A 71,639-nucleotide genomic window follows, 5' to 3' on the forward strand; every position below is an offset into this window, starting at 1 on the left:
TGGAATAATCATTATTTTATTTGGTAGGAACCTTTTTTAAGAAGAATGACTATTCCCTTCCCAATAAATAAATAAATTTTCTTTCAACCCTTAAAAAAAATCTGGAAAACGTTGAATGGTGTGGGTATTTTGCTGGCCACTCACAGCAAAGCCGGGGGGTGGCCGATTGCACCGGGGGTGGTGCGGCCACCCACAGCATTCAACGTTTTCCTTTTTTTTTTTTAATTTGAGTTTTAGAAAAATAAAAAATCATGTAGGTCTTTTTAGTCATTTTGGTTTGATTCCAATTAGGGCCCATCTTTTGTTACCAAACTAAATAATAAAAATAACTATTCAATTCTACCGTCCTCCATTCTTGGTAATAACTATTTTGTATACCAAACGATTCCTTAGGATTTTTTTTCCCCCTCTTTTAGTTATTTATTTTGTCATTTTCAAAAAAAAAAATTATTAGTAAATTTGATCTTAAAATTAAAAGAAGTATATATATATATATTCATGTTGGATTTGGCTTTATAAAATATGATCCCTAATGATTTTTACTCTTTTTTGAAATTCCTTCTCGTATTTCTTCTTTGTGTTTTTCCATGAATATAACTAATCTTTAGCCAAAAATTAGTAAAAATAATCTTTGACTAGCGAGTAATTCTAAAAAGCCTATTTGTGTCCTACTAAGAATGATGTGGCTATTAAAATCACCACTGAACTTTTGATTGACCATTATTGAATTTTGATCAAATTGTGATTTTAATAGTCACATCATTCTTAATATGACACAAGTAAACCTTCTAGATTTACTCTTGACGAATCTCCCCTCTCTCTTCCCTTGTGTAGACATGTCAAAAAAAAAAAAAAAATTTACTCTTGACTAGCCGGATATTGAAAATATTTTAACATCCAATAATAATAAATAATAATAATAATATTATTATTACTTGAAGGATAAAACTGTTCAATCCCCATTAAAAAAAAAAACAAAACAAAACAGCATCGTATGGCGAAATCTCGGTGGTAGTCGCCTTCAACTTTTTTTCTCCAACCGACATGTAACATGCCATGACAATCAAGCACATCATTGTATAAACATTATTGTATTACTAATACCCTTATGATTAACAAATCACTGTCATTGGACACCACGTGTCCTTCCAATAGTTTGGGAGCCTTTTCGTCATTTTCTTTTTTTTATTCTTTTTTTTCTTTTTTTTATCCTCCTTCCTTCCTACTACAGAAATGTCTCGACTTTAAAAATAAAAAATAAAAATAAAAATAAAACAATTTCAAATTTTTTTTTTTTTTCGCTTAAATTATCATTATAAAAAGTAGATTTGTGTTACGTGCTTACATAACGTGATGAGAACTAAGTAGAAAGATTGATATGGTAGGATTTTTGAGGAATCCTGAACCTCCTATAAGATTTTCAAGGAATCTTAAACTTCATATGAGCAATTCGTTGTGCTCTCAACTCTTACAAACACAGAGTTTGAATAATTTACTTGATTAATTTCTTTATTCATAAATAATGCAGTATTTAAAGACAATAGAAAATAGAGTCCCACATGAGATAAGACTTCCATTTAAAATAGATAAATCTAAGCTTACCCAAATAAAAAAATATAATCCTACCCAAATAACAAATAACAAGATAAAAGAGATAAACATAGCATAAGAGTCCTACACACACAATAATATTAAAATAATAAAACAACTATAAAACATTAATGAACTAAATAACCTAATTGATAATACTCCATATCAAACCCACTACCTAACAATGACTACACGTAACAATTTGATTGGAAAAGAGCTGGATTTCCATGTTGTGAGGTTCCACATACCCATTTTCTTTCTGGCCGTGGGAGCCATAGACCCTTGAAATTAAGGACAACAATCGCTCAAAATCCCAAAGCACATGGTATAACAAAATCTGATAAGACAATTCTCTTATTTGGGCCCTCCAGATGCAGTTTTCACTCAAACCCACCAAAAACTTGTCAATTTTGTTGATATATATATATGCACGAGTGGTCAAGTTTCATGTGGAATATAGGCCACAAAAGTACTACAAATAAGTCAAATGAGTAATATACGTAATGCTCCACACTTTTTCACTTCTTTACATTCAATTTCTTACACTTTTTAGCAACAAAACTTAATCTTCCATAAAAGAATCGAAATGAGAGGGCAGATTGCTCTCTCAAAACAATATTACAGATGTATTCAAGATTTTCATCCAGCTACATCCTATCTATGACATGTCGGATTGCCATTCTTGCTAGACCGTGGGCAGCAATATTAGCCTCCCGTTTCACATGTCTGACCCTCCAACCCGGGAAGGACTGCAATAGCTCACGCGTGTCTTCCACAATATGCCCATACTGGCTTCCATTCCTTTCCCGCGAGTTCAAAACTTCTACCACAACCAAGGCATCACACTCCAACAGAACATTCGTAGCTCCCATTTCCTGAGTGAATTGCACTGCATAGAAAGCCGCTAAAGCCTCTGCTGCAGTGGGTTCAAGCAAGCCCCTCCTCGTCATACATTTTGCCGTTGTCACCCATCCAGTTGAATCCCTGAGTACTATGCTGAAACCCATTCGTCCATGCTGATTGTCAAGAGCAGCATCTCAGTTAATTTTTTGCCAATACATAGGGGGTGCTTCACTGCTTCCCACAATTACTATTAGATTAAAATTCAATAAAGTTCAATCACAAATCCAATAGTAGTTTTAAAAGTCACTGATGGGTGTAATGAATTAGATGTAGTGAAAAAGCGAGAGTATATGTAGTATTAGTTAAATTTAAAATTTTAAAGTTTTTGAATTAAGTGGTATTTATTTATTTATTGTGTAAGTACAATTAAACCAAACGCATTAAATGGAGAAAGAGGGTACTAGAGGGGGACCATAGCTTTTGTTTTTGGCTGCAGCACACAAAATGCTGGTAGACGTAAAAGTTTGCATTTTTATCACGTGCTTTTCAGGATGAGAAAGTCGGGATGAAACCAAAAGTGTTAGAGATTGTGGAGGAGATCCGCCAATCTTGAGTGATATGGGGATGTTGGAAGGCTAATGAGATTAATGGATCCACTTTCTGAATGAAATTCTTTAGTTAAAGGGAATTTAGATCATCACATGGGGCTGGGCTAAATATATTGAAAAATACTAGGCTTACAAATAAATTTTACCAAAAAAAAAGCTTTTACAACATGATGTGACACAATACGATTAGGTTTCTTAAAAGTTGAATTTAACTATCTCATTTTCAATCATGTTTGTACCACGTCATGTTGTAAATTTTTTTTATAAGCCTAGCATTCCTTACATACACTGATACACGTACTGTTTGTTTGTGGCCTCCCTTTTACTAATTAAAAGTAGAAAAAAAAATTAAAAAAAGAACAGATTTTCCAAGGATGAGAGTGGGAGGGAAGAAATCTGAACCTCATGCACCTTTCCAGGGAGTAGGGACCATCTATGAAATTATAGAGAGGCTCCAGTCATTTTCAGGGTGCTTGTTGTGGTTGAAAACTTTCCATTTATGTTCTGAAATTAATCAACTCTTCAACCCAATTTGAATTGATTTCTCAAGATATTGGGATCTCAATATTGATATTTATAACTACTATACAATCATATAACTTTTAAGGTACACACTATAATTATAAGTGGTTACAATTATTATCTTTTATTTAATCATTATCTTCAACTATACACCTTCTAACGTATTGTGAGATTTCTTCAGCTATTTAATTATTATTATTATCTTCAACTTTACAACTTCCTGCATCTTTAGTAAAGTAAATAAGACAAGTAACTTTTATATATTTTTCAAAGGAAAAAAGTTGATAACTTCTTAAGCAATGTTTTTGGGTCCGTATCATAAACAGTTTTGGAATGATTTCGGCACAATACTATTCATCCCACTTTTTTATTTTTTCAACATTCTCTTACTTTTTACATTACATCAATCATTTTTTATTATTATTCAAATAAAAAAAATTACTACAAACAAAATATTTTTATTTTTTCCATGCCAAACATTCTTACTTTTTCACTTTTTTAAAAAATAATAATAAAAACATTCTTAGTTTTTCATATCAATCAATTTTTACTACAAAATCGAACCAAAACCAAAACGAAATCGTTTACCAAACAAACCCTCTTTTTTGAGAAGGAAGAAAAGCTCTCTATGCATACTGCGAATGCAACACAAATCAATACAAAAGTAGTAAGTTATGATTAAAGAGTATGACTCGTTTAATTAAATGAATCAGGTTAGAATTGACTTGTGTTGTTCATTGTGGCCTTTTTCTTGACTTTCTCTCACAAAAAATTCAAATCGCATTTTACTTTTATATCACATCAATCACTTATTATTATTTAAACAAAATACCTACAACTCTTTACCAAATGGGCAACAATGGTAGCACACTACAAAAAAAAAGGGGTTTTCTGACGTGTGCTACAGTGTAAATTTTTTGCCACCTCAGCAATTTTCTGTCGTGTTATATATAAAACGTGAGAAAAATTTTTCCTGACGTGTGAATAGTAACACGTCAGAATTTTCTGACGTGTCTGTTCAGACACGTCAGAAAATTCTGACGTTTTAGATGTTGGAGCGTCAGAAAAATATTACAAATTTAAAAAATTTAAAAATAATATAATTTCTGACGTTGCAAAATTTGCCACGTCAGAAAATTTCTGACGTGGTGGTCTGCCACGTCAGAAATTTTCTGACGTGGCAAATTTTGCAACGTCAGAATGCTATATATATGTATATATATATATATGCAGTACATCCAGCATCTTACTATATATTAGCTTAAATAATTATGGCTAGAGAAATGTTTTACACACTCTTCGTTCTTATACTCTTAAATGCACATTTTCTAATTTAGCCTTAAAAATTACTATAGATGTTAAATTGATTACTATTAAATTTTAATGATAATTTTCAGTGCCACATAAAATGGTGTATACTTTAGAATATAAAAGTGATCGATAGAGTAAAAATGTGTGTAGCATTCATTAAAAACTACAGCGACAGTAATTAGACAAAATCTTTTGAAAAATCATTTGGTTTGTTGGATTAAATTTTTTGTTTCTTTTATTTATTTTTAAATAAAAACATTAAGAGCATCTCCAAGAGATGCAATAAAATCTCGATATTGTGTACATTTAATTAAAATGGTCTAACAACTTGTCTTCTCCTTATCTAAAATGCATATTTTACTGTTTGATTAACATTTTTTTTTTTTTTTTTTTTTTACATGGGAAGGGGAGAGGCGATTCGAACTAGTGACCGCTTCATTAGGCGTGGTTCACAGCTAATTGATTAATTACTTTTAAGCAAACACTAGAGCTTATGTGTGTTTTTTAATTATTTCTCTCTCTTCTCTCTTGGTGGTTTAAGAAAATAATAAAAAAAAAAAATTGAAAAAAATAGAGAATTGAATAAAATGGAGTAGGTAAAATGAAAATTTTTTTTTTTTTGATTAATTAAAATACATAACAGTGTTGGAAATGCTCTAACAAATAATTCAAAACACAAAATATTTACAAAATATTCAAAATTATTTTTATTTTTATATCATTTCAAAACATTTTAAAACAAAAAAAAAAAAAAAAAAAAAAAAAAAAAAACAAAGGAGCCATTACCACTATCAATATAAAGAGAGTATAAGAAGAAATATATATATATATATATATATATATATGTATATATATATATAGTGCAATAAGTGGCAAAAGGTCACAGGCCCCATCAATTGATGAGGCCACAACAATTATAAACAGGACATATAGCCTCTTACTATCTAATACTTTTATAGGCCAAAAATAATATTTTTATTACACTACAACATTTCTTTGAGTTGAGATTTCCGGCTGCCTCAAGCGTCAGACACTTTTTTTTTTTTTTAACTTGTTTTTTAAATTGAAGAAGAGAGATATTAAAGAGAAATTCAAATTTGGGATATTAGCACTAAATTTATGATGATAAAATTCATTTTAAGTGATACCATCTCTAAATGGTTAAGCTTTCACCCTTAGGTTTTAGTTTTAAATTCAAAAATAAATTTTGAGGCATTAGAAAATAAATATTAACTTATAAAAATTTAACCAAAAAAAAAAAAAAAATCTAGCTAAACTAGGAAGAGAGATTTTTCTACAATTTTTTTTTTTTTTTTAATAAAGCCACATCAGATTTTGGCATACACTTGTCTAACTTTTAACAACCAAATAACATAACTCCATTTCTTTTATATATATATATATATATATATATATATATATAGCGCGCCGGCGTGTGAGAGAGAGAGAGAGAGAGACATACATATGGTACCACGTGGCCTGTATTATTGATGCCACAACTTGTCTGATTAAGACACATTACAAATCAATCAAGATTTTGCCACCCATAAAGAATGTTCAGAAAAATAACATTAAATTAAGCAGACGCAATCAATGTGCCCAACTACTAAAAAATAAATTAAAAAATTAAAAAAATGTGCTCACCTACTCGTATTATTATCTCCGTACTGTCACATAGTTTTAAAGCACAATAAATTCATAGCCATTCATTAAGCTTTTTGTTGGGTGAGTTTATCGTTGGATCCCAATAATGTGTAATTAAACAAAATTATAAAGTCCGTTTGGTAAGTGATTTTACCCATTTTCATCCCTTATTTTCACTTCTCCCAAATATTTTTTTGTTAAAATTACTTTTTCATTTTTCTATAACAAAAGTCAACGTATTTATATGCCATCAATCACTTCTTATTTTTACTTAAATAAAAAAAATTCAAAACAAAAATATAATAAAACACTAATGTTTAGTCATTATCTTTTCTACTGATTTTACTGGCGTAATATTATAAGTCCTCTTAAAGTTATTTTAGGATCCTCCTAAATGTGATGTTACTTTTAAAATTACTGTTGAATTTGAGATGTAATGTATTGAACTTTGATCTATTGTTGATTTTAAAAGTCAAATCACATCTGAAATGATTTCAAGTGAACTCTAGAAAGACTTATAGCATTACTGGTTTAACTGCTACTTGAACAAATCCAATATTGTAAAAATGAATATTGTTTTGTATATGATTTTTCATTGTTTCCTTCAAAAATAATTGCAAAGATTCATATTAATTATTTCAATATAATTAATTTTTTTTAACAGTTTTAATTGTGTAATCAGTTAAAAATGATAATTTTGAAGAAAAAGATGATTGCTTATAAATAATGAGTCTAACTGTCTAAGCAAGAACAATAGTTTAGAATAAAAGAACAATAAACACAAAGCCTAAGCACAACATGGCTATGATGACATTTTGACGTAGAATTATCAGAATTGTCAAGGAATATGCAATAAAGTTATTGTCAAGTCAGGAATATGCAATCAAATTACTTTGTAATTATACCCAGCAAGGAAAATCTTCAAAGTTTTGCAATTATGTCCAACAAGAAGAAGAAAAAGAACTGATCAACAAATAGCAAATTGTTTAGTTACAAGATTTACACGGCAATTAAAAGGATGGTGGGACAATTATTTAAATGAAACTAAAAGAAATTGGATTTTGCATGATCAAAAAAGAAATGATCATAATCAATTAATAGTAGATGAAATGGGTAATATTGTGCAAGGTGTTGTCAATACTTTTATTTTTATTTTTATTTTATTTTTATTTTAAGTATAGGAAATCCAGCTGATTATAGACAAAGAAGAACATTTAAACAGGAAGGATATATAGATTATATCATATTAACATATGGAAAAATTATTGATGCCAATAACAGAATTGGATTACCATTATGTAATTATCTTAGGCTCAAAACTCCATTGGGAAAGGAAATAAAAAATGCTAGGAAACAATTTTTGGCTTCTCTTTCTTGAAAGAGAGAGAGAGGAGCTCTGAACCCTTTTGGCTTCTCTTTCTTAAAATTTAAGGTCTATATTCCCTCAGAACTTAACATTTTTTCCGTTACATGTTTGTAAAATCATTCACGTAAGACTATTTTCCCTTCCGACAGCCCCTCAGGGATTCTTGTCGCAAAGTTCGAATAGGGTTAAATGGTATCTCAAGGGTCATGTTTCAATTAGAGTAAGGTTGAAGGATCTTGCGTCGATCTTGCGCTAGCTCACCCATTTTTCAAATTTTATTCTTTATGACCGTTTCTATTATCGATTAAAAATAAAAAATAAAAAATTACCTCCATCTTTTTTTTTTTTTTTTTTCTATTCTGAAAAGAGTATAAAAAAGGTGATATGACATGCATATGATACCACGTGGCCAGTGTTATTGCTGCCCCCAAGTGTCTGATTACGACACATTACAAATCAATCAAGTTTTTGCCATTAACCAAAAACAAAACGCAATCAATGTGCTCAGCTACTCTTATTATTGTCACTTAGTTCAAAGCACAACAAATTCATAGCCATTCAATAAGCTTTTCTCGGATCTCTGACATGCTCTCTTCCAACTAAAACCAGCTTCTCAGGTAATCCCACTGACCCACATTTTCGCATTCTCCGATGAAGCTTCTCCGACATTGTCCCTGTAGTGACTATCCCTTCAAACGCTGGAAAACCATTCTGTCTTATGTTTCCTTCCTCATATGTTAGTGCCCATTTTCTTAAATGTCAAGTTCTCTTCTTTTTCTTCACGTTTTCTCAGTACCCAAATGGAAATGTGTTGTTTTTGGTGAGAGAGCATTGTAATGCTGATTGCTGAGGCAGAGGAGGTTTTGTTATCCATTTGGTTGCCGAGAAAATTGAGGAAAAACTCGATTATATTTTTTAATCTTATGGTTTTTGAGGTCTTGGGGCCAATAATATGGTAAGTTTCTATTGTACATTGTCGCTTTAGTCAGTTGGGTGGCTTTTTCCTATGTTTTCTTAGCATCCAAACAGAATATGAGAGCGCTGCACATTTTCATATTAACAAAATGTTGATTGAAATTTGAACAAAAAAGAATGGGAGAAACATGTTTTATTGGTGACATGTTCTTTGATCATTTGCAGAGAGATTGCTGGGGATCTTGACTCCTGAATCAGAGTTCTTTGTAGTTTGGTTCTCGGCAGTATGTCGGTAACTCGACTCTCCGGTTCACTGGCCTGTGATATTAAAGTTAAGGGATTTCAAAGAAGACCAGTTACAAACGTGGCGAAAAAGTATTGGTCCAAAACATCAAGGAAAGTGGGTCATGATCATTTGTTTGTGGTTTGTGATCCCAGAGGATTGAGCTGCAACCATGTTGCCAGGCGCTGCGGGTTGATTAGCGAGCAACAAACTTCAGATTATGAGCTGAGTGCTTCTAGCGAGAGAATCTTGTAAGATTCATGACTTACAAGCCTTTTTTCTTTGCACAAATTTTCTACTTAGAATGCAAATTGTGAAGTTCTGATGTTATCTTTTGATTCAAGAATTGTGAATCTTGTCGTTAAATGATTGAAATCCTGAATTGTTTCCACAGCGAGCTTGCTGGGACACCTACAAGCAGCCAATCACCCCCACCTAGTGTTCAAACTGAGCTTATAATGCTTTCTATACCGGCAATTGCTGGACAGGCAATTGAGCCCTTGGCACAACTGATGGAAACTGCTTACATTGGAAGAATGGGTTAGTTTTTTCTCATGGAATACTTTCTAGCAAATAAACCACTATGATTTAACAATGTTTCTTTTTTTTTTTTTTTTTTTTTTTTATCTGGGTTATGCTTGTTGTCTTATTTAGCCGTTTTATGTCTTGATTCTGGCTGATTTGCATAAATAGTCATCAAATATTGACAGCTTTGTCTACAAACTCTGTTGTCTGGTTTAGTCAAAATTGAGTAGATGCATATTTAGCCCTGATTACTACATTGGAATGTGTTTCTTCCATATTCAGGGGAGTTTTCTTTTTTTATTTTTTATTGATTGGTTTTAAGCAATGTGCCTGGAATATAATATGTAGCATGTAGCATGTAGGCTGATCTACAAAGGCTCCATTTCAGGCCCAGAAATTATGAGTGAAAGGAAAACCATCTTATTGCTTGTTGAGAAATAAGATTTCCCTTTCATAAGCATTTCAACAATTTTTCTATCCTTTCCATCAGTTTTGCTGTATTCTAAACAGAATCTGAGACTTTGGAGTTTCTTTCTTCTAGGACTTTTGGGATTATGCACTACTCTTATGTTGTTCATAGTAGGCATATTGGATAAGAGTTTTGAGTATCATGCATCATAGGGCTAAAACAAATTTGGCGACAGACAGTTGGAATTTCATTTATTGTTTACTTTCTCGTACTGTTTGTCACTTTGTCTAGCTATAGTTGTTAATAAAGTGGGAAAAACTGCATTTTGAGCTTACTAAATAAGCCCTTGATCTTCAATCATATGAAAAGGTCCCCTGGAGTTGGCATCAGCAGGTCTTTCTATGTCAATTTTCAACATAATTTCGAAGGTTTTCAATATTCCCCTCCTCAGTGTTGCAACGTCATTTGTGGCTGAAGACATAGCAAGGAATGGAAACAAGGGATCTAATTCAGGTGAAACTAACTACAATAGATGCTACAACAGCTTCTAATGAACTTCAGAGCATGCCATATCGAGATCCTTACTATAGTGAAAGAATGAAACACAAGATAAATGACCCTGAATATTGAATTTGTATTCTAAACCTGAAATAATCGATGTACAGGTCTCGATGAAACGGGTGAAAGAAAGCTACTACCCTCTGTCTCTACTGCCCTGGTTTTAGCAGCTGCAATTGGCACTGTCGAGGCTTTGGCAATGTATTTGGGATCTGGAGTATTTCTGAACATGATGGGCATATCATCAGTAAGTAGATATCAGTGCATTCCTATTATCTACCTCTTGTTGACCAGTAATATTTGCATTCTAAATTTGACATTATTGTCAACTCTTGGTAGTGATCCTCTTCTCCAGCTAATCTCACCTTTATACTCACATCTATTTCCATTTTGCATAAGCATCTGTTTCCAGATGTAGAGTGGACTATCTTCTGAACCTTTTTTTTTTTTTTTTTTGAACAGGCTTCATCCATGCGCATTCCATCTGAACAATTTCTTTCACTTAGAGCAATTGGTGCTCCTGCAGTTGTTGTTTCTCTTGCCATTCAAGGCATCTTCCGTGGATTTAAGGATACAAAAACCCCTGTATTATGTCTAGGCAAGTGTTCAGCTTACCTTCTGAAATTTATACAATAAAAGAAATATGAGGGTCATTGGACTGCATTAGTATTTTAGATGTCAGTTTTTTTCCTTTTTCTTTCTTCATTACCTTTAGAACGTAAAGATAAGTAAAGGTTTATTCTTCCTATGTGTCACTGGTCCACATAAATCAGTAGACCACAATAATGGTCATTGTTATCTTGGCCTTTCTTTTTTTTTTTTTTTTTTTTTTTTTTTTTTTAACGTTAAGCATAAACAGGAATAATTAAAGCAAGCACTATCTGATGAGGTCAAAATCCTTTATATTTTAGATAGTTTGGCTCATTGAGTATTTAGGTAATATTGCTGGACTATGCTCATAAAATAGTCTGATTTTTTCTGTCATGTCATTTTGGTCAATATTGGCATTGAAATATTTTACTTTTATTTTCTTTCATATGAGACTCTCTCTCTCTCTCCTTTTTTGTTTTTTTGGCGTGGGAGACAACTTATTGAAGCCACTTTTTAATGCTGGCTAAAAGCTGTTATGGCTGAGCAAACCACCCTGTGATTTTGCACATCTTTGCCTCACATGTTCAATGCTTCAAGGCTGCTCATTTTCTGTTAATCTCACCCCGCCCCCCTTTTCTCCTTCTCATCTTGGAAGTTGGAATATACCATTAAAGAAGTTGATATTGTCAAACATCACACATAGAAGAACAAGCAATTACACTATCTATAATTTCTTTTTCTAGATGAATTTTGTCATATGGCCACAATGATGCTAGGATGGTGTTACATCAAAGTGGACGTTATCTAACCCCTGTCATTAAATACTTCATCTATAGTAAAAATTACTTCAACTTGGTTTAGATCCTTACTGTTTGTATCAAAAAGTGGTTGTTATTCACCACATGCCAGTTCCAATGGCCTTAAATGTTTTCCAAACAATGAAGCAGAGCTGCGATTCAGCAATGTCTATCAGATAATTTTTTGTTTTTCAATCTTATCAATGGCTGTAGGTGATTGATTTGCAGGAATTGGAAATTTGGCAGCTGTATTCTTATTTCCTTTACTTATGTATACTTTTCGCTTTGGAGTAACTGGTGCTGCGATTTCTACCGTTGTGTCTCAGTATGTGCTTTCATTGTTTGAGTTCTTTTTGCTTCTGTTATGCATAACCTTGTATTGACAAAATATGCTTTCACATCTTCCAGATACATTGTTGCTTTTTCGATGATCTGGTATCTTAGCAAGAGGACTGTATTATCATTTCCTAGTGTGAAAACTTTGCATTTTGGTGGCTACCTAAAATCTGGTGAGTGTTTGCTCCTGGTATGGCTGATATGGACAGACAAAAATTAGCTACAAACTGGTTTGTAACTAATTCGTACAAACTAATCTAATAAAGTGACATGTGTCCCTTAGCATGTGAGAATCACATGTTTTTTTTTTAATAACATGTGTTTCTCACATGTTTTTTTAATAAGTATGGGACACATGTCACTCTATTAGATTTGTTTGTATAAATTTGCTACAATTTCTGTCCGGTGTGGACATTGTCTTCTTTAACTTTTTAGCTTGATTTCCTGTGTCTTGGCTATTATAGTATAGACTGTATAGTAGCAATTCTTTCCTTTGATTCGATTTTTTTTTTTTTTTTGGGCATTCAACATGTTCTATATGCTAGGGACTGCTACACAGAATGATGTTGCAATCTATATTCTTATGCCTGGAAAATCTCACAGAATGATTCTTTTGGACCTTAGATCAATACAAAATCTCAAGATCAAACTTCGTTTATGTATCTATCATGTATTCAGTTGGATAGTGTTTTACATTCAAACTTTTGTTTTGGATGCATTGACTGGTTTTTTAAGGATACTTTGATGTTTCTGGTATACATAACCAAAAAAGAAGTGCAAGCTAGATAATATAATGATACTCTTTTCTGGATGCTAGAAATTTATTTAATTATTTCTTCTGACCACAAACTCAATAGTCAAGTCGCAAATCAGCAAATTAATATTTTCTCTTTGTCTACTTCTCTGTGCATTGAGTACTCAAATATGCTGGATAATGTTTTTTTCTTAGGTGGGTTTCTTCTTGGGAGAACCCTAGCCGCTGTTTTGACCATAACTTTGAGCACATCAATGGCTGCTCGTCTAGGACCATTAGCCATGGCAGCTCATCAGATATGCTTGCAAGTGTGGTTATCAGTATCTCTACTTGCTGATGCACAAGCAGCATCTGGTCAGGTAAACAATGAGTAATCTCAAACCTTCTATGTTTATCTTGGTTACCTCTTCCCTACTTAAAAGCCATTTATAGTCTCCTATCCTTGTTCAAAAATTTCTAAATATGGTTAACATCCCATGACACTTGTATTCTGTTCGGAGGTTGAGGTAGATATTTTGGTACTCCATATTCTTTCATGATTAGCAGTTGCTCTACTGACATCAGCATTTTATCGTCTGATCTGGAGTTAGATTCGGTAGTTTATCCTCTATTAGTAGACATTTGTGGTCCTTTTGGCTAAAATATTGCACATAAATATTTATAATTGAAAATTATTTTCTTTGCTTTTGTCTTGTTAAATCTCGTGTTTGCATTATTATATTAAAATTAATCTTACATATATTTAGTTTACAAACTTATTCGAAGGGCCTTTTGTTGAATGCAGGCTCTCATTGCAAGTTCTTTTGCTAAAGGCGATTACAGCACCGTGAAAGAAATTACTTACTTTGCTTTAAAGGTGATTGATTTTGCATGTTGCTTTAGTTTTACAATTACAAGAATGTGTTTCATTTGCCCATTTCTCCCTTGGAATTATGTTTCATAACACGTCATATATGTTTCCCAGACAGGGCTATTCACTGGCATTTCCTTAGCTATCATATTGGGCTTATCTTTTGGTTCTTTAGCAACGTTGTTCACTAATGATTCTGAAGTATTGAGAATTGTTAGATCTGGGTTGCTGGTATGTATCTCTGTTTGCTTTGGATTGCATCCAAAAACTTTGTTTTTTTTTTTTTTTTCTTTTTCTATTTCCAGTTTTTGATTTTCTTCTCTTTTAGCATTCTCATAATTCTATTTATGAGCTTCTCTCTATATCTGCTACAGTTTGTCAGTGCCAGTCAACCTATCAACGCTCTGGCTTATATATTTGATGGTCTCCATTACGGCATTTCGGACTTTTCATATGCTGCTTACTCTATGGTAAACTACCTTCTCAAATTGATTAATTATTAGATAAGATTGATTCGCCATATTAACCCCTTGGATTTGTTGAAATAATGGACTTAACAAATGTGCAAATACTTTATAGATGGCTGTAGGGGCAATTTCTTGTGCATTTTTGCTCTATGCTCCCTCTGTAATTGGTCTTTCGGGAGTTTGGTCTGGATTGACACTTTTCATGGGCCTGCGGACCGTGGCTGGATACATGAGGTATGTTCAGAATTGTGCCTGTTAATATTCTGATATTTTTCTCGTTGGCATGATTTCTCAGATACCGATTTATAACCGGCCTTATTCAACAATAAATAGGTTGACTTGTGTGCAGTTTAGACATACTAAAATATATACTTCAGTTCCAAAATTCTATTCTCTACATTGTTTTAACAGTGCCAAATCTTTTTTCTTTACCTTCGTGGCGGTCTATTGCTAAATGCTACAAGGTGCAACAAATTTCACACCTATTTAAAATTAATCCTTTGAATTGGATGTATATATATATATATATATATATATATATATATATATATATATATATATATATTTGGGGTTTCAACCTATCATCCATGCTCTAGCATGCAGTGGATTAATTTGGATATGAGTAAGATTTTGTTTCCAGCAACACTCATTATGTTTAATTTGTTCATTTAGCTTAGTGGAAAACAAACTATGATATTGACATCACTTAATTACCAGATCTCTTGAGATTAATCTTATCATGTTATTATAATGATAGTTTTAGCATGTGTGATGGTTTAATGTCAAACTGGGCCTTTCATTTGTGTTTTCGCAGATTATTATCGAAAAATGGTCCATGGTGGTTCTTGCAGGAGGACATCCCATCCCACAACTTGGAGGTTGGTTGAGAAATTGCCATTAGATGTTTAAGACATCATATAATGTTACTTCACATGAATCTTTATCACCAATCTGTTAAAATGTGACACAATATTTAATGCTGGAGTAACTACAAAAAGTATCCACTCAAGTCTCCCTCAGCCTTACCAAAGGTTACTGCACAAAAACCCTCTTTTATTCTGGTTGACAAGTGCAAGGCCATATATATATATATATATATACCAGAGCCGAGCAAGGGTACCTTTACTACTCTAGCTTGTTGATCAACCTAAAGAGTAATGCTATTGAGGGCCTATTTGGGTGTACGTTTGAGGAACCTAAAAATGAATTTAATACTTAAAAAAAATCCATTTAAGAAAAAAATACTCATTTAGTAAAAAATAGTGAAAACACTTTTAAGAGTCCAAAAAGCTTAAAAATGGTCAAAACCCACTTTTGACAAAAGTTTAAAAATAAATTTTTTGTCAAAAAGTGCTTTTTGACTTAAAAGCTCTATTTCTCAAACACAATCTCAAACAAGCTCTTAGTAAACTGTTATACGACTGTCATATAACTAAGATAATGTGGCCGGAAAAATCAGCTCCTAGTATATGAACTGAGATTGTTTGTTGTGGAGAGGATTCTCTCTCTCTCTCTCCCCTTGTGTAAATTTCTTGTGGCTACTTTTGTGTGTACAGATTGCCATGTGAGATGAAGACCATGCAGCCAAACCCTTTTATAGCAGGAGGTACTTAACCAAATTATTATGCAACTCTTGACTCCTTTTGCTCTTATCTTCTTCCTTCTTCTTTAACCTTTTCTTTTTTCTACCCAGTTGGCAGGTAAATACAATGGCTGATGTACAGTTGATGTTCCAGCACTAAGATTTACACACTACATTTTTTTTTTTTTTTCTACATTTATTTGATATGGTTTTTAAAATATATGGCATTGAAACATATTATATCATAAGGATTGAAATATCGTTTGTTCAATTTTGTTCCCTACTGAACTGTATCTGTCACATTCAACAATCATCAAGTTTGAGATATGTTGTTTTTGAAGTGATTTCAATCTATCACAACTCTTGACAAAATACACTTATAGAATCACCTTGATTCCATGCTGGAGAAAGATCATGAGAGCAGCTTCCTCCAAATTTGAGATATTCATTTTTAGAAAATTCTTGACAAATATAGCCCGAAACTGAATTATCAACCATTGAAAATGGAGGGGAATTATTTCATGGTCGAGATTTTGTTTAATTGAATCTAAGGGTATACATTGTGCAATATCATTTAAAAAATTTAAATGACGTGACAACATAGTCTGCATGGGACAACATATACACTGTTACATATATGAAATTTAATCTCAATCGTGAAATGTAGAGGATCCTATTCCCGGCCGTTCTTATTCTTGACAAATGTTGCCATAAACTGAATTAATTACCCTAACACTCCCACCAAAATGGAAAATAAATTTGGAGAGAAAGGAGTAGAAAATCCAACAAGTCTTTTGTTGAGAATGAGTTGAGGATATATAATAGACAAAACCGAACTCCCAATTGAGGAAAAAATTCCAATCTTATCAACCAGCTGTGAACCGAATACCATAAATCTTAAATTAGACTCAATGTGAATGAAAATATAGAAATTTCAAAATTCAATGCCAATTTCAAAAAAAAATTGGTCGGACATAAAACAATTCCTCACTCAATTAAGGTCACGTCTAGGATACAGAATAAACCTCCGGAATGAAATGACTATTTTTCAAAATAGACGAAGAATGGAGTTTCCAAAAAAAAACCAAGGTATTTTTCTTTCAAACCCAAGAAAAGCCATTAAAACCCACTTGAAGGAAGATTCAATTGATGAGTAAGAAGTCTTGTTTGCTTAGAAGTTTAGAAAATTTCTCAAGTTCAATAAAAATACTAGAAAGAATCCTTCAATGAATATGATGGGTAAAGCCTTGAAAGCTTCCAAGTAGGGGTGCAAAGGCGGGCGGTTAAAAACCGCCCGCTAACCGCTAACCGTTATAACCGTCAACCGCCTAACCGCCTAACCGTCTAACCGCATTAACCACTAACCGCCTAACCGCTATAACCGCCTAGCGGTTAGCGGTTATTGGGTCTACTAACCGTAACCGCTAACCGCCTTTTTATATAATATATTTTTATAATTATAATTATAAAAATATTTATACATATAACATAATCACTTATTATTAAATCACAATTTTTTTTTAAAATAATTAAATCACAATTTGAGTATTAATATATTATCACTATAATTGATATGATTATATCATATGAGATTGATCATTAAATCATTTGATTATATAATAACAAATTATACATATATAATATGACATAACTCATAAGTATACTAATTCATATTAATACAACAATTAAATAGCTAGAGACTTATTTCCAATGTATGTTATAAACTTATAAGTCTATATATGTTATAAGTCTATATAAGTCTACATATGTATATGAATAATATAAATGTATAATATCAATACTTAATCATATGATTCAATGGCAATTCAAATACTTTATTCAAGACTTTAAGTGAATCATATTATTAATGTACAATGATGATATGATTCGTATAATATCAAATTAAGTAATTGACATTGGATTAAACAATGACCAATGTGTTACTTATAAACACAATTTAAGTATTAGTGTATTATCATTATAATTTTAGTAATTTATATATTATCACTATAATTAATATGATTATATCACATGATGACTTGATCATTAAATCATATGATTATATAATAATAAATAATACATATATAATATGACATAACTCATAAGTCATAAGTCTACAAGTTAATCATATGATTCATGTACAATGATAATCACAATTGATTCAATTAAATTAAACAATATATTATCTACAATTTAATTAAAGCATTATTAGATACTTTAGGAATTTAGGATTTAGGAGTTTGAACATTACCATTTACCATTAGATATTAAGTTCAATTCAAAGAAAAAAAATTATAAGTAAATATGATAAGAATTTAAATAATTAACCGGTTATGATTTAATATTTAAGGAAATTTTTTTAAAGTACAAGTAAATGTAAATTTTGGGTCAAATATTTTTGATTTTTCAATATAGGCTCTTTTTATAGCAATTGGGCCCAAGAAGATATTAAAAATACAAGAAAAAAAAAATGAGGGTAAAAAAAAGCCCAAAAAAATAAGTCCAAAAAGTAAAAAAAAAAAGCCCAATTTTAAAAAAGCGGTTAGCGGGCGGTTATCTATTTCGCTAACCGCTAACCGGCGGTTAACCGCTAACCGTTAACCGCTAGGCGGTTAGCGGTTGCGGTTAGTAAAATCTACTAACCACTAAGGCGGTTACGGTTAGCGGTTATTGCTACTAACCGCTAACCGTAACCGCCTTTGCACCCCTACTTCCAAGGATATAAGCTTTTCAAGGCTTTCACCACCTCTATGGAGAATGCCGATGGTCCTACAAATTGTGACCCTCCCGTGCTTGTTGAGACTTGTAATGAAGAATCACAAGGTAAGTTAGTTGAAGAGATTAATCTTCAAGAGGACTATAACCAACTTCTTATGAAGTTGAATGTTGTTGAGATTGAGAATAGATCTTCTTATGCTAAATTGCATGATTTGAATATTGTTATAGATTCCTTGAAACTGGAAAACTTTGTACTTGTTGATAAAGTTAAATGCTTCGAAGATGATCTTGTGATTGTGACTGTTTTGCCTAATCCTTCTAATGTTAAGCTTGACCAAATTTTGAGTTTTCAAAAGCCCTATGATGATATGTGTCGAATTGGTTTTGACAAAAACGCTTCCGCTTTGAAAACCACACTTATCAACAAAGGAAAAAAATTAAATTAAATTAAAAATTTATCCCTTACTGTGTTGAGAATGTTTTTCCTAATGTTGTTGATAAGAGCAAGGATGCTAAGGTTGGCAATTGGCCCAAGGTTGAGGGTATGAAACCAAGGAAACAACATTCTCCAAGGTTTGTCCCTACATATCACCTTTGTGGCCAAGTGGATCACATTCAACTCCATTGTCGTCTACTTAGGTCTAAGAGACCTAAGAAATAGACTACTACACCTAGGATTGATATGGAGAATATTTTCTCCATGAGTAGTGATAATCATAACACTGTTCACTCACGCTGGTGTATTTTATAATATTATTTTTTTAATATTACTGTTCAAAATTTTTTTAATATTATAATACACCAGCGTGAGTGAACTCACACTGGTGTTACAATTTTTTTTTTTTTTTTTTTGCATGCAAATATCTTTGTTTTTGTGAGTCATTTGCATTGCATATTTGTTTTGTGTGCTTAATTTTTATAAAAGAAAAGGAGAGAAGACCAAGATGGTTTGACGGCACATTTAAAGTATCTCAATTTCCTTTTGTCATTCATTAATTGATTCACCCATCATGTCATGGTCTGAACCTTTATGTTCGAAATCGATTTATATGAAGCATGACGTTTTTTTTTCAAATGTGTGCGCTCTTGTGCTTAATGGCTTGTCTAAGTTGTGTCCCTTTTCCTGCACAATGTCTTCCAAGCTTGAGGTAGGCTACATGTGTTAGACCCGATAGACAATCTTGTTTGTGGGTGTGGTAGTGCCTAAGACCAAATTGACCACACACCGGTCGAACATGAGGAAAGAATACTAATGGCATCCTATTTTCAATAAAAAATAAAAAGCAAAATGTGATCTCAAACATTAAAAACTTAAAAGAAAATAAACACAACATTTAAAATGTTTTGCTACTTAAGTCTCTATAGCCTATAGGATAAAAAGGTGAAATGACCACACAGGACTTACGACTCAAAATCAAAATGCTTGAGCAACGTATTGCATTGCTCCTAGTTACCGAGTTGGCTAGCTCGGTTGGTGATTTGTAAACTCAAAACTCTAATGGAGACTGCAGAGCAACTGACACTTACGAAACTCATGCCAAAATGGGAAAATTAAAAATTTCAAGAACAAAACAAGATGCAGAGGGAAATGAAATAACATAGACAAGTCAAGAATTATGCTATTAATTCCAAACAAAAAAGATATCCCAAATCAAACCAACGTACAAAGCATACATTTAACAGCAATAAACGTAAGACCAATGAGAAATAAACTGATGTCCTCTCAAGCAAACAGCATGCATCGATATTTTACATCGGACTATTCATGTGAACTGTACAAAATGTCTACACCAGCTCTCAATCTGTCTCCAAACTGATCACAGTTTCAAAAGCATCCAAATATTTGCAGGGAAATCTGGGGAAGAGAAGAGGGGCAAGAGGGCGTACGGCTCAATCATCATGTCGGTCAAAGATCCATCTGTTTCGATTCCTGGCAAGACGCCCCGAACGATAAAGTCCAATAATATGCATGAGAGTTACAAATGCAAAGGCACCGCACTCAAATAAGTTTAATGCGTTGCTCTTATCTGTAGAAAAAGTTTACAGAGGATTAGACAACAAGGAAACCATCTACTTTATGGAGGGAACAATTAGCATTTGAGCCTCAAGACCGAAGAATTAGTTTGTAAGCACCATAATTTAATAAATGCGTCTCTTAAGGTATATAAAACCATGAAACTTGTTGGAGAATGACAATATGGTACCATTCAAGCAAGAGTAATGTTATTTAATAGCCTGTTACCATACAACTTGATAGTGTAGCAATAAAAATTAACATTTAGATCAGCACTTCAAAAAGATTAAAATTAAGGGCTGAATTTTACTACCACATCATTCCAATTGTATGTCAGTTGTGTAACAGTTTACTACATACCATAACTCTTCAAGCAATGGTTAATACCTAAACTCACCCATACATAAGGCCCAAGTGCTCAAATTCAATTCTCCCCCAATGCACAAAATTTAGAAAGCAAACCTATTGCAGTAATCTCTATAGGGCTGACCAAGTAGATCGTGCCAAGTAGAAGCTGTAGGTAAAAGGAACAAAATCCATCCTCAGTAACTAATTCAGAATCAGCTCATACATTTTTTAAAAAAAATGCTATTGAGTAACTTATTTATCTTATATGAGAAATTAAATCCATGAAGTTCAGAGGAGAAAATAATTACCTGAGGGTGGCACAGAGATGCAATAAGACAAGATCAAAAGAAAACAAAAATAATGGCAGATAAATCCTACTTTAACTTCTGGTTTGCATAGAAACATCTTTGAGAACTGTCAACTTTAAGATATGAAGGTCATCTATAATTTGGTCAAATCCCTTACATCAAGCCAGAGAAGGCAGCCATGGATGAACAGAATGAACCAAAAAGCTTTGTTGGCTGTTTAAAAAGCCACAGCAAAAAATGATGAAAATCTAAGAAAGACATAACTTCCTTTACTACCATAAAACAATGTGAATCACAGGGACAAACCAAAATAATTAATGAGTAGGTCAATCTAACAGCGGTTAAACAATTATGAATTTAGGGTTCAATAATACTGAAGTAGTGACCTATTTAAACAAAATAGACCTGTGAAAAACAATCTTTTTTAGAGGAAAAGAGATCATCAATGTACTACGGTCTTCTTAAATGCATTACCCATAGAACAGCACTATTATCACTTGCAACTATAACACAAATATATCATCCTTTTACGCATAGATATTTCTCAACAAATCCCTGTAATACAACAAGCCAAAAAACTCCAACCGTATAGAGGTGACATGACTCAAATAACGCAGCAATGGTTACAATAATCATTGCCCCCCAGTTGTCCTCTGTATTACAACAGCGAAGAATGCATTCATAGGTAATCCACAACTACGCCAATCTTCAAGAGAAAGTTGACCTAGGTAAGCCGCACCTTTGTAAAATCATCATCATGTTTGTTCAGCTCTAAAATCAATGCTTCAAAAACTAGTTCCCTTTTTTTCTAAAAATAAATGCATTCTTAATATATAAAATACCTACATGCATTCTTAATATATAAACTACATGCATCTGTTCAAAATCACACTATGCTATTTCCAGGACATATAGCAATCGACAATGCAATTCAATAATGGTTTGGGTGTGTGTGAAAAGGTTCATCATAATGGGGTTGGTGTAAGGTTATAACTCATACCCATCTATGCATTTCACCAACAGTTTGATTGCGTGGAAAGATTAATGGGTTTCCACATGGATTATAGTACCAACAGCAGTTCCTAATAGAATCCCCACATCATTTCAGGCTCATTCAACCGTGGCATGAACTTTTGTTATGTTTCCCTAAGTTATTTAAATGGAATCCTTAAAGCCCACTACTTACACTAAGATAGCAGGTTAAATCACACACACTCAGTTATAAGAAAATAAAACTTGAAAAGAGAGACAAAACAGATCATTTAAACTTGAAATTCATCTATATACAGATTTATCAAAAGAAAATATTTTGGTACAATATTTCCTTTACATGAAAATTTCATGAACTTAACTGCAAAAATGCGCACTCTGAATAAGAGCGAGCTGGATTTATCAGGATCCATCAAGTCTTGTAGTGTCATCCAGATGAAAAATGGCAGGGCAAGCATTTTCTGTGAAGAATAATAGGGAGGTTTTCATTAGTCAGTTTCCCTACAGAATAAAAACTAATGGTGAAGTAATTCAAAGAAAAATCAAACAAGCATACTCATATCTTCAATTTCTGTACTCAAATTTAATACACAAGCACGACTGGTGGAACATTATATTTTGACATGCAAATGATCAAACAAGCATTAAAGATTCACTCACACAATTACGGCTAACAAACTGTGAGATAAATTCTCCTATTTCAATGCTCAATATATAATAAATAATTTTATTTTATGACTTCAATTTATTATAAATATTATTGGTAGAAATCTACCAAAGAAGCCAATTTCGAACAGCCTAAACACTTATGAGAACATTGTAAACCCATCCATTAAATTCCATTAAAGCAGTTTAGTAGCCAAATCAGAACCAGGTGTTTACAGAGGTTACGTCAAAAAGGTCATCAAAAGTTCTTTTCTTTATATATAGCAATTAGAAGCAATTATTCCGGTATCAAGTCTTTCACAGTTAAAATGTCACCTTGTAATCATCAAGAAGATTTTAAAAAAATATATTTAATAGAAAACCAAAGTTAATTGACACAAGGAAGAACAATAAAGGGCAAAGAATCCTAAAACAAAAGGGAAACAACAATAAATGTAGAGAATCATTTTCAAATGAGAAGGATATCAACATAGGAACCATTGTCTGAGATAATGACAACAACAAACAACAGGGGAGACTGAGGGTCCCCTTGCCTCAAGCCATGAGAGCTACTAAAAAAGCCCGTATCAATCGACCTAGCAATACAAGACATTGTCACTCCAATTGCAAAAGATTCATTAATTCTAAAATATATGTCAATATTTTTCTGGGCCAGAGCTTATATCTGCAACCCACATAATTATAATAAAAGTTTGAAACTTTCAAATATTTGATCATCCCCATATGACCCTTGGCCTCCAAAGAGTTTGAACTTCAGCTAAATGTTTCACTTCCCATCCCACCCAAATCCTTAAGTCCACCATGACAGATAATTAGTGTAATATTTTTCATTCCTGTCACAACTAGTTAGGCAGGGATAGTTGAAATTTGAGGAGGTTACATTTATTCTACTTTAGCTACCTACTTTTTTAAGGTACCTACATCATCCCAGAATCTAATATTGGATCCATCTCCTAGATCAAATTTGATATGACTAAAAAATAATTTCCATCCCTTCCTAATATACTTCCAAAGCCCCACACCATGCAGCCCTGAAGTGTCAATAGAGCACCACCCACCCCACTTAGAACCGAATTTTGCATCCATCACAATTCTCCACCAGCCTCCCTCTTATTCGCATAACACCACGGCCACTTCCCTAGCAAAGCTTTATTGAACACTTGCAAATTCCGAATCCCTAGACCACCCTCAGAGATGGGAGAACAAACCTTAGAACAGCTTACCAAATGATACTTGAACTCCTCGCCTATCCCACCCCATAAAAAGTCTCGTTGAAGCTTCTCGATATGATTAGCCACAGAAACAGGAATGGGAAAAAGAGACAAGAAATATGTTGGAAGATTGGAAAGAGTGCTTTTAATAAGGGTAACCCTACCACCCTTACATCCTTTTCCAACTGGCCAATTTGCTTTCAATTTTTTCCACAATGTCATCCCATATGGATTTAGCCTTGTAGCAAGCCCCTAAAGGAAGGCCAAGATATTTCAACGGAAGAGAATCTGTCCCACAGCCCAAAATACTGGCCAAATCTCCCACATTGCCCACCATGCCCACCGGAACCAAAACAGATTTGGCCATGTTCACCTTCAAGCCAGAAACAGCTTCAAAACATATGAGTAAATCACAAATAGATCTAATATGATCATAATTAGCCCCAGAAAAGACCAAGGTATCATCTGCAAACAACAACTGAGAAATGTTCACCAACTCAGACAATCTCGATCCCACTCAGAAGCCCGAGAGCCATGGGTAGGAAGGAAAGGAAAATGCCTATTAATTGCCTCCCCATCCATAACATTTTTAATTCTTTTCTTTTCCATTCCCTAACATTATTTATTCAGTAGATGAAAGAAACACATTTTTTTCTGGCCATTTTCTTTCTCTTTTCCTTTGAACAAAAGGTACTACAGAAGATATCATGCAACTCAAAAAGATGTTGATATGTCTGCTAGTCCTACACAGATAATAACAATTTAGTGTCTATTTACACAAATACCTGAACGAGACCTTTGATGCCAGCAGCATGCACCCGATTATACCTCTGAACAGTTCCCATGATTCTAGTAGCTTCTGGGTCATGGAGGATATCGAAGGATGCTTCCAAGGGTGTCAAGCTGGAAAAATAGCAACAACATATGGGGCATCTACATCGCTTAAGTGTATCTCCATAGATCCATACGCGCAAAATACAATCACCTGCACAAGAATTGATCTTACTTGATTTTCAACTAAAGAACCACATTTAACCCTTGGAACAAGAAAATTTTAACAAATTAAATACTTCTTTAAGAGGTTTTAGTCCTATTGTTTAAAATCATAACGAACAGTTTTTGTACTTGCATTCTTTATTATCTGAATAGCATAACGCAAAATGGTTTTATATGTAGAGAGAGAGAGAGAGAGAGAGAGAGAGAGAGAGAAGCTATATTTTGGGGGTTTTGTTATTTAGTATCAAGCTTGGTTGCATAGAGAATTAAGTCATTTTCCTGACCCAGAAAACTAAACTTTTCTTGATTTCCTTCCTTGTGTGCATTGTACAGAGTTAAAATCTACAATTGCAAGAATGTGGTCGTTTCCTTTTTCCCTATATTTTCTCAGAAACCAAACGGAGCCAGCCACAAGGGTTTTACAATTATGGGTTCACTTGCAAAAGCAAGAGAGAACACAATATATGAGGACCTTGATATCCAAACACCTATCAAAACAACAGAAAATAGTAGCAACACAAATTTTCAAAGAGAGCACATTTATCAGCTACCAAAGAGAACAAGAACACTTCTTTTTCTTCCAAATAGCAATCGATTGTCCTAAACAACTGCAAAACCTGGAAGTTCCCAGCCCTATGGTTTACAAGTTCAAATGAGAGAGAAAGAGAGAGAGAGAGTTGGCACCGCAGAACCAGTGGGAGCAGGAGGTGCGGCATGGGAGATTAAAAGGGCCGTGGCAAACTGCACAGCAATCATCCTCTGGAGGGCCTTCCATCTTCACTCTCTCTCTCTCTTTCTCTCTTCCTCCCTGGGTCTAGTTGATAAAAACCTCATGAATCTGTCTTCTAATGGTAAAACAAAACGATTAGACTTAAAACTATTTTTCTCATAATGTCATCTTCTCAAGCTAATGATTGTCACGGTTTTTTTTTTTTTTTTTTTTTTCAGTTGACAAAATAAATACATTATTAAAATAAATAAAATACTTTATATATATAACGTTTGTCGATATCATAGTTAACTAGGGGTGTCAATTCGGTCCGATTTTTTCCTTTTTGGCCAAAACTGAGGTACCTTGGTTCTTGGTTTTGGGCAAACCGGAATCGGGAATCGGGGTTCTGGTTACCCGATTTGTACCCTATTTGGTAATTGGTTCTTTAAGAAAATTATTTTTTTTTTTTTCTTATTTTAGGTATTGAGCCTAAAATAAGTTCATTTAAAAAAAAAAAAAAAAATCTATTAGCCTTTTTGTCCATATTAACTAGGCTTTGTTGTGATTGTTTAAAACAAAAACAAAAACCTAAAAAAGTCCAAAAATCATTAAAAAATCAATATTTTTGCCTATATGAGCCTTAGAAATAAAAATTCAATTTTTTTAAATGCCCTAAAAATCGTTTTAAATTAGGTATATGAAGAAATAAGTATTTAAAAACAAGTATTAGGTACAATAAAAACAAGTATTTAAAAAAACCAACATGCACAAGAAATATCCCCTTACTGCAACAATTCAAAACCCAAAAACAAAAAATAAAACAAGTATTTAAATAATCTACCAACCAAAAAAAATACCTCTTACAATAAAAATAGTTCATAAATATAAATATATAAACAGTTCCTAAAATTTTTTAATATATATATATATAGGAAAGTGACTTTTATATGGAAGTGACACAAACCCACCCCTTTGTGCCCACCAATCAGACACCTTAGCATATGATAATAATAAATAGGAAAATAATATATAGAAAAGAAGGAGTGAGAAAAACGGAGAATAAAAGAAGAATCCACTTACACTCCAAACTTTTGATTGTATTTTAATGAAATATAAAAAGGAATATATACTTGAATTAATCAAGCTGCATACTTCGTGAAAACTCATGGAACCAACAAACTTTCCTATAAAATGCCAATCCCCCAACTCTCAACCCAATTTAGCAAAGAAAACTTTATACTTGTTTGTCTTAGATCCAATATTAGCCCACTGTGACAAAATATATGTAGCCCATCAAAGTTAAAGGGAAGAAAAAAAAAAAGTCTCAAATTTTTTTATTTTTTTTCATGTATCAATAAATAACCACAGATTGATCAGGTGGTGTATACTTAGAAAACTGAAAAGAATTCAGGGTGGATTGGGCAAAAATTAAAACTAAAAGGGGTTATAGGCCTAGATATGAATTCCACACAAGGCCCTAAGATATGAATTTGAGTTGGTCGAATTTCCCATTCAAATATGAATTAATAAACATAAGTCCAGCCCAATTCAATATTGCATTCCTAAAATCCCCAAAAAAAATACATATAACATCCGATGGTGATTTTTATTGTCATGTCATGAAAAATGTATATGGAACTATGTTTAGCATTTTTCATTAAAAAAGAAGAAGAGGGGGATGCTCTCCTTGATGGCAAATGACATTCAAATATTAAACATTTAAATAACATTCAAATGTCGTTCAGCGACTCGTGTCATATTATTCAAATTTTAGTGTTCTAAAGAGCTTCAAAGAGTACACTTAAAAGACTTTAAACAACCAAAATTGAAAGGTAAACCATCTATGAGTTTTTTCAAATTAAAAGCAAAAAAGAATAACACCATCTCTCAATACAACCAAGTACCAAAGGAAAAAAAAAAACAATCAGCAATAGTTCATCACTGTCCAGAGAACCATTTCCGTCTTTAACAGCTTCCAGAAATAGCATTTAATTGAAAGCCAGTCAAGCTATTGTGTAGAACCAAGTTTCTGCAGCCGATATCTAGCGAAGCCAATCATGTGTACACTGAAGAAAGGATCATTGTCACAAGAAGAATTCAAGTAAAAGGTTTCTATTCCAGGAATTAAGAGACTAGAGGGAATCTACCCCCCTTCTTTACTTCAATTTCATATGCTGCCTTGTATTTGATCAGAAGTAGCCAGAAGTTGCACTATCCCACTTGCTCATTGAAAAATGAAGAAAGGATCATTGTCTCATTGAAAACTCTTGTGATGATAGGTTGTTGGTTGGCTGGGGAAAAGAGAGAACAAACAACAGAGTGAATAATAATTGTAGCTTGAATAGTGACTTAGTGAGGAATTTTGGGTAGAAGAGAAAGAAGAAAAAGAGGTCATATTATATCTAACACAAAATAAACATGTTATAGAAGGTCTATGAAGTTACTAAGAAGCTCTACATACCAAACACCAATTACAAATTCATATTATCGAATCTCCTCCAAAAGAAGGACACCAACAATTTCCACCATATGGACTGCTAGGAAGACTTGGCTGCAATTGTCTGTTGTTGTTTCCAAAGCACGAAACATCATTTGAAAAGCACACCTAAGAATCCCTTAAAGCAACACAACAAAATTAGAAATTAAATAGGAGCTAAAACCGCTATATCACATAGAAAAGAGATGCACGATTAAAGCACCTGATAATATGATCAAGGGGCATCATCCAAGCCAAAATTGGATTGATCAGCACCATTTATTGCTACACCTTGTGTTTGAGAGTTTTCAAAACACAGCCCTGGCTTCTTTTTCTGCATCAAACATTAAACATATCCGTCAACATTTTCACCAAGTATTGAAATAATTAGAAAAGTCGTCCATCTTAGAAAGATTTTATGGAAACTGAATTGGTCTATATATCAAGTGAATTAAATTTCCAGAATAAAAAATAAACGAAATCAGAGTTCTTAGCAAAAACCACCATCTGCATATGCGGCTGCGGATAGCGATTTTAGAGATTGGGATAGCGATTTTAGAGATTGTGATGCACTAATAATTGATTCATGCAACACTTGGGCAGTAGATAAATACAGTACAAAAATAAACATATTATAGAGTTAATACGAGAGACTAACTGAAGCCAACACTCTTTCCTCGAGGTCTTTGTTTCAGCCCAGGAGGGGTTCCAAGAATAAAGGGCCTTATAATAGGTTGAGTGGGAAAAGGAGGTGCCGGAAATTCTGGATATAAGAGAAAGAGGAAAAAAAAGTCATAAAACTCGTAACCAACAGGATTATTTATATAGTTAGTGACAGGTAAAATCTTAAAAATAAGATTTGTGCAAAAATATGGTTAGAGTTTGATAATCAAACAGCACCAACATGTTAAATGCTAGAAAGTTCAGGCCTTGAAGAGATTGAAGTCACCTTGCATGACTAAGCCTAAGGCTTCGCTTCAGGGGAGATCTTGTACGTGAATAAGCCTGTGATGCCCCAATTCCTGATGCCCAGAGCACCCCTATAACAGCCATTTGACGATACTAATTATTAGCTACTAGTAAACAAAATTTGAATATATTAATTAATTGTGAAAGGGGATTACTACTGACCAATGCTGGTCAGTTTGTGCTCTGAGACCCAAGACTGAATTGCTTCCATCTTCTTTTTCTTCTTTTACCAAGTTCTGAGTATACCAGTGAGTAGAATGAGTGGGTAAAAGTCTACATGATGAAGCAAGATTGTCACAAAGCAAAGTCTAATATTCCTCCCTCTGTGCAAACTGTTCAACGATGATGATTAAAAAGAAAAGGAATAAACAGAGTGAAGTAAATGCAGTAACTTCACGATCAATACATGCATGAAAGATTTTGTTATAATAACTACTATAGAGATAGCGATCATTGCAGACAGTTTTGATTTGGCTTGTCTGACTTTTTGGGCAACAGTACAAAGGCCAAGATCATGTCAAAAATTCATAACCTCACAATATATTCAGAAAAAAAAAAAAAAAACTTAGCATTTATATAGTTTCACAAGATATAGGTTGTCCAATGTTAATTGAAAGAAAGCCACAATGGACTTCTTTAGAGGTCTGGTCACCAGCTTACATACATCTACATAACTACACTACCAAAAAGTAAGAACCTCTGTAACCGAAAACAATAGACATAAACAAGCCACAGACAAATTGTTACAGACATCACTGCAGAGGGAAGTGGACATTTAGGTACCAGTATCATCAGTTAGCATAGACAACCAATCCGTCTGTTGTAATCAGTATATTTGTTGGGGACGTGAGCAATCTTGCGCCATTCTGCTCCTTCTTTCCTTTCCCACTCTTTCTCCAACAAATGACATTCGTCGATCCTTAAAGTAGAAAGGGAGGCGGGCAGCCCGGCTTCTGGCATGCACTCGAGCTTAGGGCAGATGTGAATCGCCAATTCTTCAAGAGTAGTGAGGTATTGAAGCCCCTTCTTGTCCAAAGATTTCAATTTTTGAAAGCCTCCGATCTCAAGATGGGTAAGACTGACAGGAAGCAACCCCCCATTTGGAAAGGACTCCACATCGTTAGCTTCGTCCTTAATCGTGACTCTTCTAAGACACTGGAGTTTTTGCAAACCCCACCCCATTCGGTTCGCAAAGAGTTTATCACAAAAGGCAATGAAAATTTCATTTAGATTGGAAGGCAATCCCCCTTCAGTAAATGACTCAACTTCTTGACAGCATTGTAACTCCAATTTCTCAAGAGAAGGCAGTTGCCCAAGCGGCGGCAAACTGCAACATTCCAAACAGTTTGATAGACGAAGAGATGTTATATTGGAGAATGAAGGATGTCCTACCCAGTCCGGAAAACTTTTACCACGATAGCCTTCGATAGTGAGACTTTTCAAGTTCGAATGGGGCTGGAGACTATTTAAGACAACTATTTGCCTTTCTGAAGAAGTATCCTCGGTATTATCTTCCCACTCTAATACCAACTCATCAAGGTACTTCTTATCCACCAAGTTTAAGTCCTTGGCATCCGTAACATTTTGGAGGTTCTTAATAGAAAGTGATCCTCTCAGAAGATTAAGTTTCTTTAACTCTCCAGTGCCGCATCCACTATCTTTGCCGACGGAAAATTCAGTGACTTGTTTAGATATAAATTTTGCCAAATCACTAACAAGATCATGCATTATATATTTATTGTGATCATATTTTTGGAATAATGATCTTGATACAAGAGCAAAGAAGTAATCATCGCCAACTTCTTCCATTGTTTTATTTTTGGGTTGTGGCAAGAAACCTTCTGCCATCCATAATAAGATTAATTCATCTTTTTCGGAAGCATAATCCTTTGGAAATATAGAGCAGTATGCAAAGCATTGTTTAAGATGTGGCGAAAGATACTTATAACTTAATCTTAGAGCAGGAATAATGCCTATCTCATCAATTGGTAAATCCCACAATTCACTTCTCAATACCTTATCCCATTCCTTAACATCAAATTTAGACCCTAAGAGAGCCCCAATTGCCTTGATTGCTAAAGGAAGGCCTTTACACTTTTCTACGATTTGTATACCTAGTACTTCTCGCTCTTGACATGCGTTAGGGTTAAGATTGCGGAATGCATATTTTTTAAATAGTGACCAGCAATATTCTTTCGATAACTCCTTTATAGGATGTATTACCTCAGCAAACATGACGGATGCAACCTCTTGATCGTGTGTTGTTACAACGACTTTACTTCCTTTTGCTCCAGATTTAAAAGAATTACTTAAGACCTCCCATTTGGCATAATTCTTCTCCCAAACATCGTGTTCTAGTAGGAATTTCTTTCTTGTCATCTTCTCCTCAAGTTTATTTTGAAGCTGATTTAAATTCTTACTATCATCATTAGCAGACGAACCCAATTCCTCTAGAATTGTTTTTGTTAGCTTTAAGACATCAAAATCATCTGAAACACAAACCCATGCTTTAAGGTCAAAATGCTTTTTCACACGGTCTTCATTGAAAACAAGCTGAGCAAGGGTGGTTTTGCCAATCCCCCCCATGCCGACTATGGCAATCACACTCATCTCATCGCTACTTGCACCATCTGAGAGCAACAAGTTAATTATTGCATCCTTATCATCATGCCTACCAAAAGTACGAGATTCATCGATGACAGAAATTGTGGGCAATCTTTCTAATGAATTCCCTTCATTAACTTCTCTTAGACCTATATTTTCCTATACTTTTACCAAAATATTCAATCTGTCAAGTAGCCTTTCTATCTCTCCTTCTACTTTGTCGACAAAACTAATAGAGATGGGATTACGTACCTTACTTACAATGGCTCCAAGTTCAGCCTCCAGCTTCTGTAGCATTAGCAAGTCTTCGGTAGCAATCTCGTCCAAGATGTCCTCTGCATCATAGACAGCTTCTTTCAGCTCATCAAGCCACACTTTCACAGCAGGATTTGTAAATTGCTTGTCCTCAGCATCTGCAACCACTGAATTCACGGACAGCGATGTCATCTGCAACCTCATTAAGAGTCCTTCATTGAGTTCTCGTTCCCAAAACAAGTCAACGAACTTGCGAGACGCCATTCTTTCAAAACACACTTGGAGGAAGGGAGAGAGAAATATGCCTGCAATCTCAGCCATGTTTTGTGCTTTTGCAAATCAAAGGAAACGAATGATGGTGATCGTAAACAGCAACAGCAGAGCAAAATGAGAGTGGAATGCAAGCTATCTTACGCTTTCTACACCGAAGAAGGTATACAGGAAACATGCTCACGAAAGAAAACAAAAAAAGTAATGGACCCACACGGCCCTACCCACGTGTTTCTTCTTTGCAATGTTGGAGGATTTCAAAGAACTAGAAGAATATTTGTTGATCGATGTACGTGAACGTATATTGTTTTTGAAAGGGATAGAAACTTTTTACAAGTTGATTTGTATGAAATTTCTTACAAATTAGTTTTTGAAAGTTATATGTGCATTTAGAATTGAGAAATACGTTTTTTTTTTTTTAATTAATAGTGTACTTTTCGTATGTTTATTTTTTTTAAAAAATAATATCAATAAGAAGGTATGTATTTATCGTCCAAGATGTGGCTGTGATGTTTAAAGAAAGAAATTTTTTTTTTTGTTTCCCCTCTTTCTCTGTTTCTTCGTAAGGTCACACGATGAATGTCTTTCACAGATAAAACAATTGAGAAAGAAGGGAGAAGACAAGTCTAGAGGTGAGTGACTCTTGGACTCCCATTTGTTTGGTTGAGTCAAAAATTCAGACGTTGGGTGCCTAGGGGTGAGAAAACATTTCATACGTTAGTGGAAGGAAAGAATTAGCCAAGGTGTCAATTTGTGTTTGCATATCGAGTTTGAATTGTGTCAATGCATGAGTATAAAACTAAATAGATTAACTCTAACTCGACTCATTTAATTAAACGGGTCTGACTCTTTAGCCATAATCCTTTAATTTCATGTTGAATTTGTGTCAAGTTTACGGGTCATGTCAAAAATTATCAGCCCTAAAATTAATGACAGTTAAAAAAAACATATATTCTCATATATTAGAGAAGACATGTTTTATTAGACTGAGTTAAGTAACTATAAGAAATTTCTATTCCAACATCAAAACGGATAAAACATCTATATTCTATAATCACTACAATCAATGAACCCGGGTCATTTATGACCCATTGTCTATTATTTGTGTGTATTTTTTGTACTGTAATTTTTGTTTTGGGTTGTTGAAGAGTTCATCACTTTTTTAATGTGTTAATCCTTGTACCCATCTCTCATTTTCTTAAGGCTGTTTGTGTGAAAAAAGCTGTAAATAGTTTGTGAAAGATATCTCTCTGTGTGGCTTTCTTTTTGTCTGAGAGGCATTTAGAGAGTATTTGCTCTAGCAGTATGCTAATTCACTGCTGAAAGTAAAAAAGAAAAAAGAAAAGGGTACATTATCTATGGGAAAAAACAAAATCAATACCTCCATTAGTTTCCGTCAGTCCCAATTAACGGAATTTTCACATGTCACTCCCATAATACGCCACGTGTCTTAAAAATTAAAAATAATTAAAATAATAATTAAAAAAAACCTAAATAAAACATTAAAAAAAAAAAAAAAAGTGAAAATTTTATGGGAAAAACAACATACCCACTCCCATTTATCTTGATTTCCATCGTTTTCACTAGAGCCGGCAATTTTGACACGACCCGCGAACTTAACACAAATACGATACGAAAAAACAGGTATTGAGTTTTGGCTTATCGGATTCAGGTCGTAATCGGGTCTACCTGATTAAGACCCGATAATTTCGTGTCCGGCGGGTCTAGCAGGTCGAACCGCTAGACACAGTTTTTTTTTTTTTTTCTTTTTTTCTTTTTTTTTTTTTCTTTCTAAAGGATAACTCAGTAACTGGATAAGGCTAAACCTAAAGGTCCTAAACGCCTCTGCCAATCTGCCTCTCGCCCTCTCTCACTCTGACGCCAGACAGAACTAGGATTGTTCTGACAGCGTATAAAAGCAGCAGAAACTAAGATTTGAAGATAGAAAAGGGAATTCAGGAAGAGAGAAAATAACAAGTAGGGAAGAGAAAATCCCTAAGTGCCCCAAATAAGCAAACAGAGAAATAACTCTGAAAGACTTAAATTTAATTGATAGTATAAACTGGATTGATAAACAACAAAGACTAGATGCCTTTATTATTATTATTCTCCTGCATCAGTCTCCCCGGGTTGGAAAGAACTCGCCCTCGAGTTCAAGTTGTCTTTGTCTGCATCAACAAAACATGGAGTCAAATGCTTCACATTGAACACATCAGAGGTCTTTAAATGACTTGGAAGACGTAGTCGGTATGCATTGTCATTTATCTTTTGCAAAATCTCACAAGGCCCAATCTTCCTCTCTCGTAGCTTGTTATACTCACCAACAGGGAAACGATCACGTGTGAGTACAGCCCAAACTAAATCACCAACCTCAAAAGTTACCTTGCGTCTATGGCTGTCGGATTGTGCTTTGTACTTAACATTGCTATCTTCTATCGCTTTCTTGACCTGGTCATGAACTCCTCGGAGATAATCTGTCATTTCATCAGCCTTAATAATCAATCGACCAATACGGGGAATAGGTGCTAGGTCAAGCACTCCCGATGGGTTTTGCCCATACACAATCTCGAAAGGGCTTAACTGAGTCGTTCTATTCTTAGACCGGTTGTAAGCAAACTCTGCTTGTGACAAAGCCAGGTCCCACTGCTTTGGCTTATTTCCAGCTAAACTCCTTAAAAGATTCCCCAAGCTTCGATTTACCACCTCAGTTTGACCATCTGTTTGGGGGTGGTAGGCACTACTAAAATTAAGCTTGGTCCCCATCTTTTCCCACAGGCTCTTCCAAAAATGGCTCATGAATTTTGTATCTCGGTCCGATGTAATAGATCTTGGAACCCCATGCAAGCGAACAATCTCCCAAAAATACAAGTGAGCAATTCGGGCGGCATCCATCATCTTCCGGCAAGCAACAAAATTGGCCATCTTGGAAAAACGATCAACCACCACAAGAATAGAATCCATGCTCCTTTGAGTGCGAGGTAACCCCAAAACAAAATCCATGCTGACGTCAAGCCATGGGCCGTCAGGCACAGGTAATGGGGTGTATAGACCTGCATTTGTGAGGGTCCCCTTAGACCTTTGACAAATAAAACACCGTTCCACGTAACGGGTCACATCACTAGTTAACTTGGGCCAATAATAGTCTGATGAGACCAAGGCCAAGGTTTTGTCTCGCCCAAAGTGACCTTCTCCATGCAACTCTCGTATTATTTGCTCCTTCAATGAACTATCCGGAATGCATAGCTGTAAACCTCGAAATAGATAACCATTAAGAGTAACATAATCACTGCGCTTACCTACAGATACCTCAGCAAATATCTTCCCGAATGAAGGATCTTCCGTATACAACTCTCGGAAAGTGTCAAAACCCACAACTTTGGTATGCATGGTAGTAAGGAGTGCAACTCTCCTACTCAGAGCATCAGCAACTCGATTCAAATTTCCTGATTGGTGCCGTAAAGAAAAAGTAAACTCCTAAAGGTAAGTGACCCATTTGGCATGTCGGCGACTAAGCTTCTGTTGGCCATTGATATACTTGAGGGCCTCATGGTCAGTGATAAGGATGAACTCCTTCTGCACCAAGTAATGACGCCAATGTTTCAAAGATTGTACAATGGCATAAAACTCCAAGTCATAAGTGGAATAGTTCTTCTTGGACCCGGACAACTTTTCACTGAAAAATGCAATCGGACGTCCCTCTTGGCTTAGGACACCTCCAATGCCAACGCCAAATGCATCACAATTAACTTCGAAAATCTTCTCGAAGTCTGGAAGAGCTAGAACAGGTGCTTCCGTCATTTTCTTCTTCACCAATTGAAAGCTTGCATTGGCTTTTTCAGTCCATTGGAAAGTCCGACCCTTTAAGCACTCCATGATTGGTGCAATCAATGTACTGAAATTTCGGATGAATCGTCGATAGAATGATGCCAATCCGTGAAAACTTCAAACATCATGTAGACTCTTGGGTGTTGGCCATTCTAGAATTGCTGTCACCTTAGACTGATCTGCATGAACACCATCAATAGACACAACATATCCAAGGAAAGTGACAGTAGTAGTAAGAAAGGAACACTTCTTCCGATTGATATATAGACACTCTTTTCGTAGCGTGTTAAGAACCTCCCTGAGGTGTTTTAGGTGTGTCTCTTGTGAGGAGCTATAGATGAGAATATCGTCAAAGTACACAACAACGAACTTCCCCATGTAAGGCCGCAACACTTGATGCATGAACCTCATGAATGTACTGGGAGCATTGGATAGCCCAAAAGGCATGACCATCCACTCGTACAACCCATGATGCGTTTTGAACGCTGTTTTCCACTCATCTCCAGGCCTGATTCTGATTTGGTGATACCCGCTTTTAAGGTCAATTTTGGAGAAAACCTTAGAACCTGCTAACTGATCTAGCATGTCATCTAAGCGAGGAATCGGGAATCTATACTTCACTGTGATTCGATTGATGGCTCGGCTATCAACACACATACGCCACGACCCATCCTTCTTCGGAACTAAGAGAGCAGGAACTGCACATGGACTCATGCTCTCTCGGATGTAACCTCTTTCTAGCAACTCTGTCACTTGGCGTTGCAATTCTTCAGATTCCTTCGGGCTAAGGCGATAAGCTGGACGATTGGGCAAGCTTGACCCCGGCATGAGGTCAATGTGGTGCTGTATATCTCTCATGGGTGGTAAACCAGGGGGTGGATTCTCTGGCATCAAATCAGCAAACTCCGTAAGCACCTCTTGTAACTCTATGGAAACTTCATCATCTACGTTGTCACCTTCTTCACATGGCATCAAGGCGTATACAACTCCCTCTTCTTCTGCTTCCTCCAGGAATTGAGATATTGATAGGAGATTAGTGCTCCTTTCAATCACTGGTCCATGAATGACTCTTTCTCGTTGAGGTGCTAATACCACCTTCTTTCCCTTGATGCTCAAGGTATAGGTATTTCGTCGTCCATCATAAATAACACTTCGATCATACTGCCAAGGTCTGCCTAATAATAAATGACATGCATCTATAGACACTACATCGCACCATGTATTATCAAAATATTTTCTACCAATTAAAAAAGAGACCAAACACCTCTTATCTACTGTTACCTCACTCCCTTTTTTTAACCATGACAATTTGTATGGTTTTGGATGGCGATCGATCTTCAGCTGAAGCTTCTTAATTGCTTCCTCTGACACCACATTCTCGCAACTACCATTGTCGATAATAAGCTTGCAAACCTGCTCTGCAATTGTGCATGTGGTATGAAAGATATTGGTTCTTAACCAGTCTTCTTCAGAATCATCTTTTGGAGTAAGCAAGCTTTTTCTGACAACAAGAGTTTCGTTCCCATCTCCATACAAAATATCCCCATCATTACCTTCATCAAAAATAGGATCTCCGATGTTGACTTGCTCTTCTACTATCTCATCCTCAATCAAGAGATTCTTACCCGTTCTGCTAGAAGATTTTCGGCAATCTGTCGATCGATGACCGGGCTCCCCACATCTAAAACAACGAATGTTGGAATTGGAACTCTGACCTTGCGTAGATTGAGGATTAGGACGAGGCTCTTGAGGACGAGTTCCTCGTGTATTTTGATCTCCTCTCGGTGTAGATCTGGTATTATTCCTGGCCTGCTGCTTTTCTACAGTCAAGGCACGTTGGTAGGCTTCAGAAACCGTCCAAATGGAGTGGAGACTAAGGACGTCTTGTAGGGAATGCCGCAAACCGCCTAGGTACCGCGCCACCAACTGCTCCTCAGTCTCTGACAAGTCGTTCCAAGCAACCAACTGGTAGAACTCTTCAGTGTAATCATCAACAGATCTCGCACCTTGTCTCAGCATATGAAGTCGCTGAAATAATGTCTGTGTGTATCCGAAGGGTAAAAAGTTTCCCTTCATCTTCTTCTTCATCTTCTCCCAATCACAAATCTTTAGCTTGCCTTGTCTATCTCGCGATCACTTTAGCTGCTCCCACCAAGCAGATGCGCGACCTTTTAGTTTGATGGCGACAAGCTTCACCTTCATACAATCTGGAATCTCCTTATAATCAAAGATCCTCTCTACCTCATGCAGCCAATCAATGAAGCCTTCGGCTTGTAAAGTGCCTGAAAATTCTGGAAGCTCAACTTTGAAGCCTAAGTCTCCATGCCGCCAATCCCGAACACCCTGTTCCCGACCCATAACAGGATTGTGATACGGGTTCTCAAAATTGGATTCTGAATCATGATCATCCATCTCGCGATCCCTCTCCAAGTTTTGCGCCACTAGACGATGGGTTAACTCCGCAACCTGCCTCTCTAAATCTTCAATCCTCACGTCTCGTACATGGTGTTCATGGTAGGGGACTTCCTCATTCGGAACTTGCCCACGCCGACCACGACCACGACCTCCAGCCATAAAAACTGATGAAAAATTCACCCCAAGAAGACGCTAAGCTCTGATACCAACTGACGCCGGGCAGAACTAGGATTGTTCTGACAGCGTATAAAAGCAGCAGAAACTAAGATTTGAAGATAGAAAAGGGAATTCAGGAAGAGAGAAAATAACAAGTAGGGAAGAGAAAATTCCTAAGTGCCCCAAATAAGCAAACAGAGAAATAACTCTGAAAGACTTAAGTTTAATTGATAGTATAAACTGGATTGATAAACAACAAAGACTAGATGCATTTATATAGGCTAGGCACCTCCTAAACCAACAAGGAAAAGAAAAGGCAAACTTAATTGGAAAAGGAAAACAAATCCTAATAGAAAAAGGAAAAGCAAATCCTAATAGGAAAGGAAAAAACTCAATCCTTATTGAAAAAGGAAAACTAAAACATAAATAATAAATCTACTTTATTATTATTATTCTCCTGCATCACACTCTCTACTTGCTCTCTCAAGACCTGGTTATTTAATTAAATGATTTTAATTTAAAAACATTCTTCTTGCTTTTTGCCCTTAAATTTTTTTTTTTTCAAATGATTTGCAAAAGTCATCTCTGTTATGAGATATTTAATTTCAACAGATTATAGGTATCATATTTTGTGTTGAAATATACATAATTCTTTTTTAATGGAATGTAATTTGAACAAAATTAAATTTCTTTATACTAAAAATTATTTTAATAAATGAACTTAGTCAATATGCTTGTTTTTTTTTAAGTTTAGGTGAAATCATAAGTTTAGTAATCTCTTTTGGAGTACAATTACGGTCACTTTCTTTTTTTTCTTTTTTTTTTTTGTTTCTTATCCTTTATTAAAGCCTTTAATATTTTGGAACTCAATTTTTTGCATTGACTATATTGACGTATTATTATTACAATTTTTTTTTTTTTAAAAAAAAAAATTAGAGTTTAGGGTTTTAATGAGTCAGGTCGTGTTTACCCAATTAGACCTGGTTATTTGAAACGGGTAAAACGGGTCGTGTCGGGTTATCCGACTATTTTCGTGTCATAATCGTGTCAAACCCGATTATCCGTTTAGCTAAACGGGTTGTGTCTGTGTATAGGCTAATCGTGTAATAAGTACTTGCCGGTCGTAATCGGGTCGTGTCAAGTACCCATTTTGCCACCCCTACTTTTTTACTACAGGAAAATAACTTTCATGTTCTTTCCTTTTCTTCTCCTCATTCTCTTTCTTCCCTCCCCACACTGCCTACTCCCCCAGTCTCCCCTTCTTTTCTTTTCTTTACACGGGAAAGAATTTCCTTTTTTTTTTTCTTTTTTTTTTTTTTAAGTGTATTCTCCTCCTTCCCCACCACTCACTTCCTTTCTCTTTTCTGTGGCGAAAGGGATGGTAGCATGATGTGTCTGCAATGGTAAAATAAATGTAATTAGTTGGAGGTTAACATTGCAAACTAGAGTTGTGTCTGGATTACTGAAGCTGAATATATGGCAGTTGCTGACGCTATAAAGGAGGCACTTTGGTTACATGGTTTAATTGAGGACTTGGGTATTCTTTAGAAGCATGCGAAAGTTTTGTACGTGTAATAGTCAGAGTGATATTCATTTGGCGAATAAGAAAGTTCATCATACTCGAACAAAACACATTGATGTCCATTTTCATTTTGTTCATGAAATTATAAAAAATGGAGACATTCTTCAAGATTGAAACTACAAATAATCCTGCATATATACCAACCAAAGTGGTTACCGGAGCTAAGATCAAACATTGTTTGGACTTAGCCAATATGTGAAAATTTGAAGCGTATTGAAAGTGCAACATTAAAGAGAGAAATATTTGCAAAGGAAAATTGTTGAAAATTGATGGCTCAAATTGTTGAAAATTGATGACTCATATTGGTTAAAGGATAACATTTGAAGCACCTTCTCTAAATTCAATGTTGCACCAAATAAAGAAATTATTGCCCACACTTTTGAATTTTTTAGTTATCCTACGTGTCTAGACAAATTATCACCCTACATGTCTACACACTTATTGCAAAACACTTGTCGCAAACCGTACGAGCGCCTTCTCTTTATGTTTAAATTAAGCAGGGTTATTCTTGTTTTTCATCATTTTCTTAAATTGTAAAATAACCATTTTAATTTTTCTAAGGTGAATGATTGCTTGCTCAATTGCATGACAAAAAGGTTGTTCAATTAATTGCATAAGTTAATGTGTGTCATTCCTTTTCCTTCTAAATAATTCCTTTTGTTGATCCATTTTTATGAGGTTGTCATAATTTTACTTAACTGGTAATAGGATCACATCATAGATATGTAAAGAACTGCAAAGCTTTCTTTTGAACACAAGTTCATTATCCAGCTAGGAGTCATGCTGCTGAAAGTTCATGAAGGACGAGGACATAGATTTAATATTACCGGTTCATGACGCACTGAATAGAAATGAATAAATTTATGTTTTCACAGTGAGGTTGTAAATTGGTATTTTTTTTTTTTTACCTGCACTTGATATCAACAAATGTCATATAAAAAGAAGACATAAATTTTTACTGTATAGAGTATTAATTTATCTTCCTATATTAGTGGATTAAGAACAAAATCATATGCTTGCTCTTACATAGAATTTTTTGCTTTTATATATATATAAGACACCCCCACATATTTTATTTTATTTTATTTTATTTTTTAAACATATCATACTCATTCATTGATAAAAGTTGCGAGCCTAAAGCTCTTACAAACAGAGCAAAAAGCTCTGAAGTAAATCATAACCGAAGCTAAAGATAAAGTCATCAACAACAGACCAAATCAACCAAAATACAGCATCCGCTAACCTATGACTAAAAAGCAGGTTGAAAACTCAGATCTGCATCAAACAGACACCATCTAATACATAGGTAGTACTTATTCCTCGCCTTTGAGAGCAAAACTTCCAAGCCGATACTTATTCCTCGGCCTTGAGAGCAAAACCCCCAAGCCAATACTTATTCCTCAGCCTTGAGAGCAAAACCCACAAGCCGATACTCATCCTCCTCGACTCGAAAGCCAGGATAAATTTCACATCCACAACCCAAAGGTTTGGACCAGTAATATCGGGCAGCAACCGGGCGCAACAAAGCAGGAGGAGAAAGCTTTATTACAAGCATAAATAAAATCATATAGGGAAATAAAGGGAACAATAAAACTAATGCAGGAAAAGAAATTACAGCAAATAAAACCAAATACAGTGGAACTCAAAGGAAATACAAAACAGAAAAACAACAAAACAGGAAAATAAATGCGAAAAACACTCAAAGCGGGTCACGGCAGCCGGAGGAGGCCGATCGCGAGCTGGCCTGAAACCGCCGCGGAAGGTGGCACAAAAAGCTTAGCGCGGGAGGGGCGCGTGAAAAGACCCGACAGCGAGCGATGAGCAGCGAAGTGAGCGCGAAAGAGATCGACGGCACACACAAACAAACAGGGAGGGGGAGAGTTTGAGTGAAAACTCCCACATATTTAATTTATTATCTATCTATCTCCCCGTCAACTTAGTACTCATTCAACGTTCACCAATAATTACTACACAACTTTTATTTATTTATATTTATATTTATATTTTATTTTGAGCATTGACGCCACCAGCGGCAACACCGGCGTTCAAAACGCCCCTCCACTCCAGGCTCGAAGTACTCATCTGCCGGCGCTCTTCCTCCTCTCTCCCCCCCTCCGCTTCTTGGCCAACTAACTCCCCCGCTCCCAAAGCTCAGGTTCTTATGGGCCGTGACGGAGAGCAAATCCAGAGAGTTCTCCCGCGCCTTCGCATGCTTGCTCTGCTCCGCGATCCTACTGCCCATCCCGGAGAGCCTAGCCGCGACGACCTCCCTACTGTCCTCCTCGGTTTGGCCACTGAAGCTCAGGCTCTTATGGGCCATCACGGAGAACAAATCGACGGAGTTCTTACTCGTAGCCCCCGAGCCCCCTGCCTTCGCACTCGTACAGCCCATCCCGGAGAGCCTAGCCGCGACGACCTCCCTACTGTCCTCGGTTTGGCCACTGAAGCTCAGGCTCTTATGGGCCATCACGGAGAACAAATCGACGGAGTTCTTACTCGTAGCCCCCGAGCCCCCTGCCTTCGCACTCGTACGGCCCATCCCGGAGAGCCTAGCCGCGACGATCTTCCTAGTCTCCTCATTGGTTTGTTCACTAAAACTCAGGCTCTTATGGGCCGTTACGGAGAACAAATCGACGGAGTTCTCTCTCGTAGCCCCCGAGCCCCCTGCCGTCGCACTCCTATGGCCCATCCCGGAGAGCCTAGCCTCGACGATCTTCCTCCTCTCCTCCTTGGTTTGTTCACTGAAACTCAGGCTCTTATGGGCCGCCACGGAGAACAAATCGACGGAGTTCTTCCTCGACGTCTCCGAGTCCACCGCAGCCTTGGAATCCTTGGCCAGCCAACTGGGCTCCCTCTTTGCCAAGCCCTTCAGCTCCCTCTCCGAAACCATAATTTTCTTCGACCTCTTCTCCTGCTTCGCCGCCATACGAACAAGGATAATCCTCTCCCCGAAAAACATGAGCTTAACAACTTTCATTCTAATAGAAAAGGCGATGAGGAAGGAATTCCGGTGGACTGGGTCTTTCTTTTCTTTTCTTTTTTAATTTGTTTTCGGCAAGTTGTGCTCATGACTCATGACCTTGAACAATTTCCAATAATTACACCAATAAATAATTTTAAAATGTTTTGGCTTTTAGCATCTGAAAGATTGGTTGACTATAATTGTCGGTGCATTTTTCAGGCACCGATTTTCGGGCACTCTGATAGTTAAGTTAACATTTTTCGTTTAAATTAGAAGAAAAATATAATGAGTTTGAGTTCTTGAGAAAACCAAAATTCCCGCCAAGAATTTTTGGTTGTTGCTTCTCTTAGGGAGAGAGGAATCAACCTCCCATGAATCTTGGGATTTGCCTCCCTTATTAAAGGGATAAAGTAGGACCCATGGTGAAATTTTATTCTTAATAGTTACCATCCATTCCCATAGCAAAAATCTTTAGTTGGTGTGCTTAGAGCAGGAAATATATCAGTCCACTCGACAACTTGCTTGATACCCGCTCCACTATTTTTCGATCACAAATTTAGGTGCCTAACAAATTCCAGGGCTAAGAAGTTCTCATGTTGTGCATCGTCCAATGAAAGGACTCTTGCAGCGGATGAAAACATTTTTTTATTAAAAAAAAACTTTCCCATTAACAAGTTGTGTATCTGACACATTGAAAAAACAGCTACATAGATGGATAACAAATAATTGCCATCTGACCCTGTAAACATTTTACAATCAAGATCGCATCCCGTTTCCAGGTGCTGACCATGGGGGAAGCACTCTTCCTCCATTCTCATTAGCCTTCATATCTGAGCCATTCATTTCAAAATCATAATCATAAAGATCTTGGTCATCATCTACACCATGGTTGTAATAACCTGGCTCTATATAATTAGTAATATCGGCGATTTTGTTCGGCTCTTTTGCTACCTTCTTTGATCTACCAGTACTTCTGGTGAAGTCATCATCCTCTAAATTTGCATTAGAGTCCCTGTTTGGATCCCTTCTTCTCTTTATTGAATCATTACTGTCATTGCTACTGCTGTTGCTTTTCTCTTTCTTGTAGAATTCGTTGACAGTAGACTCAATGGTTTCGAGCAACCGATCTCCATATTTGCTTACCTTAGCCCTGAATTAAAGGAGAGAGAGTTCATAAAAAGTGTCTTGGGAGTAACCAGAACATAAACCAACCTCACAACTTACTTGCCAATGCCATTGATCTCAAGAAGTTCTTCCTTCGTTCTGGGAATTCTTTTGCTGATATGCTGCAGCGTAGCATTACTAAGTCGAGGAAAAAAACATAGAGCAACTTGTCAGGACAGATAATTAAAATGTAGAGGTGGGATAGAGAGGAGTAGCTGCAATTCATAAGTTCATATGGAAACTCATATTGCACCCAGATGCTCAGAAACAAAAACAAACAGAAAATGTTGTGGAAGAAAAGGAAATGGATGAGAACAAACCCAAATATGTGGTAAGCCATGACCCCCTCGCCAGCTTCTTTGACAAGAATAGTTCGAAGCATTCGCAGAGCTGAATATAGCTTGGCCGAGAGATTCTGTAGGAGAAAATGTGGATTGAAGAAACAACAAAATAAAACAAAAGGAGTTGGTTTAGCTGTTCAAAAAGCAGAAGATTACAAAGGACAACAGACATGGATAAGCGTATGTGCGGGTATGCATATATATGTATGCAGTACACACATCTTTAATATCTAACAAAATACCAAGTCTACTTCAGATTGAGGCTGGGCAAGAGTGTCAATTTGTGTAGGACTTAGTTTCCCAGAAGTCAGTGAGCCTTTTGCTGGAGTCGCTTCATATTTGCTCAGATTAGATGTTTTTACAGTGGAAGGGAATCTACAAGTTACATAAGATGTCAGTGTCAACATTGTAGTGATGCATGTAGTTGAGCAAAGATGTCTAGAAAATTGTGCATAGGAGATAACCAAGAGGGTAAAAAGTTTGACCAAGAAAATCACAAAGCCAAAAAGATTCTAGTCAGAACAAGCTGTCCTGTTACATACTTTTTTTTTGTGCATATATATAGCTTTTATTAACAGAATCTTCCAAAAACAAATAAAACCATTAGGCTTTGCCAAAACACTCAAAACAATCTGGCAAACTCACAATATTACATAAGACAAGCAAGAATATATTCACAGTAAAAACAATGAACGACCACGAAATGTTGACACAGCTGATCCAGCAACCAAAAAAGTAGCTGAATCCCTGTTTCCAGGAACCTGAGAGAAAGCCTCTTGGAATTCCGCTGTTCAGAGGAGGGCCCAAAGATAAAATCAAAGAAAACATAGATAATTGATCTACCAAGTCTTCATGGAGTTTTTTTAAAAGAAGAGAAGTATTGAGCAAAAAATGCATTTGAAAAACTAAAAGAAAACCTGGAAATCAGGTTTGTAGTAGGTTTAGAACTCCATGCCATAAATTGTTGAAATGTCTAGGAAAGAGTAAGAAATATCGCTATAGGAGAGAAGAAAGCACAATTAAGCACTTCCTTTTGTAGGAAACTCCACCACATCTCTGCTAGTGTCTTTGGATGCAGAAGAGAGCCATAGCTCTTGATCTCCAAATTTAGATCAATACCCTGATATCCTTTCACATGCAGAATAAGTGTATGTTGCAAACATATAACACAGCCCTAACATAGAGCCAAAACCCAATACTTCATATATACACACCAGCTTAGTAGCAACAAAATTTAGTAAAAATAAACAATAAGGTGGTATAAAGATGGCCTTCAATCACAGAGGAAGGCCAATACCCCCATCTGTGCATGCTTCCAGATTAGTCTGTAATAAACCAAATAACACAGGTCCAGGCTCAAGAACCAATGAAAATGTACAGGCTTGATTGTGAAAAGACAATTGAGACAAGCAATAAAGAGGTACATAAAAGCATTCAAGTGATTAAGCAATCAGTCTCAAATAGCCCAACAAGGCATGCATCTGTGGCTGCCAAGGATGAAAAGGTGGTATCTGGCACACCTCCCCATTGAATCTTTGTTAAAACATTCAAGTAGGCCAAAGCTTTAAAGACATACAGCAACCCAACCACACATGAAACACACAAGATGTTATTCCAACTGCATTGGTGGATTGGTGCTTTTATGAGTGTTCTCTATGGAAGAGCCACAAACTATAAACTTCATTATCCATGACTTGAAAAATTGCAACAATATACACTACATAACATGCACCCTAAGCAATTATCGACCAATTCATGGAATAAATAAAAAACAGAGAACAGTTGAAATAATTGTGAAAGCACATTTAATCCACAGATTTGAGATATATAAACATACATCTCAAATCAGACATAAACATTTCAGGTTGACAAGCATCAGATTGACAAAATTTATACATATCAATACCATATTCACTAATGCAAAAAGATTTGCCAGACTTCGCCCATATGAGGTTCAAAACTAAGCAAGAAACAGCATGTCTAAAAAGCAGGACCTTAGTATGATTGTCTGCCCACCAAAGAAGAGATTTTTAGCTTTGGACTCGTTCACCTGAACAAAGATCAAAATAAAACTAAGGCTTGCAACCAAGGATTAAACCAACAGATACGGATTTTTTATATGCATTAACAAACCATAGCGGACAACATCAACGAGAAATTTCTCACTCATTAAAAATTGAGCATGAAAGTATTGAAAGGATTACAATTACCTTTAAAACTGATGATACAGATCCATAGAAGTCACTTTTCTTGACATCTTCCAAAAGAAAATCCTCAATAACAAGATGACGCAATATACGGGAAGCTTCACCCTTGGCTAGACGTTTCCCAGCTCCATGCAGGCTCAAAGTCTCATGTCTGTGTTTCTTGACCTAGTCAACATTAGACATATACAATTAAGGAATTTAAAATTACATTGACATAGAAAGTAACATACATGTTTTATAAGAACATACAAATTGACTTAAGGAGCCCCTGTAGACTTCTAAAATATGAGATGATGAAAATTGCTGCCCCATTAACTTCACCAGTTCAACCTAAACACAATAAATAAAAGTGATAAATGGAAATGATAACAGAGTATTAAAATGAAAAAACAGTAATTCAACATACAATACGGCCAACAACATTATTACCCCCCCCCCCCCAAAAAAAAAGAACAACGAAAAAAATAAAAGCAACTAAGAAAATGAAAATGCTTTCAAACCAATTGCTTTGCAACATCTGTGACATCCTTGCCAACAACATTATTACCCCCCCCCCCAAAAGAAAAGAAGAACGAAAAAAATAAAAGCAACTAAGAAAATGAAAATGCTTTCAAACCAATTGCTTTGCAACATCTGTGACATCCTTCTCAATAAAACTTTTAATCTTCAAACAACTGTCACATGTTTTTCTGCAGTTTGCAGAATCAAACTTTTCTCCAAAGTGAATGAGCTGTAGGAGACGTCGACAATCAACATCATTTTCACAATAACTGACCTGAAGCAGTTTTAAGTGATTAATTTAGAACATTCTCATTCGAAGCAATAGGTTAGTTATAACAGATGCAGCAACAACAACAATGGAGAGCTCATATCAAGTACCATGCGCAAAAGATTTTCAGTATTTGTTTCCAGTATCCTCCCTGGATTAGCTACATTGACACGACTATATCCAGATGCCAATGGACTTTGTTCTACTACTCCTTGGCTAATCATATGCTTAACTCGTATCTGCAAAAGAAAAAAGAAAATTAGGGAAAAAAGCAACAAGAACAAAAATTGCTCCGATGCAAGCTCACTCTCCATGTACAGAATTGACAAGAATCAACATGATGTATTAGTTTTACTAGAACAACTTACATAGTCACTATAACTGTAATACAACACACAAGATGAACGCTGACCATCTCTACCAGCTCGACCACACTCCTGAAACCCAATGGGAACACAATAAGCTAAATTTAAAAAGTCCTACAATGTTGTGTTTTGCTTCTAAATTATTGGCAAAGAGTATTGTAATGTGCAAATAGTGGTACATTTTCCATTAATTACCTGATGGTAGCCTTCAATAGATTTTGGGAGAGAGTGATGAATTACAAAGCGTACATCCGGTTTGTTGATACCTGAAATGCATAAATTATTACATTTTTCTTTATACTTAATCAAAAGGCAGCAAGCAGCAACAGTTGATGGTACCCATTCCAAATGCCACTGTAGCGCATATTATATTGATTTCATCTTTGCTCCATTGCTTTTGGACAAAGGCACGTTGAGCTGGATCCATGCTGCCATGGTAAAATGCCGCTTTATGTCCACATTCCTGAAAAAACAAATGGACTCTTAAGCAAGCATGAATCACCAGAGGATGAATTTCATCTTTTGGCTCAGCATTTGGCCTAAAATATAATTCTGCATGGTGCATACCATAATAGTCAAGTTTGATGGTTTTCGAAGATTTGCCCTTTCAATGCCAAAGTATCATCCACATTACAGTTGTCCAATTGTCATATTTCATAATTACTGCCTTATGTCTGATCATTTTTTTAAGTATTCCAGATTTGATCCTCTTCTTTATTTCTCATACACAACCAATTGCTCAAGAATGTGCAACATACACGTACAGCACAAATTAGATGGATACGTGTCATTTATAATGTGTTAAATACAGCAAGAACATTTGATGAACACTAAAGGTTGTTTCAACAATTTAACTACTATCGTTATAATTTCCAAAATTGGAGAGTTGATTGGTCAAAAATACTATAGAACTCCATTAATCAGAAATAGAGGTTCCATGGTTTGATTGCACACTGCAAGCAGAAGAGCCAATATAAAAATATATGCAGGACAATTAATATTCATTAAACACTCATAAGCAATCAGGATCAATCTAGAATCACCACTAATAGTAAGACTTGCCCTTAAGTAAATCACAAAAAGGAGAAAAAAAAAAAGTTGTGAATATGTTAAAACTTAAAAAATAAAAAATAAAAAACCTAATACATGGTATCACCTTTCTTAGAAGTATTAAAACACTTTCGTCCAACAAGAACAAAGAGATCATAAGAAAGACTGACCTGTAACCTTTCAGCTACTTTTTCACAGTCCATTCTTGAAAGACAATATATGATTCCACATTCATCAAAGTGTGTTTCTTTAATGAATTTATCAATGTCATCCAGACACTTCTTAGTCTTGGGGATAACGGAATACCTGTGATGTCCACAATGAGTGATGAATGCAATTTTCAGCGACAATTTTCATTTATTAAACACTTACCATAAATTTGGGCGATTAAAACTTTGCCGGAAAACAATGCAGTTGACAAGGCCTAGAGCTCGCACAACATCTTCTTTTACACTCGCTGTTGCAGTAGCCGTTAAAGCTAATACTGGAGTATTCTGGAACTTCTGTTTCAAGATACCAAGACCCTGGACATTTTGCAGGACAGCTTAATATTAGGCAGTGGTTAAATTATTTGTAGCACAAAGTTGTAAGATTTTATAAGCCACAACCTGATAATCTGGCCTAAAATCATGCCCCCACTGGCTCACACAATGAGCTTCATCAATAACAATTCTGGCAAGCAACTCACGAGCATGTAAACTTTCTAGTTGCCGCAAAAGAACATCACTTCTGCAGTAAAAAAAGTTCAGTTACCAAAAGTGGAAAAATGAATGAAAAAAAAGGGTTCAATTGCACTTTTGCACTCCAGACTATGTAGTCTTTACAGTGTCACTTCCAAGCATGCAATTTGTTCAATCAACTTCTAACCTACAAAGCATAGACATGAACACAGCAACACAAACAAAAAACACTGCAAAATCCAAAAGAGAAGGATACAGCACAACTGGGGAGACAAGAGTCCGCAAATGCATATTTCTTCATATATATGTGTGCGGGCACACAAGTGTCAGAAAAGTAATATCTATGCAACTACATTAATATTTTCTCGTAATTTATATAAAATCTTTTGGATTCATTATTTATAAAAGGAAGATAAGATAAATCATAAGTACCAAACAAATTTCACCTAAAAATTCATAAACTTGACTGGATTAATTGATGTTTAAAGTTTCTTTAGACCATCCTTAATGCATGCTTGCTGTGTCCAACTCATTTCCAAAACACATTTTAGAATTTTAGAAGAAACTTCACTTAACTCCCTAAACTTTTATCGCTTTTGAAATCCCCCCCCAGCAAAAAAAAAAAGTTTAAAAACTCTCAATTTAGTGTATCGAACTTTACAAAATTTGCAATCTCACTCCTCCGTCAGAAAATCCTAATATGGAGGTGAGAAATTCCCAAAATACCCCTATATTTTCCCCAGCTTTTTTCTTTTTCACTTCTTTTTTTTTTTTGTAATAAAAAATAATAATAATAATAATAATTGTAATTTAAGGGTACTTTTGTAATGTCATAAAGTTTACTAGGGTATAGTGGTCATTTTACCATTTGACCATCTAATTTAACACAAAACCCTAATGGGAGGAGTGAGCTAGCAATTTTTTTTTTAATTCTACTAAATTGAGAGTTTTTAAACTTAAGGGAGATTGCAAAACTAATGATAAGGGGGGGGGGGGGGGGGGGGGGGTGGGGGGGGGGAGGGATGTTCAGTGAAATTTCCTCAAAATTTTATTTGCAGGTGTATCTTAGAAGTGTCTAATAAGTTTCAGATACAATAAGGGGCACATGGACAAAGACCATTGCCCCTAATTTCCACTACCACATCCACCACCATCTATGCAGCACAACAAAAACATTGCATCACCATACACACAATTTTTCAGAAAATTCAACTCCCATTATCTCTAATTGTGAATTCAGGAATTCTGTTGTCAAACTCTCCACCACAGTAATTTAACATCACCATCACTTATATTCCTAGCCACCACCATCCTCCAATAGTAAGATAGTAAGATATTGAGCTCCTGCCCTCAGTCCTTAAATCCAAGCACCGCTCCATCACCGAGCTCTCCACCATTACAACCCAACCCAATAACATCATCATTATTTTTTCAGGCCATCACACCATTCTCCATATCAGCACACATCAATTTCAACCAAACCACACCAATTGTCACAACCACCACCCAAAATTCCTACCAGCTTAATGGAATCCAAAGTTAATCACTCAAAACTATCTATCTAGCCACCTCAACATCACAAATATCCAATGTCATGAAAAGCCTCTATTAAACTAGACACAATGCTCCTTACCACAACACTACTTTGTTATTGCCACCTAAAACGCCATTATTACCCCCTGAAGTCATTTTATCTTCATTGACAATTTCCAACCATTAGCACTATCACACAAACTTAAAACCATGAATATTCACCCAAAACCAATCAAAAACACATAACCAAAATGCTATTATAAACTGTTAGGCTACATCACTACCATGGTACTCTACCATCTACTAACCTTTGAATTGAGGTAAAGCTTGCTATGAAAACTGAGTTAATGTTGCAACACCACCTCAAAGCCATTGTCACGGACCACTTTGTCTAATTCTGATTTCACATAAGATCCTTTGGATTTTCTCTTCTCTACTCGCTTTAATCGGGTTCTTTATGTAAATAAAATTGTTATTGCATAAGTATAGTAATTCAAGTACCCAAGAAGGTTGTTGGTAAATCCCTATTGGATTAGAATTCAAAATTGGTGCAATCATGAAAATCAATAAAAGAAGACAAAGACAACCGAACACTACCAACCCCTTCTTAACCATGCAATTCCCCCAAAAATAAGACTACTTCAGAATCGAAATAGACTTCAGCATTGCTCTAATTGGTTCGTTGGCAATTGTTATATTAGTTGTGAATAAGTGATGTAAGAAAAAAATTTGTCATAGTTTTAGCATTAGTTTAAATCTTGGGAGGTGGAAGAAAGCTCAAGAATGGCCAAGCTAGTTTGACAATAGGGTAAAAGAAGGCTCAATGTTGAGCACAAATATCACCTAATAACCATGTGTAAAAAAATACATATTCATGGAAATTTATATAGGACAGGGCTGTTTGCTATTGATCATAAAATCAACGGGTTGATTGCATCGAATTCGCATGAGTAAGACTTCACTTGGTAAAAACCTAGTTTTCAACTTGGACGACTAGAAGCAACAATTTGCCTAATATTTGTTATAGATAACACACTAGTCCATTTCTATGTTTCTTCTTTTTTCTTTTTTTCTTTTTCTTTTTTATGAATATTTCTATGTTTCTTCCCTAACATAAAGGAATAGTGATTAAATGATGCAGCTTGAGTAACACGACACATTTAGTGCATGATTTTTGCAAAAATATTGCAAGCACTCCTAGCTTTCTTGTTGAAGAATCTGGTGTAGTAATCATGCAAATAACAAAACTTACTTGGCAACTTTCTCTGGTGTGACATATAACAGCCTGTACTGACAATAATCAGAACTTAGTTCTCTCAGAATCTCCTGTTGTTCTGTCCACTCCATATTGGCACTTAAGTAAGCAGCAGGTATGTTTGCCTATAATTCAACTCAAAAGCAAACATAAATGTTTTTTGTTAAATAAGCAGTGCATAAATGCTTCAGATGAAAGTAAAGGCTGTAAAAGTCAGCAGTAAAGCAAACATTACCTGTGATAGATGCATTATCTGATCTTGGATAAGTGACACGAGGGGAGAAATTACCAACGTTATACCTGGACAAATAAGAGCAGGGAGCTGCAAGATAACAAAATTGAATAGTGTAAACCACAGAAAGTTTAATTTACTGATATTAAAAAGAAATAATGAAACTAAAAATCTTGCATCAAAGAAAAGGAAAAAATCATTCCCACAGAATCAATGATGTAAGTAACCATACATGTGAAAACCATATACTATGGATAACTGAAAACTGAGATGGTAAAACCATAAAACATGTACTGATAATGAAACTAATAAACAGTGTATAAATTAAGAACCATAACTCATAAGAGCTTTCAAAAAAAAAAAAAAAAAAAATTACCTGATATGTCAGACTCTTTCCCCCTCCAGTTGGCATTAAAACAAAAACATCACAACCACTCATCGTAGCATTAATGACCTCTCTTTGGTTGGGGCGAAATGAGTGATTTCCAAATACTTTCTTGTTATTGGCCTGAAAGTGGAAGTAGGTAAACAACAATCAGGATGACATCTATGCAAATAAGAAACTCAACAATAATTCAGATGAGCACCTCCAGCTTCTTTGCCCAAGGGAAGTTCCCACTACTCCACTTTTTGTCATTAGAACCTTCAATATAATTAACTTCAGCATACTTAGGGATGTATGGTTCCCTCTCCACAGGGCCTGAAGAAACACCAAATCTATCTACCGAAGAGAATGAAACCGATGATGAATTCCACCTTTCATACCCTCCTGCCTCATTATGCAGATTAAATTGGGCATCACATCTCATTGAAGTCCTTAATGTAGCTGCTTCAGGTGTTTCATATTGAAAAGGCCTGGTAGCTGCCGTGGATGCAGAATAGTGTGATCTTTGTCTTTCCTCAACAACTGAATTGGCACGAAGATACCCATCAAGCTGCTGAATTTGCTTATTCAGCTGTAACCTAACAACATACAAACATTATTTGGCTCGTATCTCTTAGACAATGATCATGAGCGTATTCCAAAATATGAAACAATAAGCAATATAAACCATCCTACATGAATTTACTGATTCATCCAATTCTTTTCCTTAGTAATTGTTTATTCATAACTCAACTTTGTCATTTCCACTGAATAGATCCACTTTGTCAAATGTAATTCTAACTAATAATGAGAGATCAGGCAGGAAGCAAAACCTATCTCGGCGAAGAGTTTGAATCTGCTCCGGGCTGAGTTCATTAACATTGTCAAGCAGTTCATTTGATATAACAATTAGCATGTCCTTCATTTCCTGCAAATGAGCCGCAGCTTCGGAGCATAATCCTAGCTGTATCAAGATCAGGAATCAGGCATATCAAGCTGACAGCAGATTAAGATGGAGATAGAACCCAATAAATATGCTACACATACCTGAAGACCATGACTGCAGTTAGAGCACAATTCGGGTGGCAAACAACTCTCATCTTGTCTAGCAAAATTTTTATCTGCAGTTGGAGTAATGGGTGGAAGCTTTGAAATTGATGGTTGTGGTGTGCACGTTGATTGGTACTGTTCCACTATTTGGTCCACGTCAATATTCTGAACCCAAAGCAAGAAAATGAGATAGATGAATCCATAGAAATCAACACTAACATGAAGAATACACCACGACATATGATTCCAGATAAATAAAATCAAGGGGGGTCCTTCACGACTTTAACCAAAAGTACACAATAATTTTTAATCAGTGGCCTTGAATTAACAAGAACAACCTACAAAATCTTCATTTGTATCAGCATTTACACAAAACAGCAAAAAATTTAATTAACTTTCTTCAAAACAGTAATTAAACATATACAATCTCAAAACTGGTCAAAATTCCACAGATTTTTAATGTACTTGATAACACTTGTCACAGCTGAAACTGTGCCAACTTGATGGTATCAAAATGAATGAGAACTTACAGTTCCAAAGAGAATTACTCCTAACCAAGTTGAATTCATCAGAGCTAATTCAGGTTAACCAAGATTCAGTCTAACTCACTGATTAAAAAAACAGTGATATAAAATACCTCAAGTATGTCATCATCAACATCACCAGCCAAAATTTCTGCAGATTCTTTTACATGGTCAATATGAACAGCATGACTGCTGAATGATCTATCAAAAATCTGAGAATTGTTGACTATAGATGTTCTAATCTGACTTTTCCCCGTGAGACTCTTTTCAGCTTCCACATCTCTAACATCAGTCGATGCAATATGATTGCCAACGCACCTTCCTGGTTGACTAATATTGCCATTGGTTTCACTAAAAATTTTATGTGTTTGAATACGTTCCGAACTCTTGTCAATGTCAAATGAGCTTTGCAAAATAGTCCTTCTTCCAACATCATGAGATACATTACTACTAAGATTCTTAACGAGTACAGTTTTTCCAGGTTTTACATTCTTCCTGCAAGAAATCTGAAGATTGGAAAGAACATGCCAAGCCTGCCAAAAGTTTTCCATTGAAAATTAATCATCAGAACGGAAGTAGTAATGATATACATTATCAGTAAACGTCCAGGAAATGAATAAATGAGTTAAGAACGTTAACTATTAACTAAAACCAGAACTAGAGTTTGTTAACTCTAAAGCACAATAACAAGATCATACTGGGCAAGCTGCTTTAACTAAACAATGAATTAGAAAAGGAACTACTAGCAAACACTTTCTAACATATTCACTGATAGAAAACAGTTCAGATTCTAAATAGTAAAACTCAAAATGAACATAGATCCTGCCTAACAACTTTACCTTATCCACTTGTGTATTCTGCAAATTTTGAAATCTTTGAGTTTGAAAGGCCGTTAACCTGAAAAGGATAAAAGAATTCTTTATTTAAGGAATTGAGGGCCTAACAAATTCTGAATATGCCTTTGGTTTTAGTAAGATAAAAAATCCTTGTATAATATAAAGGCAAATTCTCAAGAAATCATTCCACTATATACAGGTGATAATGTGTTGTAAATTCATAGGAACAACTCAGGCATTTCTTAAAAGGCCTTTAAGTATACAATATCACTCTCAAACCATTAAAAGAAACAATTGGGCAAAAAATTAGGGATCAAAAGAAAATAATCCAACGCTATAAAAACTTATGATTAGGCCAAAAGTATGGGCATTGTTTTATCTCAACCATAAGACAGCAATCACCAAATTCAAAAAAATTTAACAAGTTGTTATAGGATTCTATATTCTAATAACTCTAGAGCTCAAACTCCCAAGTAAAATTCTGCATTTAAAAATCAATTTCTATGGAATAGAGATTAATGTGTTTAATGGCTACATACCGTGCACCCATTGCTCCTTCAATGGGAGGTTTTTGCGATGATAAGGAGAAAAGGAAGTTTGAACTTAAAATTTTATTTTGGCTTAAGAAATTAGCATGCTGAGACCAATTCACTTTAGGAAGTTGATCTTCACGTATGAACCCTTGACCCGAATTGCTTCGACTGAACATAAATAACAAACAATCAAAGACTCGAGAAATAGAAAGGAAAGGTAATAAAAAGCAAAGAAAACAATTGCTACTCTTGCCTCATATGCATTTTGGTAGTCATTGGTAGACATTCTCCTATTAAGCTAATGCCCCCTTCTCAAAAGCAACCCTTGACCCGAATTGCTTCGACTGAACATAAATAACAAACAATCAAAGACTCGAGAAATAGAAAGGAAAGGTAATAAAAAGCAAAGAAAACAATTGCTACTCTTGCCTCATATGCATTTTGGTAGTCACTGGCAGACATTCTCCTATTAAGCTAATGCCCCCTTCTCAAAAGCAACATCTTAATACAAAATCCTGCCATACAAAACCTCCTCAATAACAGATATGAATGTACTAGCCTAATAAAGGAATTCAAGTCTACAGGTATAACAAACGAATCAAGCTATCCTAAGTAAACATAACAAAATTGGAACTTAAAAAAACAGTACATAAGATAAAACAAGAGTCATTACCTATGTGCCTTAATTTCTGCTTCTTATAAAATGGTGAACACATTCAACCACTTCTGCAAAGTTACAATCACTCAAAAACATCCACAAATTAAAACCTGAAAAGGAGTGAAAAGAAAAAAAGCTATAAAACAAAGAAAAAGTAACAAATGAAAAAAGAGCATGTAGAAGAAAATTTTAAGGAGATATACTGATATTTACAAAGTGCTCAAGGTAATAGTGACTTGTAACATTATGTCTGACATTGTCTGTGATTTACAAATACAGATCAGAACTCATGCAGTTTTTACTAATCCATTGGTGATGCAAGATATCATTGCAATAACTCTCTGGTTATAAAAGGATATAGTCTACCATGCATTATTAACTTAATAGATTTTATTTGAAGTCACGGGAAATCAAATGCCCAATATCAGTTCTCATCACAAAAGCTAAGGCCACACGAAGATGAGAAGATGTTGGCATCAGCACCAATGATATAGTCACAAGATGGTATCTCTAACTAACGTTATCTCAAACATTACTTCAGTTGTGTAAGTTTAGCAAATTCATCATGTCCTCTTGTAAATAACTGGAAGATCTGGACTGAGCTCAGCAACCCCAAGGAACCCTTAGTTTGTAAGAGATTTAAAAAGCCTGGCCCTCACACTTTACCCTTATGGCTTCATCTTTTCTATCCAAAAACTCCTTCACAACTGAAATCCCATTCATAATCAAGCCACCTCCACTATATCCCATTGACAATCAAATTTAATTTAAAAAGTAATATGTTTTCCCTACATTTCATAATTTCTGAAATTATATACTTTCTCCTAGATTTCCAAAACTATATGCTGAAACGACATTCCTCATTTCTCATCTTTACAGACAACCGAATGATTCGAAAATCAGACACCATATATTCCACTAAGAAAAGTCAGTATAGTTCATGTTGCTCTTTTCCTTTTCTTTTTTTCCTTTTTTGGGGAAAGATCAAAAAGCTATAACTTCTCGCTCAAAATTTTTCACAAGTTTGTGTAACAACTTTCCAAGTGACCCAAGTGTTCCCACTACAAAATAAACAGATGCTAAAGAAAAAGGGATCCCTGTAAATTTCACTTGCATCCAGTCTTTGAACTAGACCCATTCAACTCCATCCAACAAATGACCTTTCACAAAACGAAGAAACCCCAACAAAATATTTTACACCCACACATACATACAACGGAGGCATGTCGATTCTTGGGGGAGCATCCAAACACGACCCAAAGAAGAAAATGGTCCAACACGCTCGTATTTAAACCATAAAACGGCACAAAGTATATAGTGTGGCGCTGTGTGTAAAATGTGAAATTAACAAAACCCTAGAAATAATTCAGAGAGCGAATAGTTGACATTGATACAGTGGGGAACTGACCATTGGGTGTGAATTTTGCTGGGGCTAAGCAGAGAGAGCAGCGCTCGAGAGAGATGCTCGGACCGAGTTTTATCCAGGAATCGGCGGTACAAAGAGAGAGAGAGAGAGAGAGAGAGAGAGAGAGTGGGGGAGCTTTAAAATGAGGCGCGGTGCAGAAGGGCGGGATAATCCATTGCCACATTTTACATTTAATTGAGGTAAACTTTGAAGTAAATTTTGTTAAATTTTTATGGAAAACTTTATAAAGCCCCTAATTTTCTTGCATTTAATTTTTGACATATGATTCTTTCAAAGGATTCACTAAGTGAACTTACCTAATTTGATATTATAACCTCCCTCCACGTTAAAACATACGGTAAAAAAAATGTAATGACTTTTATACCTCCAAAAAACTTTCATAAAATTCTAAATTTATCCTTAATTTAAAATTAAATTAAAAAAAAAAAAAAAAAGTGACCCACAAATTTTTTTTTTTTTTTTTTTTTTTTAGAAAACGAAAAATTTGAGGGTATTTTGATATTTTTCATAGCCTCCATTCAGATTTAACGTCAAATCGTAATTGATAGGTAGATTACATCAAATTAAAAGTTTGAAAAGTGAAGTTGAGAGTTTTTTAACTTTGGGAGTCTTCTCAAAACCTATAAAAATTTAAGGGTCCTTTGTGAAATTTCTCTAATTTTTATTAAATAATATTTATTTTATGTTAATGTGTATAAGATAACAAAAATCTTTTACAACATGTTAAATTTTCTTTTGTAATTTAGTAATATATAAGGAAAAGTATACGTACACCCTCAAACTATGAGACAATTTTTAATGTCCTCTCAAACTATTAGAAAATTGTAAGTTGAGAAGTGCTTTTTGAGGTGTCCATATAATATTTGAGAAAATAATTTCTATAGGTTTTACTTATGAAAATTGTTTGGTAAACAATTTGAAAAATGTTTTGTGTTGTGAAAGAAACAAATAATAAACATGCTTATTTTAAGAAGACATGAATAAGTATGGAGCTCATTTCTTACTTATAAAATATATTTAAAAATTAAACATTAAAAAAATTAAATTAAAAAAAAAAAAAAAAAAAAAGAAAAGAGAGAAGAAGAGACATAGAGCAACCATGTGACCTCTCCTATTAAATTGTGGTAGCCGTGCACCCACATTCTGACAATGAAGGTCGCATGGTCACCATTTCCTTTGTTGGAGTGGTTGTATAACTACCTCTCAATCTCTTTCTCTAAAAATAATTTTATAAAAAAGTGTGAACAAATTTTTAAAAAGTGTGTTGAGTTTTTTAAAGGTGTTTTTACTTTTAAAAAAAAAATAGTTTTGTATAAGTGAATTATTTTTGTTAAAGGTTTTGAGAAAAATTTTGTTTTGGTTTTGAAAGAGAACTGTTCTTGAAACTGTTAGCAAAGGCATCATCTTGGCAGGTTATGCTTTTTTAACCCCTATATTCCGCAGGCTATTTGGCCGATCTCTACTTGCCCATTTGCATTTGTTTTTGGCCCTTTGTGTCCCAATCACTAAATATGCAATTCTGAACAATTTGACCTAGTTAAAAATAAATTATTATCTTAGCCAATGCCCCCCTTTTTTTTTTCTCCAAAAGTTTTACTTGGTCATTCTCTTTTGGGACCTCCCTATGGAGAGTTGTGTAAATGACCACCATGCCTGACCGACCAAAGGTTCCAACCAAAGTTGACTCAAATATTTGACTTATACCATATATCGACTTTTGATCAATATTGATTTTTCTTTATTTTGACTTGTGTCGGGTTGAAAGTCAGTAATGAATGGTTTATTGTTCAAAAACTCAAGCAAATCTTAGGTTTTCTATTCCTTTTATTTTTTTTCTTTTAATGTTTATGTGCATGTTGACCTTTCATGGCTTTTGGGTTTTGGACGGTTGGTTGTTCATCAACTATGTGGTTGTGTTGGTTAAAGATTTGGTGTTTGAGCACTTTGAGGAATTTTGGTATTTTTCACAATCAGTTGCTACCAAATATGGCGACAATGTACAAGATATCGCACCGCTGTGCCCAATCAAACCCTATTTTGTGGTGAGGGTGTTAAATCTAACACCTCCATTTCTAGTAGCCACCGGATCTTTTGAAGATCTGGACGCGCATGCAATATCTTCGTCTATCGGTATACTACTAACACCGACCAACTGACCTAAAACTAAACTGAAAGTTGATGATATTAGCTCGGTTTAACACCCCTCATTTTTATTCTTATTTTGGAATTCAATGTGATTATGTTTTGATTACTAAATCACACCTCTCTTTTTTAGTGAACATTTGAGTCCAATTATGACAATACAAAAAGAAATGCTACTTGATCCCTAAGGAAGTTCAAGAGTGGAGCTGCCTCCAAAGGAAGAAGCACTAGGCTAAGAAAGAAGAACAAAGAAATGAGAAATTACTGAAAAATCCATGCAAGTCTTCTTTTGCGCTCAAGAGAACCAATAATAAGAAAGTTACTCCAATTGCTAGATCTATGTGCAAATGGAAAAATATCAGATTTTGGATGGACAAAATCAAACACCGATAGATCTATAACTCCAAAAAGATCTGGGTTTGGTAGATTGCTTCGAGATCATATGGGTGACACAATATATGATTTTGTCTCTAATGCACATGGAGATGACATATTATTGGTTGAACTATAGGCTATAGAGAGTGGTCTTCGTCTTGCTTTGGATATGGGCATTAAGGTAATATGGGTCGAATCCAATTCGATGAGTGCTGTGAAGACCATTAACAACAACCAACTGTTTAGTCAAAAGGCTGCCAATTGCTTGAAAGACATTTGAGAACTTTTAAGGAAGTTTGAGAATTACAAGGTTTCTCATGCATAGCGTGAAACGAACAGAGCAGCTGATCATCTTGTAAAGATGGTTCTTTTTGAAAGTGATTATAAGGTTTAATTTCCTCGTGATTTTCCCCAAGGCCTTTGCAAGATCATCAAGCACGATATAGAAGGAAAAATTTATTGTAGATGATCTAATAAAGTTTTGTGGTGGAAACCAAAGTTGTGATTGCTCAAAACACTCGGTTTGGATACAAGTAATCTTCTTGACTTATAGTAATTGTTTATGATTTAAATTTTTGGGTTTTACAAAAGTTAATTTTTTGATATTTTGTGGTGAAAGACTTGGAAAAAAATCTCATTTATTATATTTTTATCAAATTTTGGAGGGGACATAATTTTTTTTTTTCCATACTTTTAGAGATTAAAAATGATTTTTTAGATTTTTAATGGTTGTTGGGGATATATATAATATTGGTGGACCACTCAATCTACCTCTACATGAAAGCTAACCAGTGATTTGGCTCCGAGTCCAATTAGGTGAGCACTATGTCTCTCATATCTAAGATATTCCTGATTATGGTCATAATTGAGCCAAACTTTAATATTTTAAGATTGTTTTGTTTAGGAGTATGCTTATTTGATCCGAGTTCGAGTTTGGGCTGAGCTCTTGAGACAAGATATTAAGCTGAGCTCTCGAGTCGAGATCTCGAACTGAATTCACAAGTAAAGTTATGAAATGTGTGTTCAAGCTCGGCTCAAAGGAAATTCAGGCAAGTTTGAGCTCAAGCTCAAATTTGTTGATAACGTCATTCGAGCCGAGTTGGGTACTTGATAAGCTTGGTTACACTAAAGCTCGAGCAAGGTTATTAAATTTTTTAATATGTGATTTGAACGGAATTCAAACCCGAATTTGTGAACACCCTTTATATATTTATCTATATTATAAACATATAATATGTAACTATATAAGGCATATTATACAATGTAGTATATAAATGGTTTATGCTTTGTGAAAATAGTTTTGTTCACTTGAAATAATTTGTCATATGGGTTGCTTTGAGATCATATGGGTGACCCAATATGTGATTTTGTCTCTAATGCACATGAAGATGACATATTATTGGTTGAACTATGGGCTATAGAGAGAGGTCTTCGTCTTGCTTTGGATTGGGCATTAAGGTAATATGGGTCGAGTCCGATTCGATGAGTGTTGTGAAGACCATTAGCAATGACCAACTGTTTAGTCAAAAGGTTGTCAGTTGCTTGAAAGACATTTGAGAACTTGTAAGGAAGTTTGAGAAGTAAAGGTTTCTCATGCATGGTGTGAAACGAACAGAGCAGCTGATCATCTTGCAAAGATGGTTCCTTTCGAAAGTGATTATAAGGTTTAATTTCCTCGTGATTTTTCCTAAGGCCTTTGCAAGATCATTAAGGACGATATAGAAGGAAAAATTTGTTGTAGATGATCTAATAAAGTTTTGTGGTGGAAACTAAAGTTGTGATTGCTCAAAATACTCGGTTTGGATACAGGTAATCTTCTTGACTTATAGTAATTGTTTATGATTTAAATTTTTGGGTTTTAAAAAAGTTAATTTTTTTATATTTTTTGGTAAAAGACTTGGAAAAAAATCTCATTTATTATATTTTTATCAAATTTTAGAGGGGACGTAATTTTTTTTCCAAACTTTTAGATATTAAAAATGATTTTTTAGATTTTTATTGGGTTTGTTGGGGATATATATAATATTGGTGGACCACTCAATCTGCCTCTATATAAAAGCTAACTAATGATTTATTATATTTTTATAATTTTGTATTTATCCCTTTTTTAATAAATTTTTTTCAAAATTTATTCAAATTAGAGTTGGAAACAAACTACAAAGCCTTCATAATTCGGTTAAACCATACAATTGTCTCTTATTTATACTAATACACAGGACTACCAATGCAACCCGTAGAAAGAATACTATTTACACGGGACTACTAGAACAACACGTAGAAAGAATACAAGAATACAACTAGTGAGAAATTTGATCAGAATTTGGCGAACCAGTGAGTTGAATTTGGAATTTGTCTCATTTATTATATTTTTATAAAATTTTAGAGGGGACGTAATTTTTTTTCCAAACTTTTAGATATTAAAAATGATTTTTTAGATTTTTATTGGGTTTGTTGGGGATATATATAATATTGGTGGACCACTCAATCTGCCTCTATATAAAAGCTAACTAATGATTTGGCTCAGAGTCCAATTAAGTGAGCACTCTGTCTCTCATATCTGAGATATTATTGATTATGGTCATAATTGATCCAAACTTTAAGATTTTAAGACTATTTTGTTTAGGAGTATGCTTATTCGATCCGAGTTTGAGGTTGGGCTGAGCTCTTAAGACAAGATCTTAAGCTGAGCTCTCGAGTCGAGATCTCAAACTAAATTCATGAGTAAAGCTATGAAATGTGTGTTCAAGCTTGGCTCATAGGAAATTCAAGCAAGTTTGAGCTCAAACTCAAATTTGTTGATAATGTCATTCGAGCCGAGTTGGGTACTTGATAAGCTTGGTTACACCCAAGCTCGTGCAATGTTATTAAATTTTTTAATGTGTGATCCGAATGGAATTCAAACCCGAATTTGTGAACACCCTTTATATATTTATCTACATTATAAATATATAATATGTAACTATATAAGGCATATTATACAATGTAGTATATAAATGGTTTATGCTTTGTGAAAATAGTTTTGTTCACTTGAAATAGTTTGTCTTCGATTTAGTAAATATTTTCCCTTGAACATACATCTTTTGGCAAATAGAACCTAAAATGAACCATGTGTACACCATATGGTATAGTCTCTCAACAACAAAGTTAAGAATTTTGCTCATTGAGGGCAAAATTAAAAGAAAGAATTAAAAATAATAATTAAATAATATAACTAATAAATAATTAATTAATTCAATATATATATTTGAACAAATGGCTTTATGTCACATCTTTAGTTAAAGATATATAAAAAGAGGGAATGCCGGTTGAACAGTGATTTTTTTTAATATTGTAACTTTACGATTTTGCCTTTATTTTTTGTTCATCATAGTTAAATCAGACATGATTATTTTCGTCTTTTGGTTGTTTTAATTACCATTTTGCCCTTATGCATTGTAAAAAGTTAAATGATTGTTTTTTTTTTTTTTTTTTTTTGTCTTTTCATTGTCCCCCATTAATTGACTATTTTACCCTTATCTTAAAAGCCGGAATAAAAAAAATGTACTGCAGTTTGTTTTGTCATTTTGTAGGTCTTTTGCACAGTATTTTATTGTGCAGCGCGAAATAACCGATTTGCCATTCATTATTTTACTGACCTAATTTAATTGGTGAGTTATAAAATATTTTAGTTCGGTCTTTTTCGTCTTTTTCTTTCATCCACAGCTCTAATTGACTACGGTACCTTGCTCAACTCAATATTTGATCGATTTGATGAGGGACTTTTGAGTCATTTGGCATAGAAAGAGAGAGCGAGAGAAAGTAGAGAGCAAAAATGAAGAGAGAGCTTGAAGAGAAAACAAATCTATCTGCTCCCATCATCCCGGAGATTTTTTTTGGAGATCAAGAGGCTAGGTAGAGCATGCATGGGTATGAGTCACCATCTCCAATCAGCTGGATTTTTGCCAGAAAATTCGGGCTCCCTTCATATCCATTCCATCTCTTCCCCGTCTCTATTTGAGCCATCTTTGCACCTTTTTCATCCTGCAACATAAGTCATCCTTCTTCTTAGAGGGAGAGACCTCCTAGATCTACGTCATCTTCTTCCTCCTTGACATCGAAATTCAAGGTAGATCAGAGGAAAAAACCCTAGATTGTTTCGTTGGAGGTAAAGCAAGTTAATTAATTAGGGTTTTTTTTTTTTTTTCCTAAAAACTATTCCACAATTCTCTCTCTGGGACGAGGCTCTACCAGAACAACCGTCGAAGCGAATTCGCCACTTGGTGGATCAACATGTACTTGGTTGGTAAGATCGAGTAAATGACGGGCACTTAATCTTTTTGTTATACAAGCACTTTTTTATCCAACTATGTTGTTAGATGAGCACGTTATATCTCTCTCTATCTCAAGGAGATTATTATTATAATTATTATTATTACCTTTTTTTTTTCCTGTATTGCAGTCATCTTTATAATTCAAATATATTTGGATGTCTGGTACTTGGCTCTAGAAGCTAATGTATCTACAATATTTGTCTCTCTATTAGTTTATCTTTTCTTGATAGTGTGCATGAACACAGATAGTTGCTCACTTGATTTATTGTTATTTTTAAAATGATCATGTATTTAATACTTAATGCCATTTTTTTATAGCTTTGGCTGCCAATATGTATTAATTGCTAGATGGTGTTTGTATTTGGGTATCTAAATCACTTGACAACACTTTCTCTTTGTTGATATAGGGAGCTATATAAAAACTGTTAAATTACCAATTATCTCAAAAGCTTAAGTTGATATGAAGAGGTAAATTTAATCATTTAATTAACACTTTAACACTTCCCCTCATGTGTGGACTTAAACTCCATTTTAATAGGTGAGACCCAACACATGGAATATTTAATGTAAATGGAGGGTGATTTAATGAAGTCAAGGTTTGATCAGAGGACCTTTGGCTATGATTCCATGTTAAATCAACATTTTTCCCATAAGTTTAAGCTGTTGGGACAATTGGTAGTTTAACATGGTATCATACCTATTTTCTTGTAGCCTCCAATAAACGTCATTGACATTTCTCGGCATCCTCTGGCGACCTTTTTGTTTTGACTATCCGTGCGCTGCCAAGCTATCCATCTTCGTTGTGAGTCTCTTCCACGCCTTCACCTCAACTCAACCTGGAAAAGTATCATAGAATCATGCTTGCAAGGCACAGATCTACAGATCTGTGGAAGACCCGTCACCAACATCCTTCGAACGTGCCACCACACGCCAACATGCAGCATCTCCACACACCTCACGCACTACCACTGTGACTCTTCTCGGCCAATCAACCACCAAAAGTGGTGTCTCGGCCCCAGATCGGTGGGTCTTTGCATTTTGAGCCTCTTTTAGCGTTGCACGCGCCCACACGCGCCTCCTAGAGAAGCTGTCAGCCATTCAACGCGCCTCCACGCGCTGGGAAGATCTCTCCACGCGCCGAGACTCCCTCTACATGTGAGATCCACACGCTTCACGCGTCATCCAACGCACATGCTTTACAAGTGCCTGCACGTGATCCAACAGATCCATCGATCCGATCTATAAACCCAACCCAACGGGTCTCATACTAGTTCGGTTTACTAGGTTTTATTGCATGAACCCGATCTTCATTCAGCCCAATTGCCCAAGCTGGCCCAATCTCAAAACGATCCATATGGCTCAGGACTAATAGGCCCCGCCTGTCAACCCTACTCTACGGGTTAGACCTGGTTCCTACTCTTAGTTCAGCCGATCAGGCCAACCGGGTCAATTCACCCGAATCCAGTTCTACCCGGTTTACTAGAAACCGGTCAACCGGGTTGCAATATGGGCCTACCAATTCAGCCCATCAACCTCAATCCAATAATTTTCCAGCCCAAGTTCATGGCCCAAATTTTTCACAGCCCAGTTGCCACCAACAGCCATTGCCAGCAGCTAGCAGCCACCGTCCTCCACCTTTGGCCGCCACTCTGGCGAACCCAAAAAAAAAAAAAAAAAAAAAAAATTAAACTCAAGCTTACACCTTGAGTTTGAGGGGGGATGTTAGAATATTTGATATTATTCTATTATGTTGCCTTATATGTTCTAGGGTTTAGTCTAGGGTTTCTTACCCTCTACTTCTTCCCTCTCTATAAATAGAGAGCTATGTAAACATATCATAATATAGAAGAGATTACAATGTAGTCCTTATATGCTTCCGCTCTCTCTCTTCTCTCTCTAATTCTTCTGCTCTCCAATATATTTAACAATATATTTAACAAAAACAACATTTAAGGAAGTATCCTTTAGGAGTTGGGTAACGTGAAGAGTCTAATTAGCATGGACTTATACAATAACATCTCCAGGTCAATTCAATCTTTATTGGGGACTTTGAAGTCTCTTATGTTTTTGTTAGTTTGATTAAATATAGTATTGATCTCTTTATGCATGATTAAACTCTACTTTGGGCTTTACTTTCTCTCACTTAATTGCCTTCTTGGATTAAAGCTGGTTCATGTTTTTCTTTATTCCTTAATTTCTCTCATATACACGAAAGTAATAAAAGGGGGAGATAGTTGACTCAACTAGGATCCTAAATTTAGGATGCAAATTGAAAATGTGCAAATTAATATTGTTGTTTGCTACTATTTTTGCTGAATTAATGTAACTGGGCACTACAATTTTTTGTATCATATAATTACTTGGTGAAAAACATCATTTAAAATGAAATAGGTGCATTTCGACGCATTCTAAGGATGCTTGGTGAGAATCTCTTCAAATACCAAGTTTCTGTTAACGTATGGGTGACTTATAACCCATCAACATCACATTGGACCTGTTGGCTTTTACAAGTTCTACTAAGTCTTCGATTCTCGGATGTCCTTTGTTGACTTGTATTGGGAATACAAGGATGAACCGACTTACTCTTGTAACGCCCCGATATTTGAACTAGCAAATATCGAAGTCGTGACGCTGCAACTTTAGAAAATACAATCTTACAGCGGAGTATGTATATTTTTTTCTTTTTCTATGACCTAGGAATAACTTACACAACACAGTTGAGCTAACTAAAATACCTCGAGGTGATATATTATTAAATAAAATAGAAACATGGTTTTCATTACAACATATGTACACACTAGGTGTACCAAATATATGCCACAGACGGCACCTAAATTAACATAGTAATATCTATTAAGTTTACACACATCACCATACATAATAAAAGCGATTAACATAAATGAGACTTGCTCCATAGAGTAAGCATAAATCCTGCAGCAGATGGTCTATCAACCATCAAAACCAGTAAAAGGACCATCGTCCTCACTTTCTATCCCTGCATCAAGATCTATGTAAAGATGACGTTATCATATTTACATAGGCAAACAAGTGAGTAATCTATTTTCCTAGATATAAAGACTAAAAAGACTAGTTTGAACAAATAAGATTAAAGACTAAAATATATAATAATGAATGAGTTGTGAATGCAGCGTAATGACAGATTAGTTTGTGTTTTATGATAATCTTTCTTCAGACCTCTTCTCATGAGCTCTCAGCCCGCTTACGTCCGTTATGTCCCTCTCACTTTAGAGGTTTACCTGTTTGGTGCTGGCAACTACACCGCCCTAGCTTAGTTATATATTAGGCATGTTGGACGGTTATATACCTTTATCCACTGAGATGCCGACAGTTCCTCGCGGCAATCCACCCAGCTTGTTCTTAAGGTGGCTATCTTATCAGCCCATTTTATTAGACACATTATGCAGCAGTTGTATTGCAAAATTTTATCAATAAGACAAAATAAGAATTCCTATAACAATAAAACAAAGCTAGTACTCAGTAAGTATATCCATACTTACACTCCTTAGTGTAGTATTCTGCTCCACTTCTGCATATAATACATACATACAAACAATACTTAGTTCATTCTCCAATAATATCATTGTTTAAAGACCCTCATCTTTTTATATTTATTTATTATCCGTCACTTCATCTTTACTTACTCATTTTATTATATTAATCTAAGATAGTTACTTATAACTAGCTTTATGCCTGAATTCATTTTTGGTGACGAGGCTAATGGCCAGTATCACTAAATACAAACAAGTATTATAAATAATATATATAAAACATGACTCATATTTTGGAGATGAGACCAATGGTTCGTACCTACCAAAGTATGAATCAAAATTTAAATGACAATAAAAGAAATGACTGAATGTAAATACTGAATTCATATTCTGGGGATGACCGCCAAAAATATGAATTAAAATTTAAATGACATAAAAGAAATAACTGAATGTAAATAATGCATATTTCGGGGATGAAATCAAATGGTCCTTACCGCCAGAAATATGAACAAAAATTTAAATGACATAAAAAAAATGACTGAATGTAAATACTGTAAAGTAAATAATATATAGATAATATTATAAGTCCTTAATTGATTTTGTCCACTAACTCTTTATTATTAATTCACTTGTATCCATTACTTTATTTTACATTATACGCTTATTGGGTCTTTAAACAATTAAATGAGGACAAGTAATAAAAGCAATAAATCATGATATTTATACAAGAAACACTTACCCAATAATCCTTTAGAAGTAAAACTCCACCAAATCTTCTCTAGGTAGCTAGTTTAGAAAAACGCTTAAACACTACAAGAAAGATCTAGGCTATATGGTATTTGACTAGAACTAAGAAATAAAATGAAAGGAGGAGCAAACAATTTTAATTGTTCTAAGATTGTAAAAACTTAAGTGAAAGTGAAAGTGACTATAGCTTAGGCTCTATTTATAAGAGAATGAATGGTTAGGATTTATTTTTAAACCTTTGATCTAAGGGTTGAGATGGATTTAACCAAAAGAATGAACCTAGTCCATATTTCATGCTCTATACCAAATAGTATTTTCGTCCAAAATGAGGGCAGTGTATCCCGATCCATTTTTTAATGTCCAAACGTACTCCGATTGACATGAAATTTTGAGAGTAGATAGAGGACTCCGAGACAAACATTTTATATTTTTGGTTCGACTTCATCCGTGTTTGTTTGAGTCTATTTTTGGCTTATACAAAGTTTTCAATTCAACTTAGGCTTTAACTATTTGCATTCCCACTTGGCCACTTGCCTTATTAAATCATTATAATCATGATATTTACTATAATCATCATTACTAGAAGACTTTAAGCTTTCAACAAAGGTGGCTAGCCTTGATATCTTTCTTTAGCAGTTTTAATCTCATTTAGACAGTATGAAAATTAAGACACTGCTTTTTAGGCTAAAAAACTGAAAAGCTTCAAATTAATTTATGACTTCGCTAAACACCAATATAAATAATTTATTCACTAGATTGGGTTTGATTATGTCCATAAACATATTAGTGAAGCTAAATTTTTAGAATTGAAGTAATATACATAAGAGGTCAAAAATCAATGTAATATACCTTTAACACTAAATAATTATTTAATATCATTAATCCACATATCATTGTTCTAATTTATCGATTATATTTTTAATCTATTTAATATTATTAAATAAGAGTTTTAAAATCTAGGTCGTTACAACTCCCTTACTTGAAAGTTGAGTATTTGGTCTCCAAGGGGTAGCTCAATCGGCTGTGGACCACACCTAATGAAGCGGAGGTCACTAGTTCGAATCCCCCCTCCCCCTTCCCTTATGTGGACATGTCAAAAGAAAGTTAAGTATTTGACCGACTATTGTCGTATGTAAAAAGGAGCTTTTGTTTGTTACTAAGGTGTGCAAAAACATGAACATCATTGAGAGCACCAAAGTCTGGGCAACAAAAACAACAAAAGCATGAGAGAAAATTTGAGAGAGATCAAAAGTGTCTGCAAGGGCTACATGGTGTTTTTCTTCTTGGTTTTTGGCGGAGCCAAAAACAAGAGAGAAGAAGAAAATGGTGCGACTGAGTGAAAACAAAATATAGATCAGCAATCATCTGTTTCAGCAAAAAAAGAGTTTGTATTTATGTCTTTTGTATTCTCGTTAGGGAATAATCTCTCTAGTGTGATAATGAGATTTGGGTGTATTGGGGCTTTGGGTCTTGAGTGATTTTTTCTTTCTACTATTTTTGTACTCTATCTTTTGATAGTAGATTTTCTGAAGGATCATCTCTGCCAGTGGATGTAAACTTGTTACGCCGAACCACTTAGATTTTTGTGTTGTGTGTGATTGCCTAATCTTCGTTATTCTGCATTCTTCTTATTTTACGTTTTTTTTTTTTTTCCGAAGCAAATAAGGAAAGGGCTATATGGGATGATCTTTACCACTTCTAATTCGAAAGGAAGAAGAAGTGGGAGATCCTAACAACGAAAAAGGGGTGGGCTCCCCAACAACAAACCCAAAACGAACTAAAACAATGCAACAATAATTACAAATGGTAGGTAATGGGTCAAACAAGTGACCCGGTCCTCTCAAAGGACCGCACATGGCGGTAACAGAAGTTCAAGGGACACAGACAAAATCTGAGCCCCCAGATATAACCAGCAACGACCACCAGATGGTGATAAAAGCGGAAAGGGGCACTGCTATAGTCCGTTGAAGGGATTGAAGCACAGAGAATAACCATCACAAATCCAAAAACAAACGTAAAACATAAAAGCAACAGAAAATACAAGCCCAACCGAAGCCAAACAAGGCAGAACATAAAATTAAAAAGCAGGAACATAACACCAAACCCAAAAATCACAAGCATCGATGAAGTTGTCGGAGAAG

The 71,639-nt window shown here is 35.0% G+C and overlaps 5 protein-coding genes and 1 pseudogene across 13 annotated transcripts; 1 reads left to right on the top strand and 5 right to left on the bottom strand.

The window, feature by feature from the left end:
• Positions 1–2,237: 2,237 nt before the first annotated feature.
• On the bottom strand, positions 2,238–2,597 carry LOC148587525 (uncharacterized). The gene has a single exon (XM_088512661.1). It carries the CDS (start codon positions 2,595–2,597, stop codon positions 2,238–2,240), a length of 360 nt encoding a protein of 119 aa, XP_088368787.1.
• Positions 2,598–8,392: 5,795 nt separating this feature from the next.
• On the top strand, positions 8,393–16,339 carry LOC132167457 (protein DETOXIFICATION 45, chloroplastic). 3 transcript variants are annotated; one of them, XM_059578441.2, is made up of 16 exons: positions 8,393–8,620; positions 9,025–9,333; positions 9,477–9,622; positions 10,386–10,529; positions 10,682–10,821; positions 11,037–11,172; positions 12,191–12,287; positions 12,371–12,471; positions 13,248–13,411; positions 13,837–13,908; positions 14,017–14,133; positions 14,277–14,372; positions 14,482–14,603; positions 15,184–15,247; positions 15,926–15,975; positions 16,063–16,339. In XM_059578441.2, exons 2-15 carry the CDS (start codon positions 9,086–9,088, stop codon positions 15,935–15,937), a joined length of 1,659 nt encoding a protein of 552 aa, XP_059434424.2. In that variant the 5' UTR covers positions 8,393–8,620; positions 9,025–9,085; the 3' UTR covers positions 15,938–15,975; positions 16,063–16,339. The 3 variants fall into 3 exon arrangements, with proteins under 3 accessions (XP_059434424.2, XP_059434425.2, XP_059434426.2); XM_059578442.2 differs by having other exon boundaries at positions 8,393–8,501; XM_059578443.2 differs by lacking the exon at positions 8,393–8,620 and adding an exon at positions 8,627–8,839.
• A 3,935-nt stretch (positions 16,340–20,274) lies between these two features.
• LOC132168217 (uncharacterized) lies at positions 20,275–26,059 on the bottom strand. Its single transcript, XM_059579339.2, has 5 exons — positions 25,887–26,059; positions 24,992–25,191; positions 22,692–22,790; positions 21,146–21,197; positions 20,275–20,696 (listed from the first exon to the last, which is right to left on the bottom strand). Exons 1-5 carry the CDS (start codon positions 25,975–25,977, stop codon positions 20,560–20,562), a joined length of 579 nt encoding a protein of 192 aa, XP_059435322.1. The 5' UTR covers positions 25,978–26,059; the 3' UTR covers positions 20,275–20,559.
• Positions 26,060–27,651: 1,592 nt separating this feature from the next.
• Positions 27,652–31,691, bottom strand: LOC132168216 (putative disease resistance RPP13-like protein 1). 6 transcript variants are annotated; one of them, XM_088513503.1, is made up of 7 exons: positions 30,143–31,050; positions 29,522–29,632; positions 29,340–29,430; positions 29,049–29,153; positions 28,614–28,724; positions 28,376–28,519; positions 27,652–28,205 (listed from the first exon to the last, which is right to left on the bottom strand). In XM_088513503.1, exons 2-5 carry the CDS (start codon positions 29,568–29,570, stop codon positions 28,676–28,678), a joined length of 294 nt encoding a protein of 97 aa, XP_088369629.1. In that variant the 5' UTR covers positions 29,571–29,632; positions 30,143–31,050; the 3' UTR covers positions 27,652–28,205; positions 28,376–28,519; positions 28,614–28,675. The 6 variants fall into 6 exon arrangements, with proteins under 6 accessions (XP_088369629.1, XP_088369631.1, XP_088369628.1 ...); XM_088513505.1 differs by having other exon boundaries at positions 29,522–29,595; positions 30,143–30,171; XM_088513502.1 differs by lacking the exon at positions 30,143–31,050 and having other exon boundaries at positions 29,522–29,910.
• A 139-nt stretch (positions 31,692–31,830) lies between these two features.
• On the bottom strand, positions 31,831–32,482 carry LOC132168182 (putative disease resistance RPP13-like protein 1 pseudogene; annotated as a pseudogene).
• An 11,524-nt stretch (positions 32,483–44,006) lies between these two features.
• Positions 44,007–58,515, bottom strand: LOC132188089 (ATP-dependent DNA helicase Q-like 4A). Of its 2 annotated transcripts, XM_088513287.1 has the most exons (28): positions 58,398–58,515; positions 57,005–57,099; positions 56,761–56,846; positions 56,585–56,675; positions 56,338–56,499; positions 55,802–55,859; positions 55,076–55,495; positions 54,436–54,603; positions 54,222–54,352; positions 53,612–53,987; positions 53,401–53,532; positions 53,028–53,114; positions 52,790–52,917; positions 49,933–50,053; positions 49,697–49,848; positions 49,495–49,630; positions 48,614–48,737; positions 48,470–48,540; positions 48,278–48,346; positions 48,020–48,148; positions 47,757–47,915; positions 47,390–47,470; positions 47,144–47,305; positions 46,928–46,983; positions 45,176–45,308; positions 44,913–45,007; positions 44,653–44,730; positions 44,007–44,578 (listed from the first exon to the last, which is right to left on the bottom strand). In XM_088513287.1, the coding sequence occupies exons 4-28, from the start codon at positions 56,605–56,607 to the stop codon at positions 44,185–44,187; spliced, it is 3,645 nt and encodes a 1,214-aa protein (XP_088369413.1). In that variant the 5' UTR covers positions 56,608–56,675; positions 56,761–56,846; positions 57,005–57,099; positions 58,398–58,515; the 3' UTR covers positions 44,007–44,184. The 2 variants fall into 2 exon arrangements, with proteins under 2 accessions (XP_088369413.1, XP_088369414.1); XM_088513288.1 differs by lacking the exon at positions 56,338–56,499.
• Between the last annotated feature and the right edge of the window lie 13,124 nt (positions 58,516–71,639).

This window comes from Corylus avellana, chromosome 2, assembly GCF_965113065.1.
Source record: "Corylus avellana chromosome 2, dhCorAvel1.hap1.2, whole genome shotgun sequence".
Lineage (NCBI taxonomy): Eukaryota > Viridiplantae > Streptophyta > Magnoliopsida > Fagales > Betulaceae > Corylus > Corylus avellana.

Coding starts and splice junctions, on each gene's coding strand:
- LOC132168217 (XM_059579339.2), bottom strand. CDS start 25,977: ATGGAAGGCCCTCCAGAGGATGATTGCTGTGCAGTTTGCCACGGCCCT. Junction 25,192..25,886: donor CTGCTCCCACTGGTTCTGCG/GTGCCAACTCTC, acceptor ATTCTTGTGCAG/GTGATTGTATTTTGCGCGTA. Junction 22,791..24,991: donor GCATCAAAGGTCTCGTTCAG/GTATTTGTGTAA, acceptor TATTCTTCACAG/AAAATGCTTGCCCTGCCATT.
- LOC132188089 (XM_088513287.1), bottom strand. CDS start 56,607: ATGACTACCAAAATGCATATGAG. Junction 53,115..53,400: donor GAAAGAGTCTGACATATCAG/GTAATTTTTTTT, acceptor GTTATCTTGCAG/CTCCCTGCTCTTATTTGTCC. Junction 47,306..47,389: donor GGGGCTCCTTAAGTCAATTT/GTATGTTCTTAT, acceptor AATGTTGACTAG/GTCAAGAAACACAGACATGA.
- LOC132167457 (XM_059578441.2), top strand. CDS start 9,086: ATGTCGGTAACTCGACTCTCCGGTTCACTGGCCTGTGATATTAAAGTT. Junction 13,412..13,836: donor CACAAGCAGCATCTGGTCAG/GTAAACAATGAG, acceptor TGTTGAATGCAG/GCTCTCATTGCAAGTTCTTT. Junction 14,373..14,481: donor CATATGCTGCTTACTCTATG/GTAAACTACCTT, acceptor AATACTTTATAG/ATGGCTGTAGGGGCAATTTC.
- LOC132168216 (XM_088513507.1), bottom strand. CDS start 31,594: ATGTTTGCTGAGGTAATACATCCTATAAAGGAGTTATCGAAAGAATAT.
- LOC148587525 (XM_088512661.1), bottom strand. CDS start 2,597: ATGGGTTTCAGCATAGTACTCAGGGATTCAACTGGATGGGTGACAACG.